This window comes from Vanacampus margaritifer, chromosome 4, assembly GCF_051991255.1.
Source record: "Vanacampus margaritifer isolate UIUO_Vmar chromosome 4, RoL_Vmar_1.0, whole genome shotgun sequence".
In the NCBI taxonomy this organism is placed as follows: Eukaryota; Metazoa; Chordata; class Actinopteri; order Syngnathiformes; family Syngnathidae; genus Vanacampus; species Vanacampus margaritifer.
The window spans coordinates 2919375-2991463 of record NC_135435.1 but is presented as its reverse complement, the minus strand read 5'-3'; the positions used below and the strand labels follow the sequence as shown (position 1 = coordinate 2991463).

The window sequence follows — 72089 nt, the reverse complement described above, 5'->3', positions numbered from 1 at the left end:
GACACAGCAGTGGTCGTTGTACGCTGCTACTTAAATGTCTTCACTTTTTTTCATTCGCATTGACTATGAGGAAAATGAGAGAGAACAAAGAGTAGACGAGGTGACTGTTGTGGACCAGAAAGTAGCAAAGATTAGTAAAGATAAAGTGAGAAGGGCATTGAAGAGGATGAAGAGTGGCACTTGGTCCTGATATATACCTCTGGAGGTACGGAAGTGCCTAGGAGAGGTAGCAGTAGAATTTCTGACTGGGTTGCTCAACAGGATCTTAGCTAGTGAGAAGATGCCTGAGGAATGGAGGAGAAGTGTGCTGGTGCCCATTTTAAAGAACAAGGGAGACGTGCAGAGTTGTGGCTACTACAGAGGAATAAAGCTGATGAGCCACACAATGAAGCTATGGGAAAGAGTAGTTGAAGCTAGACTGAGGGCAGAGGTGAACATTTGTGAGCAGCAATATGGTTTAATGCCAAAAAAAGAGTACCACAGATGCAGTATTTGCTTTGAGGATGTTGATAGAGAAGTACAGAGGTCAAAAGGAGCTGTATTGTGTCTTTGTAGATCTGGAGAAAGCTTATGACAGGGTGCCCAGAGAGGAACTGTGGTTTCGTATGAGGAACTCTGGAGTGGCAGAGAAGTATGTTCAAGTGGTGCAGTTGACTATCTGTCATCATGTATACACGCTCATGCCTACAGTATATGTCGCAACAGGAGCGTAAGTGTATGACATTTTTCCGTCAGAAGTCCCGCCTCCTCCGTAACATATACCCCATAGCAATGAGACCAGTAATACAATCAATTAACTTTTTTATTATTATTGAATGCCAAAGAACAACAAATGATCACTGTTCCCTCACTGTCAAACAGAAATATTACATTTCCATCTCAAATGAGTCTGGAGCCCGAAGTCCTTGTTGAGGTGGCAAAATGTTGCTAGGTGCATCACTGCAAATAATATGGCAGTTGCCAAGATTTAAAATCTTAAATTTAGAAACTTATTTTGTTTTAACGGTTATTTACTAATTTTACAAATTTTGGCTTTCTATTATTATCTTATAATGAGCATAAACATGTCTAGGCTGTCTCAATTAGTCTGGATATCTTCAAATAAAGCAAATTACCCTTAAAATAAGTTACACTGGTTCTCTCAGCAAAGGTCTCATCAAAAATAATCTTATTTCAAGATTGAATACTAAACACAAGTGGCTTGATTTAAGAATCACACACTAGGCATCTTTTGCATTTATTAAACAGATCTCAGGTCTCTGATTCAAATGCATGTAGCACATTTCACATTATTGACACAGCCATGCAACAACAAAATGTGGATGGCGCTGCTGAATCAGAACCAAGGCTGGACTGGCCATCTGGCATAGGTGCTATTCAATTATTATTTTCCTCCATATTACCCCAAGAGACCAGCCCACACTTTAGAGGGAGCAGCCATTAATCCATTTACAATATAGAGAGCAAATTGAACCAATACAAGTCACTGGTAGCGATCATCTTAGCGAAGGATGGTCAGGAATCGGGCTGGGCCGGCAGGCTTAAATCAAAATGCCAGGGCCGATTATTTATGCCAGCCCACACCTGATCAGAAGTGCACTACTCACAATTGCATATCATGAAAATACAGTTTACCCTACTTCAGAAAAAGGTAGTCAATTGTTAGCCGTGTGGTATAGTTTCACTTTCAACTTCTTCTGGAGGTGTTGTGGTTTTATTCCATTGCATGCTCATGGTGTGTTTGTTTTATATACACTAGATCATACTATAGCTTTTTGACAGTGGACATAGTTTTATGTTAATTTTGTTTTCAGGTCCAATCAATACTGTCGTTTTTGCGCAAACAATCAGAGTTCATGTAGTTCATAAGTGTATTTATGTATTTATGTGCAAACTGCGCAACAACCTGGCAGTGAGAAGATCTTTGAAAGTGAACAGCAGTCACCATTTTCTGTAGCGATTCAAGAGTAAGTATTTTTAGTTCACTTTTGTTTTACAATTGATATTTTATAGCTTCATATATATTTTGGTCTTGTCTATTTGACACAAAAATGGCTGTATGTGGTTATCTATTTTTGTCTTGTCTATTTGACACAAAAATGGCTGTATGTGGTTATCTAGAATTTTCCTTAGTAGTTATTCATTTTAATGCTATAATATTTAGTTAGGCATACTCATTTGCTGTCGAGCCAAAATCTTTATTCATGACACCAGAGTTTCACTTGAACTTAATAAAAAAAATAGCAACATTTAATCAACACTTCTCAATCAAAAAACTATGAATAGTTTTATATGAGAGAGATAATTATTTGCATTTAACTGAAAACTAATTCAGAGGTAAAACTTTTGGCGGGCAATTTTATTGAAGCTATTTTATGAAAGCGACTGATTTTTTGGGGGGATGAGTTGAAAATGGAAATATAGACTTACTTAATTGGAACTAGTTGAAATGCAATCCGTAAAATTTTTATTTTTCAAATTACTATGGCTACTTTTTGGCCAGTGACTGTAATGACTGCATGCCACAAAGGGTTCGACTGTCACCTTCACATCGTCACATTTCAAACTTTGTCTATTGCAATTTTGAAACAACTACAGTTAAATCACAGTACAGTACTTAACATAAATGCTAAAAAATATATTAAATAAGTTTACATTTTATATTGGTTCTTTTTTGTGGTTAGGCATTTATCCCATTCCTTTTTAGCACCTAAAAAATAAAAAAATAAAAAAAAAGTTTTTTAGCCCACACCATATGTAATTGTAGTTTGAATAAACAAAAGAACAAAACTTTGCTTACGGTCCCATTTGTTTATTTACCTAACTGAGTCGAAATATTGTGATATGTTTTTAACAGTTAATTTATTTTGGTTTTGTTTTTTTAAAAAGAGTGTAATACTAAAATACTACTGTACTTTTCTCCATTTTAGCCGACAAGGATAGTCTGCTTAAACAAGCTATACATTACTAAACCTTGCAAGAAATGTGTAAGAAACCAAAGCTGAACCAAGACAGTGTCCTAGATTTTAGATCTTCTGCACAAAGGAAGGTGAGCATTGAGTGGTCCGTAAAAGAAAAGTAAAAAACACTAGAGCTGTCCTTATATTTGATGTTTATCCTTGTTTGAAAGAACTTATTCATGTAAGTAATTAATTTTGGTGGTCATCAAATACAATTGGCATCATCAATGTATTTTAAAATTGATTATATATATTTTTTTTATTAAACTTGTTTTGCTATTAGGTGTGCAGCGTAGGATTTTGGATCCACAAAATAAGTTCATAAATCAAGTTAAACACAGATTGGAGGATTTCTGCTCGATGTATTAGTTCTGCGCCATATCAAATAATGCAATGTAGCCACCCTAGACAATGGACCAAAGTAAGTATTATAAATTTTAAAATACATTCTCATCCTCCGAAATGGATGTCTGAAGGTCTGTTTCATCTGTTCTAGCTGAAGCCCACGTTGCGCTGATGAAGGCCATTGCAACATCTTTCCCTCTCCAGCCCTTCCACCAAAGAAGATATACCTCTTCGTCAGTGAGGCTTTTCGTCATGTCCTAAAGGTAACAATTGCATTTTATTTCCTTTAGAAACATGGACTTAAAACAGAATCACTACAACTAAGTTGTGGGGGTAATTGAGGGTAGTAATTTATCATGTCCTGTATTCAAAATATGCACAGCTCACCTAAAAACTAAAAATAAGATGCTTAAAAAATAAAATAAAAATTCATGGTACCAATTGTGTTTGTTGACCATCATCAATAATTACTTCTAAGTTCTTTCAAACAACGATAAGCGTCCAAGATGAGGGCAGCTCTATTATTTTATCAAATACCTGCAAAAACCATAATACCCCCCATCTTAAATGTGTATTATGTCTTTGATCTGTTACAGCCTACAGACCAATAAGATGTCTTCATCCAGAAGCAAAGCTTGACATATCTAGTCTTCGTTTTCAATGGCATGTGTCATTGCTGTTGGTAATTTGGCAGTTACATTTGGCAAAGAAAAGGTAAAGGTGCACTGTGGAACTTGTCTCTAACTTACTTAAGACTGTCATCTTTCGCCAAAAGCGTAATCACAGCCTTTGTGTCAAGTTAGTGTAGAGGCCTCGATACACCAATCTGATGTCGGCCAAATGTGACCGACACCTCCCCCTGTGGCGTCAGCCTGGCCGTCGGCACATCACGTTGGAAAAATTATGGAAGTACAACCCGCAACAAACGGGCACCAACGCTAATTATTAATTACCTTCTGCACATGTGTGGGAACTAAATCCCCTCCATACCATCAGCAGAAGTAGTCACTATTTTCCTCATTGTTTGTAAAAGGCAACTGAAAAGCTCTTCAGGGGGCGACATATAAAATGTAAACAAAGATTCCACACGATGTATTCCCACACAAAGCACACCCTCAGGCTCTTTACAGTGCAGTCCTTTATCCAGTTGCATGATATATCATATAGTGCTGAATTCGTCCAAATACTTTATCTTTATGTCCAAATACGAAGTGTGATAATGTGCAAAATGAGCGATATAGTAACACTGACTTGCATATGAAAGTTCGTGTATTGGAAAGGTTTACACTGATTATCTGCATTCGTCACGTCCCCATGCGCTGATTTGCTAGCTAACAGCCAATCAGCGTGATCAAATGTCACAACGGGCTGACACCGATTCAACATGCTGAATCTGGCAAAAACACCCTTCAAACGCTAACCAACTGGATCTGACGTTTTAAACGTTAATCAGACGGCGCACATCGACGGTTACGCCTGGACGCTTTCCGACTCATGACGATTGGTGTATCCAGGCCTTTGGGCGCCACTCCACCCCTCCCCTTCCCAAGAAACTGTAGTGTGGAGTGTTGGTCCCAAACATTCCACACTTAAGGTAAGTCAGAATGGCATTCATTTATTGGAAAGCAGTTTTGGATTTTTCAGATGGCTTTAGTGCAGTGCAATGGTTATATTGTTGGTCAAGGTTGTAAAAGGGCCCTCATTGGCCTTTTGATAAAGGATACCCTTTTAAAACCATACTGGGCTTCTTTTCATTCATTCATGTTTCAGTATATCATGTATATTTAGTTTTGTTTCCTCCGTACAAATTACAGTTGACGTGTTGAAATAGCTTGAAGAAAAGCTTATTAGAACTGTGACATGTCAGAGCGCGTTATAATTGTATTACCTGAGGTGATTGGGTTCCAGTCAAGTTGTACTTAAAGTACAAATAAAGATTGACACTTCATGCTCCGTTTCAGTATTTTTTTTTCCATGAATAAAACAAACAAATCTTTTAAGAATGTTTGCCTAGATTTGATGCTTAGAATAGGTATTTTCAGCTTGTTCTAAAAAACAATAAAAAACATTTAACCTTATAAAATAAGTGTTTAAGGCTTATTTTAAGATTTGATTGACTGTTTTGTTGCTTAGAATTAGTGTTGAAAGCTTTTTTTTTTAAATTAAATTTCCTTGACTAGTTGCTTAGAATAAGACATTTTGGCTTATTCTAAGCAACAAATAAGGGCATTTAACCTTTTAAAATAGGTGTTTAAAGCTTATTTTAAGAATGAATTGTCTTGTTTTGTTGCTTAGAATTAGTTTGTAAATCTTATTTTAAGATAAATATAGATCTACACATTTGTCTTATTTCAAGAAATCTAAATTTGTAAAATTATCTTGCTGCATCGACAGATAATTTCACTAGTTTCAAGTAATTTTCCCTTGAAATAATATAATAATAATAATATTTAGACCCTGCGTTTTTGCAGTGTGGTAGAGCTGTGCCATACTTGAGATTTTGGTATTGATCGATACCAAGTAAATACTGGTGCCAGTATCGCCGATACCAAAACCATGTCTTTTTAGATTCATAGAATCTTATGGGTTTTTACAAACAATTGTCCTATTAATAACATGTTTTTTTTGTTGTTTTTTTGCAAATTAAACTTTATTGTTGGGTTCTTAAATTAAGTTCTTAAATAAATCAGATTATCAGACTGTGTGGAATTAACGAAAAGTTGTTGTTTTTTTAAACTGGACTATCAATCAAAATGTTTAATTAATAATAATAATTTAAAACAAGACCAGCCACTAGACCTTAAATCTCTGCTTCAAGCATCAGGTCAAATGATTTGATGTCAGAGTTCATAAATATGTAAATCTGACTGTCAGTACCCCACCAGCAATGAACCATCTTTTCCGCTGTGCACCGGTCTTTTTCAAGAATAGATTTTTTTCTTACAAATAATTCTATTGCTGATAAAATTGTTACAAAAATACATCCTATTATTATTAGCGACAATGCACCAGTCTCCCTTACCCGACTATAGATTATACCTTTAAACCACCCCCGACATGGCGTTTTACCATCTCCCTGCTAAATGACGCAGAGTTTGACAAAATTATAAGAAGAGAGTGGGCAGACTTTTTGGAAATAAATGACTCTCCAGACTTATCTCCATCTCTTCTCTGGGAAGCTGGGAAAGCGGTAATTAGAGGTAAAATTATATCATGTTCATCTTATAAAAAGAAACAGGATCAAATATTAGAAAAAGACTTGGAAGATAAAAATAAACAACTGACTGATGAGTACGCAATAAACCCAAATAACCAAATATGGACTAATTTACTTAATACAAATATACAGTTAGACGATATGTTATCTAAAAAGACAGAGTTTATAATACAACAATTGAGATACAACAACTTTGAATGTAATAACAAATCAGGCAAATTTCTTGCAAACCAACTTCAACGCAATCGGGAAAAATATTTTATAATGGCTATTAAAGGGACAACTTGTGAATGCACACAATCACCAGAAGAAATTAATCACATTTTTTATAACTATTATCGCAACCTATACTCAGAAACTAACAATCCTAACCCTGAGCATATTGAGGCATTCCTCAGTAGCTTAAATATACCTCAGTTAACTACTGAATATAAATATATGTTAGATGCGCCACTTACTATAAACGAGCTGTACAGTGCTCAAGATAGTATGCCTAATGGCAGAGCACCTGGCCCGGATGGATATCCGGCTATATTTTTTAAGCACTTTTGGTTAATGCTTGCTCCACTGTTCTTAAGAGTAGTAACAGAAATTAAAACTAATTGTTACATACGTCCACACATGAATACAGCAGCAATTAAACTTTTATTAAAGCCAGAAAAATAATATTTATTGAGCCACTTGCATTAGCCATACGCCAGGAAAGAAGGATTCAAGGAATTCACTCTGGGGTAACAGAACATAAAATTAATCTATATGCCGATGATATTTTACTTTATTTAGAAAAGCCTGCTATTTCGTTAGGGGAAGTATTTAACTTAATAACTAAATTCTCACAGTTATCAGATTATTCTATTAACTGGACAAAATCAACACTTCTACCTATTACAGAAAATTCAAGGAACGCTGCAACGCTTCCCATGGGCTCACCACCGGTGGAAGGGGCCAAAGGGGTCGGGTGCGCAGTGAGTTGGGTGGCAGCCAAAGGCGGGGGCCTTGGCGGTCTGACCCCCGGCTACTGAAGCTAGCTCTGGGGACATGGAATGTCACCTCTCTGACAGGGAAGGAGCTCGAGCTGGTGTGCGAGGCTGAGAAGTTCCGACTAGATATAGTCGGACTCACCTCCACACACGGCTTGGGTTCTGGTACCAATCCTCTCGAGAGGGGCTGGACCATCTTCCATTCTGGAGTTGCCCACGGTGAGAGGCGCAGAGCAGGTGTGGGCATACTCATTTCCCCCCAGCTAGCCGCCTGTACGTTGGGGTTTACCCCGGTGAATGAGAGGGTAGCCTCCCTCCGCCTTCGGGTGGGGGGACGGGTCATGACTGTTGTTTGTGCTTATGCACCGAACAGCAGCTCAGAGTACCCACCCTTTCTGGAGTCCTTGGAGGGTGTGCTGGAGAGTGCACCCCCTCGAAACCCGAGTGGTGTTTTGTTATTGGACTTCTGTGCTCGCCACGGACTGTCCATAACGAACACCATGTTCAAGCACAAGAGTGTCCATATGTGCACCTGGCACCAGGACACCCTAGGCCGTAGTTCGATGATCGACTTTGTAGTCGTGTCATCGGACTTGCGGCCGTATGTGTTGGACACTCGGGTTAAGAGAGGGGCGGAGCTGTCAACTGATCACCACCTGGTGGTGTGTTGGCTCCGATGGCGGGGTAAGATGCCGGTCCGACCAGGAAGGCCCAAACGTACTGTGAGGGTCTGCTGGGAACGTCTGGCAGAACACCCTGTCAGAAAGAGTTTCAACGCCCATCTCCGGCAGAGCTTCTCCATTGTCCCGGGGGAGGCGGGGGACATTGAGTCCGAGTGGACCATGTTCCGCGCTTCAATTTTTGAGGCGGCCGATCGGAGCTGTGGCTGTAAGGTGGTTGGTGCCTGTCGTGGCGGCAATCCTCGAACCCGCTGGTGGATACCAGCAATAAGGGATGCCGTCAAGCTGTAGATGGAGTCCTATCGGGCCTTTTTAGCCTGTGGGACTCCGGAGGCTGCTGACGGGTACCGGCAGAATGCGGCATTGGCGGTCGCTGAGGCAAAAACTCGGACATGGGAGGCGTTCGGTGAGGCCATGGAAAACGACTTCCGGACGGCTTCGAGGAAATTCTGGTCCACCATCTGGCGTCTCAGGAGACACACTGTGTATAGTGGAGACGGGGTGCTGTTGACCTCGACTCAGGACGTCGTGAACCGGTGGGGAGAGTACTTCGAAGACCTCCTCAATTCCACCAACACGCCTTCCTTTGAGGAAGCAGGGTCTGGGGACTCTGAGGTGGGCTCCCCTATCTCTGGGGTCGAAGTCGCCGAGGTGGTTGGAAAGCTTCTCGGTGGCAGGGCCTCGGGGGTGGATGAGATCCGCCCGGAGTTCCTAAAGGCTCTGGATGTTGTGGGGCTGTCGTGGTTGACACGTCTCTGCAGCATCGCGTGGACATCGCTGACGGTGCCTCTGGATTGGCAGACCGGGGTGGTGGTTCCCCTTTTTAAGAAGGGGGACCGGAGGGTGTGTTCCAACTTTAGAGGGATCACACTCCTCAGCCTCCCAGGTAAGGTCTATTCAGGGGTGCTGGAGAGGAGGGTCCGTCGGGAGGTCGAATCTCGGATCCAGGAGGAGCAGTGTGGTTTTCGTCCCGGCCGTGGAACAGTGGACCAGCTCTACACTCTCAGCAGGGTCCTCGAGGGTGCGTGGGAATTCGCCCAACCAGTCCACATGTGCTTTGTGGACTTGGAGAAGGTGTTTGACCGTGTCACTCGGGGAGTTCTGTGGGGGGTGCTTCGGGAGTATGGGTTACCGAGCCCCCTGATACGGGCTATTCGGTCCCTGTACGACCGATGTCAGTCTGGTCCGCATTGCCGGCAGTAAGTCGAATTTGTTTCCTGTGAAGGTTGGACTCCGCAAAGGTTGCCCTTTGTCACCGATTCTGTTCATAACTTTTATGGACAGAATTTCTAGGCGTAGCCGAGTCCGGTTTGGTGGCCTCAGCATTGCATCTCTGCTTTTTGCAGATGATGTGGTGCTGTTGGCTTCTTCAAGCCGTGACCTCCAGCTCTCACTGGAGCGGTTCGCAGCCGAGTGTGAAGCGGTTGGGATGAGGATCAGCACCTCCAAATCCGAGACCATGGTCCTCAGTCGGAAAAGGGTGGAGTGCCCTCTCCGGGTCGGGGAGGAGGTCCTGCCCCAAGTGGAGGAGTTCAAGTATCTTGGGGTCTTGTTCACGAGTGAGGGTAGGTTGGAGCGGGAGATCGACAGGCGGATCGGTGCAGAGTCTGCAGTGATGCGGACGCTGTATCGGTCCGTTGTGGTGAAGAAGGAGCTGAGCCGAAAGGCAAAGCTCTCGATTTACCGGTCGATCTACGTTCCTGCCCTCACCTATGGTCACGAGCTGTGGGTCGTGACCGAAAGAACAAGATCCCGGATAAAAGCGGCCGAAATGAGTTTCCTCCGCCTGGCCTTCTCACCCTATCTCCCTTAGAGATAGGGTGAGAAGCTCGGTCATCCGAGAGGGACTCAGCGTCGAGTCGCTGCTCCTCCACGTTGAGAGGAACCAGTTGAGGTGGCTCGGGCATCTGGTTCGGATGCCTCCTGGACGCCTCCCTGGGGAGGTGTTCCGGGCATGTCCTACCGGCAGGAGGCCCCGGGGACGACCCAGGACACGCTGGAGAGACTATGTCTCTCGGCTGTCCTGGGAACGCCTTGGGGTCCCGTCGGATGAGCTGGCTGAAGTGGCTGGGGAGAGGGAAGTCTGGGCTTCCCTGCTAAAGCTGCTGCCCCTGCGACCCGACCCCGGATAAGCGGAAGAAGACGGACGGACGGACGGACGCTGCAAGCCAGGACCCACACTACTCATTTCCTATAAGTAATTTAAAATACTTTGGCATAAAAATCTCACCTAAATTAACTGATTTAATTCATTTAAACTTTACTCCAGTTCTGGATAGCATTTATAGTGACTTGGAGTGCTGGAATAATATTCCCATTTCTTTAACTCTTTCACTGCCAGACGTTTTCAGAAACGGGTTGTCCCCACTGCCAGCCGATTTAAGCATTTTGAGTGATCTTTCAAGGTCCACAGAAAATGTTGTGTTTGGACTATGGAAACACACATACTACCAAATGAAAGATTGGACTCTCATCTTTCATCAGAAAAAAAGTTTGTTTCTACCTTATTCCGTTCTTCAGTAATCAACAATAGAAAATGGTTACTTTCACCGAAATTCTCTCTTTTGAAACAAAAAACGGAGAAAAAGAGCTTTTTGTGAAACGATGTTATTTCATGCATTCTAGTGAATTGTACACTTCTTTTTGTCCATGAATGATGCCACAAACACCTAAATAGTGCTTTACTTCTGTAAAAACGCTTTCACCAACAATGAAAAAGTGTTTTTTGATTGCAAAATACGTTTATTTCCATTCAAAAGTGTAACAATTTGACAAAACAATTTCGCAAACTATTTACAAATGTGTGCAACTGTGGTACTACTTATAATTATGTGGATGTTTCAAATACAGTTTTTCCTTTTGTAACGCTCTCCTGCGTGCAAGGAGACGCCAGGACTCGCACAGTTTACTTTCACTTTCACATTGGTCCGTTTTGCGTGCAAACGTTACACTTTCTTGACGGCCTTTTTTTCCGGGGAATAAAAAGCAAGTAGCAGACTGTACACACTTCCTCCGATGAATATGCATTGGACTCGGCGCACTCTCCGTCGTCCGATCGAACGTCCGCCTGTGCGTGCTCGGTTGCGCTCCGCGTTACGACACCGTCATAGCCGCCGCGTCAGCGGTTCCAATTTCGCCGTCAAGCTCGGATTCACCTTCATCATCATCGAGGATGATCACCGTCGTCATCAATGTACTATTTTAGCGTTGGTCGATGCCTTTCGTCTTGTAAGTGTAGAGCTGCTTGCAAACGCTCGCCATTGCCCGTTCCCTCCTCCATCTAGCTCCATCTAACGTCTTCTACTGCCGCGTCAATGCTTCTCAACCACGGAGTCACCACCCTCATCTTCATCATCGATGATGATCATCGTCGTCAACAATGTGCTTTTTCAGCGATGCTTTTGGTCTTTGAAAAAAATGTCTCAGGCGTGAGCTCCTCGCGACCGGCCGCCATTTTTTCTTTGTCTTCCATTCTCATCTCCTGCTCGACGCTCTAACTCCGCCTCTACTGACGCCCACCCGATCTTGTCAAAAGAGAGTCATCGCTGCCCTCTAGGGGCCAAAAATAGTCATTAGGCACAACAGACAGACTTGAAACTTTCACCAGACATGCGGAAGCGTTTCCTCTACCCGTTTCAAAAAAAAAATAAAAAAATCATTGGATGACGTCTTTTGACGTCATTGGCAGTGAAGCGTAGGTTTTTACTTGACGTCTTTAAATGTCAGTGGCAGTGAAAGAGTTAATAGGACGAATAGAAAGTTTAACCCAAAATAAATTATTTTTTCTCAATGATTCCATTTAAACCTACGTCTAACTGGTTCCAGTTGTTGGACTCGGCCGTTACAAAATTTTACTGGAATAAAAAAAAGCAAAGATTAGTCTATCTATCCATCCATTTTCTTAACCGCTTGTCCTCACAGGGGGTGCTGGAGCCTATCCCAGCTGGCTTCGGGCAGTAGGCGGGGTACACCCTGAACTGGTTGCCAGCCAATCGCAGGGCAGACAGAGACAAACAACCATCCACACTCACTATCACACCTATGGACAATTTGGAGTGTTCAATTAGCCTGCCATGCATGTCTTTGGAATGTGGGAGGAAACCGGAGCACCCGGAGAAAACCCACACAAGCACGGGGAGAACATGCAAACTCCATCCAGGAAGGCCGAAGCCCAGACTCGATCTCACGTCCTCTGCAGTGGGAGGCGGACGTGCTAACCAGTCATCCACCGTGCCACCTAGTTTATCTACTCTTCAGAAAAGTAAATCCAAAGGAGGTCTAGAGGAACCAAATTTTATGCACTACTATATAGCTAACCAGCTACGATATATCATTCTATGGGCACAACCCAACAGAGATACTTAATATTGGCTGGAACTAGAACAGAAGGATTGTAATAACCTCAGACTTTTAGATTTACTCTTTATTACATCATCGATTAAGCGACACAATTGTTTTAAAAACCCAATGATTTCCGCCACCCTGACTGCCTGCTGGAAGGCACTAGAAATTACAAAAGCCCAGGTGGAGCCCTGCGGGCTTTCTCCCCTATGGCATAATCCCGACTTTCAATTTAACAACCGATCGTTTTATGTAGGTGTATGGGAGCAGAAATGAATTACACATATCCACCATATTTTCTCAGATAATATGTTTATATCATATACATCCTTGCTCCAAAAATAAAAATACGGAAATTTTTTACATTATCTGCAAGTTAAAAGTATGATAAAGAAACAAATTTCAACACTTCGGGGTACGCTCCAACCGCCTGTTTTAGCTAAAGATATTAACAAGCTTTCTCCGACAACAACAAAAAACCTCTTTCGTATGCTGATAAAATGTCTTTACCCATCTCGAAATGGGAGACAGACTTGTCTATAGCTCCGGAAACTGACTTTTGGATTCAAGTTTGTGAAAACTTATTTAAAATGACAAAATACACAAATTTACAACTTATCCAATATACAATTATTCATAGAACATACATTACTCAATATATGATGAAGAAAATGGGACTCTCAGACTCCGACATTTGTCTCCAGTGTTTACAAAACACTAAAGACACTTATTTTCATGCTTTATGGTTATGCACTCCGGTTATATATTTCTGGACTAAAGTCTTAGAAAAACTTTCCGCTATCTTGGACTGTAGGATACCTTTATCTCCAAACTTGTGTTTTCTAGGTGACCTAACAACAACTGACTTACCACGTAAACATTTTCAATCTACACTTGTAACCCTTACTATTGCTAAAAAAACAATTCTTGCTAACAGGAAAAATAAACAAACTCTGAATATCGACCATTGGTCTAACCTCCTCATAAATCACATTTTAATGGAAAAAATATCTGCCTCGAATAAAAACCAAATATCAAAATTTATAGAAACATGGTCTACGTATATAGAATCTTTTAATCTAAATCTGGTTACTTAATTTTGCCTGTTAGCGAGAGCCACCACATCGCAATAACTTACATCGCTGTTTCTGTATTTGGCAATTTGTAACTAATGGTTGTGTTTTTATAGTCAGGAACTCAGTTGCTGCCAGCAGGATCGAGCAGACTACTTCAAATGACACCTTACAGTCGCCAACTCTTTAAGATTCACTTCCAATGGGCACTAAGGGTTAATATTCGGAATCACTGCATGCCAGTGGGTTAACTCTATAGGTGCTGTCCCCCCTGGCTGAGCGTGGGGGGCGCTGCCCTTCTGTTGGCTGCTGGGTGGCAGCTGTGTCTAGGCCGTTCCCTGGGTCTCTTGGGGGGTGCTCTCCCTGGTGTCCGGGGCGGCGCGGTCCGTTGCTCCGGGCCTGGCGACGCCATTCGGTGCCGGTGGGCCTCCGGCGTGCCCCGTGGTTCCCTCCCCCCTTCCCCTTCCTCCCCCTTGCTGCCTCTCCCTCCTCGCCTCTCCCCGCCCGTCCTCTGCCTCCCTGTCCCTTCTCCTTTGTCACCCTTCCTCCTCCTCCCCCCTCTCTCTGCTGGCCTGCCGCCGCCCCTTGCCCTTCTTGTCGTCTCCTTCCCTCGTCCCCCTCCCCTGTTCGCCTTTCCCTGGGCAGGGGCTCCATCCATGGCCTGGGTCTCGGGGCTCTGGGGGCCGGGCGGGCGGGTGGTTAAATGTTGTGCCTGCCCCGCTCCGGTGGGCCTCCTGTCACCTCGGGCGGGCACAATATCCGGGGGGGGGGGGTGGGGGCTTAGCCTTATCGCCCCGCCTGGCTGGTCCCGTATGCCCGCCGGGGTCCCAGTGGGGGGTTGGGTGGGGCTGGCCCCGCTGGTCTCTTAACTCACTGCACTAGTTTTGCACAATACACTTTGTTAATAGACACATAGGGCACATAACACACACTTTGTGGGAGGTGGGGTAGGATGGAGACACCGTCTTTGCCCTACAACTCCCCTCAAATTTTAATGCACCCCACAACTGGGGGTGGGGGGTGGTCGGGGTGGGGTGCCATCAGTTGGGGCAGAATGCAGTTTTTGAGCAGTGCTGCGGTCCCCCATCCGTATTACCGTCGCGCCACCACGCCCCCCCCTATTTTTTAGTGCACCACATACACTCACTGACACATCTGGGAGGCAGGTGGATCGGAACGGGGGGATATCATCTTCCTCTGCTCCATCTCACCTGCTCCCAATTTTAATGCACCACACACACACACTTGTAAATACACTGGGTGGGGTCACATCCACGGTGTAGGAGTAGAGTTCGCCAGTCGGCGAGCTGGCGAACTCAGTAACAGGGTTAGCTTTCACTAAGTACGCTCGCGTGACGACCAGGGCCTTTCCCCGCTGGGCCTGAGGTTCGGGGTTGCTGCCCGTCCCCCGGTGCTCCCATCTCCCCTTCTGCTCCCAGCTGTCCGGCCCCTCTCCGGCACGATGCCTGGGTACAGAGGTCCCCGAGGTTTGGGGGGCTGACGGTTGGTGGGGGTGGGGCGTTCTGTTCCTTTTACACTTGGGGATTAACAAATAGACACCCCCTAGCTCCGTCCCTAGTTGTCATGGTTAAGAAAGCAATACAGTATTTGCGTTTGGCTTAGCAGAGCAGGGAGTGGGGTGTGCAGTCAATGTCTCTTCTGCATGTGGCAGGACCACCATATCAAATGTAACAAATTTTAGTCAGAGTCAAAATAAGGGTAAGCCTGTAGCAATATGTGGTAAGTGTCTTACAATTGTGTTACAATAGTTGATCCTTGGGGTATTCTGACAAACTCAGTTAAGTGTCTTATCAGGTGATGTTCCTGGGGGTTTGGTAGCTTCTGAGGAAGGCAGGAGTCGTCGCCGAAACTAGTCAAGGTAAAGCGCAACCTTTTTTTGTCTTAAAAAAGAAAAAACACAGGATGATGTCAAAATTCCTCACTTCTTTTGAATACAAACTCTTTATGAACTCAAACTCAAACTCCCCAATGCTCTTACAAATCTGTGGAAGCAAGTGGCATATCTGTAAAAACAATACATCACAGAAAATGTAAAGACAAATGCAAGTGCCTGGAAAAAAAAAAACAATTACATAAATAAAAATGTCTCAAAGTCTTATTGATAATGAACACAGACTTTAAGAGTCTTGTTACATAGACATTTGTTACTGCTGGGCAATATGGTAAAACTGGATGGATGATTTTAGTACGACAGCGTATTAGGGCCACGTATATTTATTTATTTATTCAGATGGGGCTAATATTCCGAGAAAAAACTTGCAAATTTGCGAGTTTATAAATTGGCAAATTTTGAGAGTTTATAAGGTGGCAAAAAAACTCTGAAACTTACGACAAATACACGTAGCGTAGCTCCAGTCTAATGTGAGGATTCTTTGATCGTTAATAGTACACCGTTTATAAAATGAAAAGGCAGGACGGAGATGGATTCATTCTTATTTAACTTTACTCGTCATACACGACAGCTAGAGCGATAACACTTCCTGATCCCCTATTAGCTGACTAACACTAACCAATCAGAAGCTAGCATACTTTAGGTAAATGCAAGTGAATGACGGAAAGCAGCAGATTCGACACATCAACTTAGCTACTTGTACAAAAAATACCTAAATGTTTGAATAATGATTCTGGAAACATAAATGTACAAGTAAATATATATATTTTAACAAATTAACATTAATGCTTGATCCTCAAGGTGTGGACCTTCTTTGTCCTTCTTTGTCGCTGGCCGTACCCAACGAATCTCCTTGTTTGAAAACCCGACAAAGAAGTATTGGCACAAACATCCAAGTGGTACGCTACGCGTATTTCTTGTAAGTTTCTGAACTTTTTCTCTCTCGCAAATCTGTCACTTTATAAAGTGGCAAATTTACCATTTTATAAAGACACAAATTTGCCACTTTGCAAGTTTTTTTTCTTGGAATATTGCCCTCTAAAACAATATATTTATACGTGGCCCTAATACGCTGTCGTATTTTAGATCTTAATCTTTACAAAAGTTTTCTTTTTTAATAAATCCACAACACTAAATCCAACTTTAAGTGTTTCATTAAACAGAGTATCTTCCCTAAACATAACTTACCTAAATTGTATTGCTTCAAAGAGGAAAAAAATAATGTCGCAACAAAGAGTATTTGCCACCAGTAATTCTTCATTAACAAACAAATCCCTTCACAAATCACTTACACAAAGTATTCTCAGTTGAATCACTGATGGTGTAGTGGTGTATTCACCTGATTTTAGTGCAGGCAGCGTTGTCTTATTTCTCACTCAGTGACAGTGTGAATGTGAGCGTAAATGGTTGCCTCTCTCAATAAATACTCAGTGACTGACTGGCAGTCCAGGGTTGTCTTTTCGCCCAAAATCGAAAATCTCTCCCCCCCCCTCTTCCTCTCGCTCTCTCTCTCTCTCTCTCTCTCTATATATATATATATATATATATATGTATTAGGGGTGTCAGGCGATTATTTTTTTTAATCATAATTAATCGCATGACTTCAATAGTTAATTTAGGATTAATCGCACATTTTGTAACTGTTCTAAATGTACAATAAAATGTAAAGTAAAATATTTATTTCTAAGTTTTCATACTCTTCCTAACATAAAAGTAGAAACAAAAGTTAAACTAATAGAAATATGGCTGCATCTTTTAGTCATTGATACAGTAAATTCATAATAATTGATAAAAATTTAGTTAAAGTAAAAAAAGATGTACTGTACTGTAAAAAAAAACGAGTATGATATTGATTTGCATTGGGGTAATTTTTCTGCCACTAGATGGCATAATTGCATTTGTAAGACATTGGTAACAGCTTAGTGCATTTTTCTTTTCATATTAAGAGCTAGCTAATCTTTAACATGAAGTAACTTTGTGAAATTCTGCACATTTTTAAAACTGTTAATTACAACTTGACCCCAGTCTCCACAAATATATGCATTATTATTACATTTATCACTGCTAAAGTTTGACGCGGACGTGAAATTCCCCCAGTACAGGCTTTCCAAGTAAGGGGCGATATTAATCATGCGTTAAAAAATGTGTGGCGTTAAAGGAACTTTAAATTAACTCAAAATTAAAGCACTAATTGTGACACCCCTAATACATATATATTACGTTTGAGGGACCATCTTTTCAACTATTTTTCAATGAATGCCAATGTGGGATCAGTTAATCCATGCATAGGCATATAGGCCGTTGTTCTTCCACAACTGACAACGTGCAGCTGAGTATTCATTAACAACCAAAAGCTTGCTGGAGAGGAGGGCGGTGGCTGCTGGATAAGCTGACCACTCATCATCCATTTTACCTGAAAGAGAGATACATTTTAACTTCACCATTCTTCAGGAAATAATAAACAAACAGTGTAATCTACAGTCAATTTCCGAATCCTATTTCCATAAACCTCCAAAAAAGGTTTTCATTTTTAATTCTCATGTTCATAGTCATTAGTGTCAACATACTGGTGGTCCACTCTACACTACAAATAGTCTTCCCTCGTTACTCGCGGGTTCATCATTCACAGCCTTGCTACGTCGCAGATTTTTTTTAAGCATGCTTTTTTTCTTTTTTTTTACCGTGTGCTTTTTTACTTCGGTTTTTACAGTGTATGGACGCATGTCTTGAATCGCTAAGAAAGAACTCGCATTGTTCTGCATCCTGATTGGCTAAGTGACTGTGGGATATTGTCAATAAAACTCCTCCATTTGGTGTCTTGTGTATTGTGTTAGCTTGCTAGTGCACGGTGTGGCCGTGACGCGGAAGTGCGGACAAACCTACAATGTCTACTAAACGTTCTGCACCGGCAGCAAAGACACCTAATGTTACACCCAAAAGGCAGAGGAAGGTTCTATCCATCACGGAAAAAGTTGAACTTCTGGACATGCTAAAGAAAGGTAGAAGTTACGCGGCTGTGGGGCGTCATTACGGTATAAATTAATCCTCGATTCGTGACATAAAGAAGGAAAAAACATAAAAGCAACAGCAGCAATAAATTTTAGCAAGGATGCGAAAAGGGTGGCAATTGTTGCGGTACAAGACCATCATCAGGATGGAGTCTGCTTTAGCTTTGTGGATCCTTGACTGCAGGAAAAAGAACATTACGCTGGACACCAACATCATCCGCACAAAAGCTAAAAAGCTTTACGACACATTAACTGAGAGTAACGAGGATGAGGAGTAGGATGAAGCGGAGCCCAGGCCCTCAATCAGTGCTGTTTCTGCTTGTAGACAACGCAAACATATTGAGACGTTTTTTCAACAGCTGTGATTGATCCTGAACACCGGATTTCTAAAGCGCAAAAATATTAACAAGGTGAGTGGACATTTTATCCACGTAGAGAAATTCTGGTTGTTTAGGATCAATACAGTTGCATTTCGTCTGTGCTAAGTTGTATTTGGGATCTGTGAACAAGTTAGGGGGGTTAAAGTAGTATTTCTTACGGAGGGAAGCAAAGTCCTCCATTTTGAAATTTACTACGACATTGAACTATGCATAGGAAAGTGATGCCCCGTGTTTACGGAAGTGACGTCAGAAGGAGCGCTCCGCCGTTCGGAAACGGCATATGAGATTTGTTCCGCGGTGGACTTGGCTGTCTTCTTTTTTATTTTTATTTTTGTATGAATAAGCCGTCCGTATAATTCTACGGGGCGTGCGGAGTGGATTAGCCGCCCGTGTGGTATCATTCACACGGTGTGTGTGCTGTGTTGTATTACTAGACCGTGGGACATAATTCCTCGGTGTGTGTGTGGTGTTGAATCAAGCCGCTCGTGTGATATCATTCACATCGGAGTGAGAGCTGTGAAGAAGCCGACCGCGAAGATCCTGGATAAGTTTTTATTAAGTCGCGCATAGAGAAGCCCGTTGTGTACGGAAGTGACGTCAAGTAGGAGCGCTCCGCCGTTTGAAACGGCATAAGAGATTGAGTTCCACGAAGGTATAGGCTGTGTTTGTTGTAGGTGTGCTATTAGCCGCTAAGTGTTGATCACACTTAAGTGAGTGCTGTTGTGTGTTGTGCTATAAGCGGCCTGTGTTGCTCACACGAGGCGACTGCTGTGTTAAACGCCCGTATATGGACGGTGTGTGGAGTGATATTAGCCGTCCGTGAATTTTTACGGTTCCAGAGCTGTGTGAAAAGCCGCCCGTGAAGATCCTGGATATATTTATTAAAGTCACGCAGAAAGTATTTAATATCTGTTTTATTTTCGTCTTGTTTGTATTTGTCTGAAAAAAAAATAATAATAATAATATTTTTTGGGGGGGGGATTAATGAGAATAGTTTTGATCTGTTATATTGTAGTATCATAAGTGAGACGTCACTGACTTTATAAATATTAAAAACGACTAATTACTACATATTATGGACGAAAGATTTCGACCGTAAATAAGGATGGATGCATACACTTCCGGTCGATAGAAAAGTGGTCGCTAAGCGAACAGTGAGTTCATGATGCTGGACGCATTTCCACCACGGCGTCAACGTAAGTATGAAACTCTTTTAAATGTATGAATGCGCACTAATTGTGATAGTGGTTGGTTCTCACCGTTGAAATATGTGATGTGTTCGTGGAACTTGCGTGTATAAAACAGCGCCAGACGCTGATTACCTCCGTGAAAAACACATCTATAGTTTCTCGAATAGAAGAAAAGTTAGACGGTGTGGGGTCGTGGACCAAATGTTGGTTTGTGCTAGAATGTTAGCGTTGGATAGCTCTGTGAAAGTTGCGCGGATGACGGTGTTAAGTGATTTTGAGAATGAGGAGGCTGATGCTAAGCTAGCGGCTCTGCTAGGGTACGAGTTGCCATGCACAGGAGTTGAGTTTTTGGTAAGACGCTACCGCGCGAATCTGTTTTTAAGGCTTGAGTTAGCTGCGGGCAGCCGCATCTGTTAAGAAATTGGAACATAAATTGGATGAAGTGTTGATTGTGAAAGATGACCCGCGGGGAAAATTTGAACCAAGCGAGAGCTCTTGGCTTAGAAATGAATTGTTGAGTGTACGCGTTTGTTTGTTAAGCTCCATGGTGTGTTGTGGCCACGCGTTTTTTTCATTGTTTGTCTTACAATGTGCGCGACGTGTCTGTGTCGCAGCCGTAACGTTGCGATAGATTGTGCGCGAATAAGTCGACATTTGAGCTATAAGTACGTGGTGAAGTTATTATTAGACGAAGTAACGGTGTATTTTACAAGTGAGTCCGCGCACTTCGGAGATGTTTGTGTTCGTCTGTGGTTATTTTATTTTTTTGGAGGAGAAATGAGCAACGTGGCGGTGAGAATTATGGTCTCTTGAATTGGTTCAACAAGTAAGACGCCACTGAATTAAGTTGAGGAGTTTGTGACTGTTTGTGAGTGTTTGTTGAGCCCAGTTGGTGAAATGTTTGGAGCATGTGTGGATAGTGTGATTTTTTCCTTGTTTGTGTGCCTGCAGGGAGTTTGTGACTGTTTGTGTGACTCTGACAATGGGAAAGGTGTGTTGTGGGATGTTCTAGCGAGATTTTAAAAAATCAAAATGGCCGTTTGGTCTGTGTTTATCCTCACTGCCTTTGTGGAGATGAGAAAAGTGCAGAAGTTAAGTGAATGGAAGTGTAAGTTTGTTTGAGACAGTGATTTTTTAAGAGTAGGAAAGAAAGAAAAAAGACAGGTGGAAAGTAATTTTTCCCTCCAAAATCCTTTGTCCTCAAAAAAGGGTGAAAAGAATGGTAAGCAGGAAATCTGCATATTTGGAAAGTAGGGAAGAATTCTTCCTTTGTCTGTGACAATTTTTAAAGCTCTTCCCCCCACGCTTGATTAGGGACTAAAGGTCTGTGAGGATGGGGGCCGTGAGCTGCTGTTTTAAGAAGGTGGTGATTTGTACTGTTGTCTGTTAAAATTAAATTAAACTAGATAAAAAGGACAGGGGAGTGTGTATGATAAGTTTTTCTTCCGCCCCCTTCTCTCTCTCTCCTTTTTGTCTCCTGTGGGGAGGGGGGGGTGATAAGTTTAGTCCTCTCTCCCATTGTCTCCATTTGGGAGACTTGTAGTCTGTTGTGTGTGAATAGCAGGGGTCTTCTAATGCTAATCAAGTTGTTCCTGTTAAAAGGAAAGATATAGAGGTCTAGATGATAACTACAGGCCACTATCCATATTATTTTAAAATCAGATCTGTTTTTATAGTTGAATGAGTAATAAAACCAAATTTTAATATAGTTGAATAAGTAATAAAACCAAATTTTAATTGAAATAGACTTTTCATTTTTGATTTTTTGATTTCCCCTGCATCTCTGATAACTTATTCGTAGGTGTGAAAATGATTTAACCTTTGTCCTTATCTGAGTCCCATTCTAGAAGTCTGGAGAGGACTTTCCTCCAAGTGGCCAGGGTGACTGACAGCTGTCACATTTTCTTAAATTTGAGGTAGCACGTAATGAAGATGTCTATGGTAGACATATGCGGAAATATAGTACTACTACTTGCTATAGTGTAGTGATCAAATTCAAATAAAACCACAAAATAAATAAATGAATAAATTAGGGGTTTGAAAAACAAAATATTTTGGGTGATTTTTTTATTTAATTTTTTCTTGGAAATTGAATGGCAACAAGCAGTGTTCTCTTGCTATGACAACAAGCAGTGTTCTCTTGCTATGATCTCATCTTCCTCTGTCTGTTGCGAGGTGTAGTGTTTCGAGCAGGTTCAATCTTTGACTGAAAGGTGTTTCACTTGGGTGACTCAACCAAAAAGTGCTGGAAATGGAATGAACAGCATTCTCCTGCTTTGCTTGATGTTCAGAGTGGACGGCGAACTGAACAATGGTCACTTTCGGGGGGGAAGTGACCACACAGACTGCGAAAAGGATGGTACACTGTAAATCCGCTCGTCCTGTGACTGTTCAATGACTCTTATGCATTGTTTGAGCATAATGTCCAGCAACTTTTTGAGCAGACAGGATTATCATCGATTCTGCCATGATGAACTTTTCCTGAGAACTCCAGTGCACAAAGCCCAGTGCCCGCTTTGAACTTTGCCCTGCATAAACTGCTATCGACAAGGACAGGAAGGAATATGAACTCCAGTTGTGGACTCAAAGTTCTGGAATCATCTGAGTTTGGTGCCTGAGGTCGTATGTTGTGTTCTGTTTGTAGACATTTGCACTCTGTACTATGTCAGAAGGGAAGATGTGATCTATAGCAACGCAGTTTTCGGAAATTGAGAACAGCTTATGTGAATTAGGGTAGTATAAAATTTATTTTAATCTTTAAATACTATATTTTCCGTTGTTTGATGCTTGTTGAATTTGGCCTTCTATTTTTTTCCCATTTCTCTTTTATAACTTTGGCTTCTCAGAGTGGACTCAGATATGGAACACTTACGGCGAATTTGCTGGTTAAATTTTTAATTTTTGATTTAGGTCGCAGCACTGATTTTTAAGTGGGTCATGATCTGCAAAGTTGCCTGCTGTGTTTTTACAAGCCCCCACTACTCTGTAGAAGAGGTGAGGTTAGGTAGCATTTTAAGAATACTTTTTGGTTGGTTTAAAGTAGGGATTTTGTTTTGTTTTTCTGATTATAACTCGTTTCTTTTACTAGTTGAGATGGCAGATATTTGGAAGATTTGTGATCTGCAATAGATTAATGGGGTTGTTTAAAAAAAAAGATTTTCTTCTCCTCCTGACCCTAAAAGTCCTCCGCTGCAGTATCTTAATTTACATCTTCTTAAGTTGTTTGTTTTTCTCACTTTAAGTTGCCTGAACAGGATTCAAATTTACATTACAAACTCTTGCCTCAAAGGCTTTTGTTTTTATGGCTCCTGGCTAGCTCAGCTGGAGATCTTTTTGTAGTTCTGGTGTTGGCCAAATTGTCCCAATTTGGTTGTTTTTCTAATCTACAGGACACAAGGTGTCTGTTTTTTTTTCCTCTTTGAAGCAGCAATTTGGAAGCGGCTGCAGTTTTCACATTCAGGTCTGAAATGATCAAAATTGATCTTTATCAGATGGGGGAATGACTGGTCTGTCTGTGTATGGTTGAAAAGGAAGTCTGATGTGAGAATGACTGGTCTGTCTGTGTATCAAAAGGAAGTCTGATGTGAGAATGAAGTTTGATGTGAGGAATTTACAGGCGAAGAATGGAGCGGATAATGGAGAGGATTTGACTTGGAGGAAAGTAAATTCTACAAAGATGACAAAAGACGACCCGAATAGCAGAAATACGGTAAGTATGTTCCATTTCAGAAACGATTGAAAAGTATAATTTCTAGAGCCCATGGAATATGCCATTTAGGTGTGGAAGGAACATTGACACACCTAGGTGACATTTTTTCATGAGACAAGTTGTTGAAAATGAACTGCAGTGTTTATTTAAGGTATAAGTATAAATCTCTTCTCAGACTGTTCATGGCCCGGCCGGACATGAATAGTTCTGAGTTAAGATGATGTTGTTTTTAAATGATTTACACTGCTATAATAAGAAACCAGCGTTAAAAATACAGAAATTTGATGTACGACAAAGAGCACATTTATGCTAAATCTACAACAGTAAATACCATGGTAAAATATTTGATTAATCATTATCTACCATCATAAGGGTTTCCTAGGAACACTTCATAAGATATAGAAACAATTAACATTTGCTAAAAAATTATCAGGTGCTCTTTTCAAAGTAAAGAATGAAGACTGTATGTTATAAGTGACTAAATGATAATGATTTTGCTTTCAGATATTGTGAAAAAATGGTCGATCTGGTTTGCTGATCATAATAGTGGGAGCCACATGAGGTCCCAGGCTCATCAATCACATCAATTGACCCCGACCGAGGGGGTTGACGAAGCTGCTGATCTGCGCCCACACCAATTGGAGCCATCTAACGGATTCCACCACACCCGTTTGGAGTGCTTTTTCCCTGGGCACACGGAGGAGGTCGCTGAAAGAAGATTCATTGGAGTGCCTTTTCCCTGGCCACGGATTGAGTCACACTGGGAATGAAGTCCCGTGACCTTTCCTGCGATCTCTGGCAGTGAGCCAGGTTCAGAAAGAGGCTGACAAACGCCTCTTTTTAAAAAAATTGACCAACTGTCGAACACACTTTTCATTCAACAAAGACCTTCATCACGAGATGGCTTCGAGGGACGGACACATCTGCTATTGCGTCGTGACACTTAACCACATCACATAGTGTTATGCCTCACATTTATTATGCCCCTTCCACCGAATTTTTTAATGAATCAAACTGAATTTTGACTGCTAAGCCCCTCTATCTATCTTTCTCTCTCTCTCTCTCTCTCTCACCTGCTATTCTTATTTCTAAACTCCACACATAAACATTGCTTCATTTTGCGACGATCAAGATCCGCGCTGGACTTTCTCTCTAGACTATTGTGGTATTAAATGTCCAGTTTTTGAACTTATAGAAGTTCAATGGTAGGACTGAAGACATTTAATATTTTCAATTTGTGGTTTTACTGTTTTTTAATTTACTTATAGACATATAGATGTGATATGATCATGAGTGTTTAATAGAATACAGTGGAATAATGATTTTGTGAATTTTATTTTATCCTCTCACCCTCAAAGCTATTGAAGATAGGAATGTGCATGATGTTATCAGAGCCTTTTGTCATTAGAGACTAAAAGTCTGGGGTCAGATCCTGATTGCATTTGTTCCCCCAGTCAAGAAGGGGAACTGTATGTAAATGTATGTTTACTAATAACATTACACCTTTGTTTAACCTGGAATCAACATGTCTGTATGTAAACGTCTGCTTACTAATAACATCACACGTTTGTTCACTAGGAGTCGACATGTCTGTCCTTTAATCAACTTAGGAGGGGAAGAGGAACCTTTTATCTTTTGAGTATAAATGAGTCGATGTTCTGTAGATTGACACACACTTGGGGGCTCCACATTGCATTCAGATGTGGGTGTCCTGACTGTGTCTTTAGAAGCTTCTAAAATAAATCCTTGCAAGGAAAACTTCTTCATCAGATTCTGAATACAATTATTTGGACACGCAAAGATTACACTTAATATAGTAATCAAAATATTCCTTCAGTACTAAAGACTTACTTGCGTGAATACAGCATTGCATCATGTCTAAAAAATTTTGAGAGGGCCATTCAGGAGATGAAAACTGAAACTTTAAATGCCTGCTGCAAAAAACTCTGGCTGGAGGCACTGCGCAGCCCTACCGGATGAAATATGTCACTCTGCGGTAGATGCGTATCCGTTTGGCATACTAACTTTAGAATTTTTAAAATTACAGACATTTGTTTAGAAGAGAACTTCAACTCAATAAACCTTCTCTTATACTTGCTGTACATATTATGCACAAAAAGAACAGTTAAAGACTATTTTTTGGGGGGGATTATGCACTTGGAAGTAGGACTCCCAGCAAGATGCACATTTTTTGAAAACCACCCCTTGCTTACAAGATATTTCTGGTTAGTTTTTCAAAGGTTTGAATGTTTTTTGTGTGTGTCATATTGTAGTTTATGAGTGTATAGTGAACATAACCAAGTAACTTTGTGAAGAAAAATACAAAAATAAAGGAATGCAATAATTTTTCAAAAGCAAGCTGTGCCAAACGGACACTATGGCCATTTGAGGAGTTGGGATGTAACAATAGGACACACATGTTGTCTGCCTCTGCAAACATTCTCTACATGATGGACTCAGACAATAGGTGAATTTCACACACAAAGAGGCTGTAGTATTCATATATCCTTTGTTTCAGTGATTCAAATCATTGACATATGATTGCCCAACCATTCAAATGCAAGTATGGAAGCAAGCCTTATTGTCTTGTGTAACCAAAGAATGGCATTGGTAAATTAGTAACTGAACTTTACTGATTTCTGTAGACAAAGACATGGACCATGTTGAATATCAAAAAGTCCCTTTTCCTGTGGATGAAGTATTCAGCTATAGCTCTCGATTTACCAGTCGAGCTACGTTCCTACCCTCACCTATAGTCATGAGCTGTGGGTCGTGACCGAAAGAAAAGTTTCCTGATACGAGTGGCCAAAATGAGTTTCCTCCGCAGGGTGTCCGGGTTCTACCTTAGAGATAGGGTGAGAAGTTCGGTCATCTGTGAGGGACTCAGAGTCTAACCGCTGCTCCTCTGCATTGAGAGGAACCAGTTGAGGTGGATCAGGCATCTGGTTCGAATGCCTCCTGGACACCTCCATGGAGGAGTGTTTCGGGCATGGAAAGCGGCAGGAAGCTCCAGGGACGACCCAGGACACGCTAGAGAGACTATGTCTCTCAGCTGGCCTGGGAACGCCTTGGGATTCCGCCGGCGGAGCTGGTTGAAGTGGTTGGGGAGAGGGATGTCTGGGCTTCCCTCCTAAAGCTGCTGCCCCTGTGATCCGGATAAGCGGTAGATGGATGGATGGATGGATGGATGATAAAGTATCGAGTCACTAACACGTTTGTCCTACTATTCAGTCTAATTCAACAGTGAGAGTAGTGAGATGATATTGGAACACAGTCACTCGTCCACTGCAGGATGTCCTTTTTATGACAACACGTGACATCCACAGTGATGTCAGAGGTCAATGTCTATACTGTACAAAGGGTCAGAGCAGATGGAAGTGTGATAAATGCAAGATCTTCCTCTTTCTCAAGGCAAGCAATTCATGCTTTGCAGCTTACCGCAAGAAGGATAGCAGATGGTGTTTGAATCCTGACATAGTGGTCATTGTGTATATATAACGACTTTCTTTGCCTATTTATTGTTTGCGTCCAATTGAGTATGCTTGATGTGAAAATGTATTTTCAAATTGCCGATAAATAGTCCCAAAAAAAGATTCCACATGACCTTGTAACCCCCAAAAACTTTTGTCACTGTCACTTAACTGCCAGTGATGTAATACAATTTTTGATGTTTTTTTTTTAATTGTCAATTTTCTTTGTTACCGGTATTTGCATCCCTAATAACCAGGAAAAAATTGTTCAATGAGTATTTGTTAGTCCGGCCATTGCTTGATTGATGCCCACTCATAATCACTGACTGATGATGACGTGGCAGCAATGGCAAACGCCACAAAACTACCAAACGAGGATAAAGGAGAAGAGAAAGACGAGGACACAAGTGTTGATAAAGATGAGGAGGATGGACTAACATTGATCACTTGGCAACCATTGTGCAAATGGCCAATGACCTTCAGCCCAGCGAGTTGCACAAGAATGGGACCTGTGGATGTTTAGTTCATTGCAGTTCTCAAACATAATCAAAGCTGGCATGTCTATTTACAAGAATATTCTTGCCCAGAAAAATAAGGAGTGCCAACAATTACCAATCACAATGTTCTTAACTAAAAAAAAAGACACTCCGGCCTTCAGTGAACAAAGAATCAACAGCGGAGCAGTGCCAAGAGGAAGATGCAATGTCAGAGCAACAGTGAAATACGTGTGAGTCATTATTAATGGATTTTTTTTCGCCATGTATCTTCAACATTAATATTAAGATTGTCATTTCTAAAAGCTGTTTTTTTATGTTGTTGTTGTTGAGTGTGTGCTTTCTTTTTAAGAAAGCATACCGGCCTGGAAAAAGCGGAAAAAAATGGATGGATCGCCGTTACTGTTATATTTTTGTTTCTCAAATAAATGTTTTGGATATTTGTTTAATTCTATTTCATTATTATTATTTTAAAATCTACAAAGGTTTGAACATTGAGAGTGTAAACTGAAAATGAAAGTGTTGCCTTATCGGACAAGTGACATACCATAACGAAAAAACATGTATAATAAACAAAACAAAAATATATATAATTAATAGGAAAAATAAAACAAATTTTCATTGCGGATTTACTTATGACTGGTAGTTTTTGGAACGTAACACCTGCGAGTAACGAGAGAACACTGTATTGCAATTCTCTATTAATCACACAAGATATTGACACAGAATAACACTGTTACCTGTTTTGGCAAATTTGACAAGACGTTGAGTTACAAGATCCTGGAAACTTTTGTCCTGATCAGAGAGTGGTTTCCCCAGAACTAACTCGAGTCCCCCAAAGAAAGCAATGATATCCAAGCAGTGGAAAGAGAAGCGGCTGTGGAATGGCATCAGGGGAATAGTTGTGTTGACTGCTCCTGATGGTGTGTGTGTCACCACATAGCGATACACAGGACTCTCAAGTGCCGCTGTAGAAACAAAAGTTAGGGATATATCAGTTATCAGCCGGGATATTTAGCATTTTGACGAATATCAGCACTTCCCTTCTGAAAAAATCCTGTTGCCGATAAGAGAGACCATCTTAAAATTGGGTAAACTTCAGAAAATTATATATTCAAATTTTTTGTTACCTTTCTAAGAGATGCTGCTGAGCCTGGGAGCTCCCTGTACTTTTTGTTAGAATTTTAAAACTAAGATGTCTGCTGTCTTAAATATTAGGAAATGGGAATTTGTTTTATTTTTTTGTTATTCTTGTATTGTATATTTGATGCCTGTTTTCTTATGCTACTTGTTATTTGGTTTGCCGTAATGGCTTATGAGAAATTTAGTCGGCACTGAGTGGAGTTGTAATTTCCTCAGCAACCTCTGGGGGCACCACGTTAACTTTGCTTGTTTGTAGGAGCAAAATAAACGATAAAAATCCTATTATCAAGTATTCATAATCTGAAGTTAGTCATGGAGTCCATCCATCCATCCATTTTCTTGACCGCTTTTGCTCACAAGGGTCGCGGGGGTGCGGGAGCCTATCCCAGCTGGCTTCGGGCAGTAGGCGGGTAAACCCTGAACTGGTTGCCAGCCAATCGCAGTCATGGAGTTCTTTGCTTTAATAAGAGAATTACTAAGCCACTCCGTAAACAAATGATTCGGCAGAAATGAAATTTCTAGACAACCAATTTATTTAGTAAACACACACATATATCAGTCACAGCCTAACCTATTAGTGAAACGGAATAAAAATGCTAATCAAAGATAAAAAGAAAACATGCAACCTAATTAACTAAGATAAAATAAGGTAGATGAAAAAGGTAGATGGGGAATAGAGATGGAAGCGTTTTGAACTGTCAATCCTTTTATATTTGAATCAAAGCGTTGCACCAGTGGTATGGTCAGATTGCAATGAAAGCGAACTCGTGGACTGGTTCAGGTACACGGGAGAGAGAGGTACTCGGCGAGCGTCGATCCTCAGTTGAAGAAAACTCAGTTGGAGGCGATCTTGGCGGTCGGCGCACACGCAGCTGGAATGCTGCACTGGAGTCTCTGGCTGATGGTGATGGGCGCACGACTGAGAGGCCGCTGCAGGTCTCCGTTTGGTGGCGAGGTGCACGCGCGGCGTGGAGGCCGCGGCAGGTCCTTGGCTGGCACAAGTCCCGGTCGGTGGTGATGTGCTTGCGCGGTTGAGAGGCCGTAGTCAGTTGGATTGGGCGCTGCGGGGCGCCGAGGGCGCACGGCTGGAGCAGAAATGGGTTGCTGGCACGCAGCGGCTCGGTGCCTAACAGTCGTCGTGGAACCGGGTCGGCGGGGCGCTGCGTGATTCAGAGAACGGAAAATAGGTGGGTCGGCTCTCGGCAGGAGCAGGCACGCGCGTTTTGGGACACGCAATGTGGTTGCAAGCCCTTGCGTGATGTGTGCTTTGGGGCGCACGGCGTGGCTCAAGTCCGGGGCTCAAAGAAGGAAGTCACGTGGTCGCTCTCAGCGTGTTCAACCACGTCTCTCGTGATGGTCAGGAGGAGTTCGTGGGGCAAGAGGAGAACAGAGAAAGGAGCGAAGAAGAGGGGAGCGAAGAAGAGAGGGAAGTTCCTTTGCGCGCTGGCTTTTTTCCCCAGGGTGTCGGAGTAGAAGTCCGCCTCTTCCGTGTGCTTGAAGCAGACTTGGTCGACTGAGACCAAGCTTTTGGGATAGCATTTGATAAAAATTTTTTTTATCAGAATTGACAAGCCAGATGCTTCATTTATCATTCTGAACACATTTCAAACATTACTGCGATCATAAAGTTATTGAATCCGCTAAGCTTACTAATTAGCTAAACTTAGATGGCTGCAGAAGTTACACACATCATTCATTTGAGATAGACATACAGGTTGTGTACAAAGATAAACAACAGAAGTCACTTGATGTTAGTCAAGTACAGAGTCCATTTATGTCCCAAATTATGTAGACTTCAGATTAATTAGGAGCGGCAGGATTCTTGAGGAAAATATCGATAGTGACCGCTGGAGGGCACTGTTGTACCGTATAACTTCTGAGGGAAGTTGTTTCCAAAAACACATGGCTGATTCCTGTGGATAGACCAGACCATAAAAGATGGTCTGGGGACTGATAAGCAGTCTTATCGCTAGTTTGCTTGCTAAACAGGGTTTTAGGTCTCGGTAGGCGCTGAGGTAGGCACTGAGATATGTGTGCTTGCACACGTTCTCCAGGGGGAAGTGTTTAAAAAGGCAAATAAAATAAAAATAAGAGGTACAGGCAATATTTGTTACATTGTAAATAAGTACATTTTAAATTTTATTTAATTATGACATAAATTGTGATTGGTTTTCGGTAAATCGTCATAAAGATTAGGTGAAACATTGTAACTCTGAACTGAGGGAGTATGTTTTGGGTTTTTTCCCCAGTTTGAGATTCTATCGTACAAGAAATATGTTTAACTAAATAGTGGAAAATAAGGGCTAGGACCATTATAAATTCTCTAAACTTCTACCTACACCTTTTGAGTACCACCTTTATATAACTTTTGTTGTAATTGTTTTGTTTTTTAACTTGATCTTACTCAAATAAATGAAAGAAGAAAAAAAACATCTGATAAGCAGTTTGATAAACATGCTTAAAGGAATTGAAACCAAGTTGAAAGTGTTGAAGTTTGTATTCAAAATCATTCTCAGCTCTGAGAAAAACTTATCTGTCTATGTCTATTTAATAGGCAGTGTGAGGCAGCACACACGCATACACACACACATATACAATATTTAACTTAATAATTAATAAGAGAATTTACCTGCAGCCCTGTGGGCTAGATCATTGTTAGGACATGTAACTCTGATGTCAGAAACCATGGTGGTATATGCTCTCTCAGGACAGCGGTCTGTGGTGGGGCAGGGGTCGGAGGGGGGATAAAGCTCTAATGCCGCTTTGGGAAGATTCTCATTAAAAGACTTGAGTTTTTCTGAAAGGAGACAATGACACATACAACAAATTTAACACTCAATGTAAACACATTTTTGAACATAGGTTCTAGTTCCTACTCAAACTGTGGTCAAGTCAGGCCAAGTTTATTTATATAGCCCTAATCACAAAAGAGTCTCAAAGGGCTTCACATGGCCACAGTGCACAGTTGACAAAAATTAACGACATCACCTGATCTAAACACTGGTACACAGGTATTGACACAAATAAAAGCAGTCAACATAAATATAGAGTATAATCAAGGACGGTTTTTGCTATGGGCAATATGGGTGCGATCTATGTGAGGGCTCATGAGCGCCCCCCCAAAAAAAAAAAAAAAAAGGCAAGGGCTAGGTGGAGTGGGGTGAGGCGGGGGAAGGGGGGGGGGGCTGCAGAGGTAGGCAAGGGAAAAGGCCTACACGGAAGTTTGGGTTATTTAAAAAATGTAAAAAAAAAAATAAAATTTATTAAATAATACGTAATTATGTTTATGTCACGACTCCGGAATCCGGTTGATTAACGGGTGAACGGACGATGTTGGCAGAAGCTAATGCGAAAGGTCTTGGACGTCATGTTATGATCCAGAGACTTAAATGAAGATGATAAATCAAAGGTACAAGAGAAAAAAGGCCATCAGGTGCTGCAGTTTATAAAAAGAAAAGGAGAAACAGGCACGAGAAAAGGTAGGACGATTTCTATGAGTGATGAGAGTGATAGTCGGGCCTCTTGCTAATATGTTGCTAAGCCACAAAAGACAACTATATTTCATTTGATATTTAGTTTTGCTGAATTAGCAACTATTAGTACTGAAGCATCATGTGAAGGGAATTTTTCACCCAGGGCGCAAATCTAGCCAAAACCGCCTCAGTCTGACTTAGGATAGAAGCTCAAATACCTGAATGGTTATGGACTTTGTATCACTTTTTAATACTCGGTCTACCAGAAGTCTGCAACTACTAGAATGACATTGGCAGTCATTTTGACTGCTCGGACATTATTTGTATATAATTTGGATTATGACAAAAAAGATCGAATAATAAATTGGTGGAATAGGTAAAAACATGCGGACACTAAATGAAAACTATTTTTTTTGTGTTTTATTAATTTAAAGCAACACAAGATTTATCAAAAAAAAACAGCTATTTAGTGAAATGGTCAATTTCAACACTTCCCTGAAAAAAATATCAATTTGTGTTGAGTGATTATGATTTTATAGTACTTTTTATGAATATTTTTGCATTAAGTACAGTATCGGCCATGTCAGTCACGTGATCATCGTGATGTATCGCGTGTAATAAACACGCATAGAATAACATGGCAGCCAATGACTACAAAGAGACTCACGAGGAATTATTGTGTCCCACTGCAGACATCAAAGGTGGAATTACGCCCTATAGCAAAAAAAGCACTTCCTCAAAAGCAGCACAGCCACAAGGGACTCGCCAAAGATTTGTGTCCAGCCAAAAGTGAATCTGAAACTGTGGCTCGATAAGGAGGACGTATTCAGCCAGCCCGTAGTGAGCAGAAGTTAGAAGTTTAATTTGTTTGTTTGCCCCGTCGTCGGCACTGGCTTCCTGCTTTCGTCACAGCTGCATATCACAACCCTAACACAATGTCGCTCTGTGATTGGTCCGAACAACCAGTGGTTCAGATCGGTGGAAATCAACGGGCTTGGTACAAGATGTATTCTCTGGAGTTTGTGAACTCACAAATACCGCGAGATTCATCTTACAGAGCAAGGTTAACATGTTGTGTGCTCAGCACGCTTTAGCCACATTAGGAGAGACCACCCCCCCACTGCCCCACCCCCACATAGAATGACATGAAACCTGACATGCTGAGGATTTTACTCTGATCAGAACTGGCGCAGTATTTGGGATAGAAGACAGACTTTTTCTTGCCCATTACATCAGCAAACTCAAATGAAGGAAGGCGGCTGTCGTTTACGCACCGGATGCGTCATCAAGATCACATTACCAGGATAATAGCGTTGCCCACGGTATGTTCTTATTTTAATATTTAATCTTTTTTTTTTTAGTTACCAGAGTTATTTGCACTTTTATTCTTTATACACAATGCCTAATCCAATACTGGAAATTAGTTATTAGTGCTGTGTTCTTTTAATTAGTGTTGTTCCGATACTGATACTGATATTGGCAGAGGCCCTGATACTGCCTTAAAACAGTGGTATCGGTGAGTACTAACAAGTAACATGCCAAAACCATTCATTCTGACGCTAATATAGGACTTTGGATGCAGCATCTTCTGTCTTGCTCATGCACGACATTCACTGATGTGTGACATGTTCACTGCATGCCGTGCTAAGATATCCTATTGGCGCTTGAATGCTCTGAACCAATGGCAAGACAGCTTTTTCATGTTGAGAAAAGAACAACAACTTAGGTATCGGTACAACGCTACTTTTAATATGGGCACAGCCCGAAGAGGCAACATGGTTCCCCCTTCTAATGGGCTCACCAACTGGGGGAAAAGCCAAAGGGGTCGGTTGTGCAGAGAGCTGGGCGGCACCCAAGGGCGGGGAACTTGGCCACACCGATCTCCGGCTACAGAAGTTAGCTCTTGGGACAGGAATGTCACCTCTCTGACGGGGAAGGAGCCTGACCTGGTGTGCGTGGCCGAGAAGTTCCCACTAGCAGGGTTGGGGAATCCAGAAAGTAAAAACCCTGCTACAGGTTGGCTTTAGCCACAGGTGCTTCTACTAACTGGAACAGGGATGGGCACACTCGGTCCTCGAGGGCCGGAGTCCTGCAGGTTTGATATATGATCAGCTCATCAGCAAGCTCTGCATAAGCATGATAACGACCCTGTTAATTGGAATCAGCTGCGTTGGAGCAGGTAAACATCCAAAACCTGCAGGACTCCTGCCCTCAAGAACCGAGTTTGCCCACTACTGTCATAGAAGCACCTGTCAAAAAAAAAAAAAAAAAAAAAAAGAAGCACCTGTTGAGTACAAGCACCTGTGGCTAAAGTCAAACTGTTTCAGGGTTTGTTCTCTCTGGACCTGGATTCCCCAACCCTGCCGGCTAGACATCGGACTCGCCTCCACACAGCTTGGGTACTGGTAACAGAGGGGCTGGACTCTTTTCCACTCTTGAGTTGCCCAGGGTGGCGTCTGTACATTGGGGTTTACCCCGGTGGACGAGAGGGTAGCCTCACTCCGCCTTTCCTGACTGTTGTTTGTGCCTATGCACCAAACAGCAGCTCAGTACCCACCCTTTTTGGAGTCCTTGGAGGGTGTACTGGAATAGTGCTCCCCCTGGGGACTCCCTTGTTGTACAAGGGGAACTTCAACGCTCACGTGGGCAATGACAGTGAGACCTGGAGGGGGATGATTGGGATGTTTTGTTATTGGTTGTTATGGTTTGTCCATAACAAACACCATATTCAAATATAAGGGTGTCCATATGTGCACTTGGCACCAGGACACCCTGGGACGCAGTTCGATAATCGGCTTTGTGGTTGTGCGCCTGTTTTGGACACTCGGGTGAAGAGAGGAGCGGAGCTGTCAACTGATCACCACCTGGTGGTGTGTTGGCTCCGATGGTGGGGGAAGATGCCAGTCCGATCTGCCAGACCCAAACGTATTGTGAGGGTTCGCTGGGAATGACTGGCAGAATCCCCGGTCAGAAAGAGTTTCAACACCCACCTTCGGCAGAACTTCTTCCTTGTCCCAGGGAAGGCACGCATTGAGTTTGAGCGGACCGTGTTCGACGCCTCCATATTTTAGGCGGCCGATTGGATCTGTGGCCATAAGGTGGTCCGTGCCTGTCGTGGCAGCTATCCTCGAACCTGCTGGTGGACACCAGCGGTAAAGGAAGCCGTCAAGCTGAAGAACGAGCCCTGTCAGGCCTTTTTGGCCCTTGAGTGGAGTTGTGTTCATTAGCGTATTTCCACTGGAGCCCAGCACCGCACTGCTCGGCTTGCTGGCTGGTGAGCTCAGCCCAACCCACGCACGCACACACTGCATTTCTACCTCCAAAGTGCATCTGGGATGCTGGGCGGAAGTGACGCATAACCGGCTGCGATACAATAGTCAATAGAAAAAAAAGAGCAATGACGATGGCATGTCGAATCGGTAAAATTACCGAATGAACAATACTGAAATCTCAGAAAAAAACACACACAAAAAACACAACCTTTTCCTACGCAGCCATGATGTAATTGGTGTTGCATGTGGTCTGGCATTATCATGTTGAGAAATGCAAGATCTTATTTGAAAGTGATGATGCCTGGATGGGAGCATATGTTATTCTCAAATCTGAATATACCTTTTTGCATTGACGATGCCTTTCCAGATGTGGAAGGTGCCCATGCCACACGCATTCATGCAACCCTATACCATCACAGATGCAGGTTTATAAACAGAGTGCTGATAACAATTTGGGTTGTTCTTGTCCTCTTTAGTCAGTATGATATAGCGCCCCAGTTTTCCACAAAAAACTTCAAATCGTGATTCGTTGGACATTCCATTTTAAATGACCCCTGGCCCAGAGAAACGCCTGCGCTTCTTGGTCTGCTTTAGAAATGGCTTCTTCTTTGTACTGTAGAGTTTCATCTGGCAACGGCGGCTGGCACGATGGATTGTGTTCACCAACAATGTTTTCTGGAAGTATTGCTGAGCCCTTTCTGTGATTTCCCTTACAGTTAGCATTCCTTGCTGGGGCCTAAAGATCTTGGGCATTCAGTATGATTTTTCGGCCTTCACCCTGACACAGAGATTGTTCCAGATTCTCTGAATCTGGGGATGATGTTATGCACTGTAGATGATGATTACCTCAAACTTTTTGCAATTTTTCGCTGGTAAACACCTTTCTTATATTTCTCCACTATCTTTGTGCACAACATTGGAGGAATCGGTGATTCTCTACCCATCTTCGCTTCTGAGAGGCACTGCAACTCCGAGAAACTCTTTTTATACTCCAATCAAGTTGCCAATGGACCTTATTAGTGGTAACTGGTCTTCCAGCAGTTTTTTTTTAGTGCAATTGACTTTTCCAGCCTCTGTCCCAACTTTTTTTTTAGATTTGTTGGCACCATGAAATTTACAATCAACATATGTTCCCCTAAAATGATACATTTTCTCAGTTTAAACTTTTGACCTGTCATCTATGTTCTATTCTGAGCAAAATATTTAAATTTGGCACTTCCACATAATTGCATTCAGTTTTTATTCACAATTTGTATAGTGTCCCAACTTTTTGGGAATTGTGTTTGTTACAATTATGTATTTTATTAATTTGACTGCATTGATCTTTCATTTACTTTTATTTATTTTTGTTGTTGTTTCATGTGTGTGTGAGAGTAGGTATGTATATGTTTACTTGAAATGATTGTAATGAATTTGAAAAGACCCCAGGAAGATTAGCTCCTGAAATGTGCCAGGAGTTAATGGGGCTCTTAATAAACGAAACAAAACAAAACCACATGTCGAGTAGAAAAATTGTACGTATTCGCCTCCCCCATGTTGTATTTTCTACTGAACAACCGGGAATTTATTTTGACATCCGAGTGTCCAAGTTGAGAGAACTATTTAAGTTTCAACATGGCGGAGAGCGCCGAAGAAATATTAACACTTATAAGGGCGTTAACATCCGCTAGCACAGCAGGTTGTTTTAGACTCGACACAATTACGTAGCATACACAATCACATTGTACACAAATGATTGTGTGACATCACACCCTAAGAACTTTATCATTAAGTTCTCTGATGACACAGCTATCGTCAGCTTGCTGCAGGCCGGCGGTAGCCCACTGGACTATTTCTCAGAAATAGAGAAATTTGTCCAGTGGTGTGACCGGAATCATCTTGTGCTCAATGTGGGGAAGACAGAGGAGGTGATATTTGATCCAAAAACTGTTGGTGACCACGGGCCAGTCGTCATTAAAGGCAATCACATCAGCCAGGTGGGTTCATACAGGTATCTGGGGGTCCACATTGACAACACACTCAGCTGGAGGGTACACGTTGGAAGTCTATGCTCCAAACTCCAACAGCGTCTCTATTTCCTACGCAGACCGAGGGTCTATGGAGTGCAGCAGAGGATCATGTTGTTGTTCTACCGGGCTGAATTGGAAAGTATCATCAGATACGGAATTTGTGGCCTGGTACGGCAACCTGACTGTGCAGTCAAGGTCACAGATTGCCGGTCTGGTGCGGACTGCCATGAAGATCATGGGGGTCAGGAATCATCCTTCCCTACAGATGCTTTATGAGCAGTCCGTCACCAGACTGGCACAGAAAATTGTTACTGACCCGACTCATATTCTGCATCATGAGTTCCAGCTACTGCCTTCCGGCAGGAGATTCAGGGCCCCCAGGACCAGGCTGAACCGCTACAAGAACTCATTCCTGCCGACATCCATCAAATTGCTTAATAACCGACATTAACTAAGTGGTGCAATATATATATATAGGAGTGTGTGTGTATTATTTATTTTAATTATCTCTCTCTATTCTGTTGTTTTTCTTACTGTAAACTACTGCTGCACTTCTTATTTAATTTTGATTTTATCTCTTTCTATTTTGTTGTTTTTTCCTTACTGTAAACTGCAGCTGGACGGAGTCCAGGAAAAAGTTCCCCACGGAGAAAATAAAAGTATATCGTATCGTATCGTATCGTATTGTATCGTAAGGTGTTACTTGTGAAAAATAAATTAAAGAATAACTCAACACTTAATCAACTTTTTTTTGCTGATAAACTGTATAAACTGGTGTCTACAAATGATGTCTACATGTCCTGGTCATTATTTTTACATTTTAGTACATGTTTGTTTAAAGCTTGAATTTGGGGCAAAAAACTTGTGTTTGGTGCCATCTTAAGGTTAAACACGAGACAATACGTACTACGTCACTTGTTCTGCATGGCGTAGTCGCCCCCGCCACCCACCAGCTCATTCTCGTACACGCCTCCTTAAACGGCTTTTTAGTGAGTTGCTGCTGTCAATCACAGCCAGACTATGCCCAACCCTCTCCCCATTCACAACCTAATGGTCCTCCAGGCAACACCCCCTTTGAAAGCCGATTTCAAATCTTAGTGAGGGGTGGAGCAAGAGTCTGATTTCCTGTTGAGCAATCCTTTAAAACTTTTTAAGTATCTATGGTAACTTTGTCAAACAATGTATTGCTTTCCATCTCACTATTTCATATCTACTGGCTGCATGCTCAAGCTATCTAACTGCTCAGTGGTCTTACCTGTCACAATCCACTTGTAGTCCCCCCATGTCCACATAGAGATATTTCCAGATGCTGGACTGCAGATGAAACAGTAGTTTGATCACAGTTACAATGGAGCAATGAATTATAAACAGGAACAATGTCAAACTTCACCTGAAGTCCACTTCTTGCTCTGTTGTTCCAATGACGAAAGGAACATCATTGTAGGCTCCTTTTCTTTCCCATATTTCAAAGGGTGACGCTTCAAGCACATACCCATCCACCACTGCAACAGGGCCACAGAAATTCCCCCTGGTTGGAAGGTCAGTCAGGTCATCTGCAGCCCAAGAGGGGTAGTGTTGCCATGGGATAGCCTGTCAAAACAGCAAGTAATAGTTTCATTTTTTTTTTTAAAAAGAGTGTTGAGTGATAAATGCATCTGATAATCTGTGGCTAGAGATAAATTGATTTTGAACTTCACTCCAAAAGTTATTATTACCCAAAGAGAAATCTCAACATATACTCAATCATGGCTATACGTTGATGTTATTTTATACATTCAAATATTTAAAAGAACAAAACAGATCACATTTTCTTAAAGTTGCTGAATGCAGAAAATTTTATTTTAAATTGCTCCTGCCACCTGTGGCTGAAAAATGAAACTGCACACTCCCTTCTTCACGTACACAATGCGCATATGATGTCACATCTGCAGACAGAGGGCGGGAAATTTCAACCCAATAGTCTGAAAACTATTGGCTAGAGGCTTGCAAGAGTACCCATTGTGAACAGCTAAGGACTAAGGTGTTATTCTACTAATTAGAGTCATAAATGGTCAAATAAAAAGGCTATGTAAAGATATTTTTGGGCAAAATCCATAGAACAGAAAAATAAACATCGCTAATCAATCAGATGGCCAGTGGATGTGCTAAAACTTTGACTATTTACCGATGTTTGGATCACATGATAATCTGCTATAAAGAAAGAAAGAGCACATACAGCTCAGTCGCATAAATGTGCATCTTGTTATTCAACACGACTGTACGTGTGTCCCGCTTCTGTTCGATTTCGGACACATTACCCAGAAAACAAGTCAGTATTGACCAAATTTCCCAACGAGTCCCCAGACCCCTCCCCCCAATAAAACAAAACTGCAACTTTCAGAGTGGCCTTTTACTGTGGGGAGTCTAAGGCAAACCTGTGCACTAATCATGGTGTCTAATCAGCATCTTGATATGGCACACCCGTGAGGTGGGATAGATTATCTCGGCAAAGAAGAAGTGCTCACTTTCACAGATTTAGACTGGTTTGTGAACAATATTTGAGAGAAATTGTCAATTTGTACCTGTAATATCTGTTTAACAGAGAGACTTCTCAGGCACGAAATGTCCTTGCAGCGTGTGTTGTTCAGAAAAACCAGATTGTCCGACTCAGCCTGTTCCAGCGTGGAATTGTATACGTACGAGCCACTCATATCAACTGCTGCATGGAAGAGATTCTTTGCAAGAGGCGACATCATCAGCGTCCATACAGAGGTTCCACCTTACAGAGAAGAAAAACATGTCATAACAGGCAGCCTTCATTCAGTGGAGTGTTTTTGGAGGGTAATTTACAACTACAACATAACTACTACTGAAAACTCTTCCTGTTATTTGTATTTGGTTGAATGACTTCCGGCAATTGCTTCAAGTCATTGCCTAAATGGATTCTGTTCTGTTTCACGTGACAATCAGAGTTTGCGAATCGGCAACGTCTGTGTCGACCACACATAAGGATTTTCAATGAGAAATGTAGAGACTAATTGGGCCTTCACTGACTGGTTGGAGAGAAACAGACTCAAAATAGGCTAAACTATCAATCTGGATTTATTTATTACGCTCAAAATGAAACTACATAACCTATTACTCTTCACACAGGGCTAGATGGGTTTGGATTATTTTCCCACTTAATAAATTAAATAATCATTTAGAAAATTAATTTTATATTTACTTGGGTTGTCTTTGTGAGATATTAAAATTGGCCCGATGATCCGAAGCATTTAAAGGGACAGTGTGCAATTATTTTTTTTTTTATTAATTAAAAAAATTCATTATTAATTCCAATATGTGATGTCTTTTCACAAAATCAGGTGTATGTCGATTCTTTTCTCAATTAGTTTTGAGTATGTGACAAAAATAGATCGTTTGGACAAAATGGCAATTTTGAGATTTCTCCAAAAATACCATTGGCGAATAATCCAAATATAGTTAATCATCAGTTCCAGCATATTTTTCTTTAACAAGCCTATTTCTACTTTTAATGTAATGCTTTCATTTATGCACTTAAAGCAAGTCATGTCGCGAGGGCATTAGACACTTCTTCACATGACAGCATGTCCCACAAGCGGAGTATCGAGTTGGGATTTAGCGTTAAAAAATTTTGTGGAAAATTTAAATGCCTTTTGTATAATCATGCACTCTAATAATCTAATGTAAATAATGTAACGTTTTGATCACTTGATGTCGTCATGAATGATCACATGACGTTATGATGACACATCACTTATCAGTCTGCATACGACACCATCATTTTCCACTTTATGCTCTTTTAAGTGGGATGATATATTTGCTATGAAATATAAAACCTGAAGATGAAGAGATGATGGTGAATTGCGATGGTCCTTAAGCCATCCCACCCCCATAATGCAAAGCAGTGCATATTTGGAGTGGCTTGTAAATACTATACAGTGCTGATGTACTCCTAACTTCCTTGTGTATTAATTAGTGATGCACCGAATATTCGGCCAAAAATGGCAAAAATACGCATTTTCGGCATTCGGCCGAAGTAAAATTCAAGCCGAAAGAATATGGCCGAAAGAGGATGTTGTGGTGACGCAAGCAAAAAAAAAAAAACACACACGCTGCAAGCAAGTGTCTGTTTGAATTAAACACCAAACACGGGAGTGAGTGTCTGCCTTGCTGATCGCTGGCGTTTGTGAGTACCGGCAGCCTGTGCCCACTGGAGAAAGAGAGGGTTGCTTGGTAAACTATGTCGAAAAAGAGAGCGCTGCCGAGTACCGCACTACAGGTGAGCCACTCTTTCTCCTGCAGCGCCTTCCTTTATTTCTTTGATGAGAGTCCCTCGAGCGCTTCCACTTTCTCACTTGCATTCTGGTGGCCGGGCTAAATACTTTAGCTAATGTTACCACTATTGTAAACACCACTATCTTCGGGTGAATACAGATCTGTATAGGATGCCGTGTATGACTTTGCAGTCCGTTCCTAAAGTCGATTGGCTGATGCAAAGAAATGTATTTATTTTTAAACGTTGGTGAATATGTGAATGTGCCGATTTTAAGTGAGCCGAACCGTGTCCCACTCCAAATTGCCTAGAAATGCGTCATCCGCACCGCACGCATAGCCGTGCCCACTGGTGCGAAGTACTGTACATTTACTATTAAGTGCAATTGCACCGCCAGAAAATGCTCAGTTGCTCACCCCGCATTTGGTGTTTAATGTACCATTCGCTAACATGTCTCTGACGTCTGTGGTGTGGACGCATATCAATTCATATTGTACATTTGTTAAAATGCCCGTGCTAAATAGGCCTAAATATTTTATAATAATATTATAATTGTAATTAACTATATTAAATGCAAATATAATTAAAAAATGGCATAATTTTTTTTCGCCGGTTCGGTTTTCGGCCAAGCATTTCTCATTTTTGGTTTTCGGTTTCGGTGCATCCCTAGTATTAATTACATAATACATTTAAGGGGAAAAACAACAACAAACTGTGTCAAACCATTAAAATGTCATAATTTTATTTTGTGGTCAAATTCATTTGAGATGTAATATCCATGATGATAAAATAACAGTAAACTTTCTTGTCACAGCATGGCAAATAACCTTTTAACACAACATTTTTAAATCAAATTTCCCATTGTAGAATTTGACCTTAATAAAATAAACACACACACATACTCACACATAAGTATCAAGATTCAAACGAGCAAACTTTGGCAGATGATGACCCAAAAGATTAATTGTGAGCCTAATGGGATCTTCAAAGTTGTTCAATGTTGGTGTTGTTCAATGGCCAAAATCAGCATTTTTACTCCATTTCATCAGTTGAGATGTCAAACTCCTTCAGATATTTAAGGGTTAAAATCTTGTGCGATTACCTGCTATTGGAATTGACTTTCCAGGGATCTCTCAACACTTAAGGTCCCGTTTGCTATGGACCTTTACAAGATGTACATGCCAAAAACATTTAACGTGTTTTTCTCAAAACGTGTAATTTCAACCTGCCAACATTAAAATTGCTCTAACTTTTCACTTTTTAAGGTACCACCACTTTTATTAGTAATGCACCGAATATTCGGCCACCAAAAAGCCAAAAGAATATGTCCGAAATGGGATGTTGTGGTGACGCAAGCAAAAAAAACGCTGCAAGCAAGCGTTTGTTTGAATTAAAGAGTTTCCGCCTCTCTTCTCACTGGCTTTTCATTTGTGTGAGTCCCGGGGCCATTGCGCACACCGGAAGAGAGGGGCGTCGCTTGGTGTACAACATTTAAGCAGGTCGAAAAAAGACAGAACTGCCTTGTACTGCAGTACAGGTGAGACACTCTTTCTCCTGCAGCGCCTTCCCTTTTGTTTTTTGTTTTTATAAGAGCCCCTCGAACAGTTGCACTTTTTCACCGGCATCCCGGTGGCCGTGCTAAATACTTTAGCTAACGCTAGAACTATTGCTATCAACAGTTTTAAACACGGAAACACTTAACGCTATCCGGGTGGCTACAGAACTGTACAGGACGCTGTCTGTGACTTTGCAGTCCGTTGCCGAAGCCAATTGGCTGTTGCGAACCAATGTATTTATTTATTTTTAAACGTTGGTAAATATGTGAATGTGCGGATTTTAAGTGCGCTGCACCTTGTGCCGCCGCACGCATCCGTGCCCGCCTGTGCGAACTACATTGACTATAAAGTGCAATTGCACCGTCAGAAAATGCTCAACCCTCGTTTGCTGTTTAATGTACCATTAAGCTAACATGTTTGCGGTGTGGGCACATTTCAATTTATATTGTGCTTTGTTAAAAAGCCAGTGCTAAATAAATATTTTACAATAATATTATTATTTAATTATTTATAATAAATGCAATGATAGTAAAAATTGGCATAATTCTTTTTCTGCTTTTCGGCCAAGCAATTTAAATTTTCGGTTTTCGGTCAAACATTTTCATTTCAGTGCATACGTATTATACAGTGGTACCTCGGAGTTTGAACATAATTCATTCCTGCGATGTGTTCAGAGTCTGAATTGTTCAACTTCCGAAACATTTTTTCCCATAGGAAATAATGTAAATGCAATTAATCCGTTCCCAAGCTCCAAAAACAGAAAATTCCTATTATAATTTATATTTATGTTTTTTACATTTACAGTAAAGTACAGTATTTAAACAATAAAAATACCTTACCTGTTGTGGTGTGATGGCATCAGTGGATGATAAATGTTATGTTAATGCTAGCTTTAGTTCAGTTTGTGTATTTTACATTGGGCATATTGTTAGACTACTAAGCGGTCCTTGCGTGCGTTGTTTAACGTCAGGCCCGTTGTTGAAGACCTCGTGCCAGTGTTTACAGAAGTAGTCACGGTAGTTATCACTGTGCGATAATCTCCTTCCTAATTCTACTGTGTTTCGTAGCACTGTATGTTTTTCTTTGCTGCCACTGGAACTGTTGTCTTTCTTTGGGCCCATGGCGAAAAAAATTCATGGAAAAATTAAAATGCACTTGCTCGTATGGAGCACCTCCAGAATATTCATGATCTGAAATGAGCAGTGCATCGTCTCAACTACCGCAATGTGAGCATTCGGCATTGCTCGGCTTCGCTCGGCTTCACTCGGCTACCCATTTTCAAGGTATGTTCGGCTTAGCTTGCTCAAACTCCGAGGCATTTTTTACTCAGATTTTTTGGTTGAAGTCCGAATTGTACAAGTTCCGAGACGTTCAAACTCGGAGGTTCCACTGTACATCATTTGAAACGGAGTTAAGTGTAGAATTAGAATCTGAATTTTCATTTTCGGCGATATAAGCCTGATTTTGTGAAAACGCATATATATATTAGGGGTGTTTGAAAAAATCGATTCGGCAATATATCGCGATATTACAGGGCGCAATTCTCAAATCAATTTTTAAACATACATTTTTTATGGGAATATTCAACAAAACGTCTTACTTAGGGTTAGGATTCACACATTAAGCATGGAAGAATGTTATATTAATGGAACATTAAGCCTTAATATTTTATTTCAAACATGAAACAGACGGGTTCGAAAGGGTTCCAAAAAGACAGTATAAATATTATGTTGACACTAAGATTGGTCAATGAAAACATTCTAAATGTTTTGCTTTCATACCTGAACTCTGCCCAAAGATGGTAACTTTCCCAGGATCGCCTCCAAAAACATGGATGTTTCTTTGTACCCATTTTAATGCAGAAATCTGGTCCATGAAGCCATAATTCCCTATGGAGGAAGCGGAAAGATTCTTTCCAGTGTCTCATTTCAAACCCAGAAAGAAAAGCAGCTTGAACTAAATTAAGCCACTCCTTTAAAGCTAAGAGAGAATCAGACAAAAAGTTCCCTGTCAACACTATATATAGTTTAAAAGAAACCCCAACTGTAATGACAAAATTGCTCTCTATTATTTATTTGGTTGTTAACATAACTATGAGATTCATTTTTCAAAAATCATTTCCAGTTTAATATATTTTGTAGAAACTTTATTTGGATGTACACCGCCATTGTTGTTACAGTCTCTCATTTCATTCTCTATTTAGTTGTTTACAATAGTTGTTTGCATTATTAGTGATCTTACGCCATCTAATGGTGATCATTAATAGGAATCAATTAACAGGTGCATTCACCAGCACGCCAGACAGACAGACAACTAACTTCATGAGCTCTGCGCAGCCGTTATGGAAGTTAAAATAACGCCACAGAATCAACTATTGATGAAAAGGAAGAAAAGAGACAAGCATGTCTAAGAAACATATTTAGCCCCTTGTGGAGTTCTCACTGTAGCTCCCTCAGGATGTAGCATGAAGCATGACACGAGGTTTAGCAAAATACAGGGTTGCCAAGGAATAAACCCTGTATTTTGCTAAACCTCATGTCATGCTTTATTCTACATCCTGAGAGAGCTACACATAGTGACGTAGAATGGCGGCAGGCTCTCTGCCCGAGCAATGTAAAATGTCTAAAAAGAAAGCAATGTAAGTCTCCGTAGCGTTCCTTAAGGGACAATCAAAACTCTTGAATGCGTCTGGTGAATGACGAGAGCACGGCGTACGGGAGGGTGACCCCGGGATTACACCGCATGTGTGTGCGTTGCATCTCCGCTCCGCTGCGTCTTGACTGTGTGCTCCGGACACGTCAATTTTATGGACAAAACTGACCGGCTACGCAGACAACTTCCCGCCGTGTCTCGCGTGATCGCGTGCGATACTGTGGCATTAAAAACAACGCAAACACACAGGCTGTGTCCAAATGTGCACCATACTCCCTATATAGTGCCCTACTTAGGGGTCACGCCATTTTGTAGTGGTGTCAGAATCTCCAGGGAACGGAAATTTAGGGCACTCAAAATTACCCACAATGCACTCTGAAAAGTAGTGAACATTGATGTTCACTGAACCGGGTTGAAACACAATGCATTGCGATTTGCGAGTATAAAAAAAAAAATGGTGCGAGCGACAGCGCAAGCGCGGTAATCAAATCCGATGCATTAATATATATAGTACGACAAGAATTTATTTGTTTTAGTTGAAAACATTTACAACAAAGGAAATAAAGCACAGTTTCAAAACATTTTCATTCACAATAAATAGTCGGTGATTTATGCGCCAGTGCGTTGTAAGAGTTACGGTGGTCACGTGATATGCGACGAGGAGAAAGTAGTGAGCTGGCTGTCCAAATCTCCAAACTGAATGAGGGCACTATATATTAAGCCACTATATAGTGAAGTGCTATGTAGTGAATGAGGGGTTAGGGGACAAGGGTGGACATTCGGACACAGCCACAGAAAGTGTGCTCAACAGAGGAGCAGAAAGAGAGGTGGACTTTGATTGAACTCACCTTCCACTCCCACAGCTTTTGCTATGACATTTTTAGGTTGTCGAAATATAAAGGATGTGCCGTGTCATATATAATCCCCCTCCATTATAAATCTCTCCTCGTCCATGTTCGCTGCAGTGAATTAAGCGTTAAGCATTATGACAAAATAGGATCTTTATTCTGAAAAGTAACCAGAGTTTTCATTTTGAAACTGCGTCGGTCTTCCTGTCCCGCTCAATGTGTTCTGTGCTAGTTTGCCATTTGACAGATACCGACGGATGCATCGTCCGGCAAAAATAGAAAATAGGTCTATCAGTGCAGCGGCCCCAGCCACGACGCAGCTGGTCCGTAGTCGATCCGCAGCGCACACGCAGCCGGTGTAATTTGAACAAGCTGATTGAATGGAAACGAATCGGCTGCGCCCACAGAGGAGAGCGGAGACCCAACGCACACCCATGCAGTGTATCCCGGCTTGACTCTCTCGATCGTATGTTGTTTCTTTAGGAATGCTTACCTTCTTTTCCGCTGTGCACCGGTCTTTTTCAAGAATAGATGTTTTTCTTACAAATAATTCTATTGCTGATAAAATTGGTACAAAAATACATCCTATTATTATTAGCGACCATGCACCAGTCTCCCTTACCCTACAAGTTGATTATACCTTTAAACCACCCCCGACATGGCGTTTTAACATCTCACTGCAAAATGACGCAGAGTTTGACAAAATTATAAGAAGAGAGTGGGCAGACTTTTTGGAAATAAATGACTCTCCAGACTTATCTCCATCTCTTCTCTGGGAAGCTGAGAAAGCGGTAATTAGAGGTAAAATTATATCATATTCATCTTGTAAAAAGAAACAGGATCAAATATTAGAAAAAGATTTGGAAGATAAAATTAAACAACGGATGAGTACGCAATAAACCCAAATAACCAAATATGGACTGACTTACAAAATACAAAAATACAGTTGTTATCTAAAAAGACAGAGTTTATAATACAACAATTGAGATACAACAACTTTGAATATAATAACAAATCAAGTAAATTTCTTGCAAACCAACTTCAACGCAATCGGGAAAACACAGCGGCATGATAAAAAGTCAGTTATTATATCGTTGGATGCAGAAAAAGCCTTCGACAAAGTTAACTGGTCCTTCCTATTTGTTGTTTTAAATAAATTTGGCTTTGGGAAGTCATTCATTCACTGGGTGTCAGTATTATATGATTCTCCTAAAGCTACAGTTACTACTAATGGGATTATATCTCAGAGTTTTACTCTACAGAGAGGCATAATACAGGGTTGCCCACTGTCCCCTTTATTATTTGCAATATTTATTGAGCCGCTTGCATTAGCTATTCGCCAGGAAAGAAGGATTCAAGGAATTCACTCTTGGGTAACAGAACACAAAATTAATCTATATGCCGATTATATTTTACTTTACTAAAACCTGTTATTTTGTTAGGGGAAGTATTTAACTTCATAACTAAATTCTCACATTTATCAGATTATTCTTTTAACTAGACAAAATCAACACTACTACCTATTACAGAAAAATTATGGAATCCTGCAAGCCAGGACCCACACTACTCATTTCCTATAGGCAATTTAAAATACTTAGGCATAAAAATCTCACCTAAATTAACTGATTTAATTCATTTAAACTTTATTCCACTTCTGGATAGCATTTATAGTGACTTGGAGCGCTGGAATAATCTTCCCATTTCTCTAATAGGACGAATAGCCACCATTAAAATGAAAGTTTTACCCAAAATAAATTATTTGTTCTCAATGATTCCATTTAAACCTACGTCTAACTGGTTCCAGTTGTTGGACTCGGCCGTTACAAAATTTTACTGGAAAAAAATAAAAAGCAAAGATTAGTCTATCTACTCTTCAGAAAAGTAAATCCAAAGGAGGTCTAGAGGAACCAAATTTTATGCACTACTATATAGCTAACCAGCTACAATATACTGTATCATTCTATGGGCACAACCCAACAGAGAAACTAACTGTTGGCTGGAACAAGAACAGAAGGATTGTAATAAACTCAGACTTTTAGACTTTATTTTTACATTATCTGCAAGTTAAAAGTATGATAAAGAAACTAATTCCAACACTTCGGGGTATGCTCCAACCGCCTGTTTTAGCTAAAGATATTACAAAGCTACAACAAAAAAACTCTCAAAAATATATAAGTTACTTTCGTATACTAATAAAATGTATTTACCCATCTCGAAATGGGAGACAGACTTGTCTATAGCTTCGGAATCTGACTATTGGATTCAAGTTTGTAAAAAGGTATTTAAAATGACAAAACACACAAATTTACAACTTATCCAATATAAAATTATTCATAAAACATACATGTGGTGGGCGGTTTGTGTCATGTCTGGGAAGATCTGGCTTTGGTTGAGGGCCCTGAGTGGGTTCCCGCCCTTCCGCGGGTTAACCAATCCGGGCCCTCAGCCACTTGTGCCTGGCCCCAGGTGTGACTTGTCTCCTAATTAGTGTGGGTGTATTTAATTCCCGGGTGGTGATCAGTCGGTGTGGGATCATTGCCGCTTGTCACGGTCACCCCCGGAGTTCTGGCTGTCATTTTGAGTTTTGTACCTTTTCAGTTCCTTGTTTATTTTAATACTAACCAGTACCCTGGTTAGTGTTTGTTTGTAAAATAAAGCACGCCAGTCTCGCCTGCACTCCTGCTGTGGTTCTCCTGCCTCCCTGCATTTTGGGTCCTCCACCTCACACGCCGACAGACATCACGCCGCTCCGTGACCACACTGTGACAGTTTGCGCCTCCTGCCACCGCCCCGGTTGGGAGGGGCCGCGCTGGACGCACCTCTTAACTCCTGCTGGGTTAGGCTTGGGGCACGGGCCGCGTTGGGGTGGGGGGCACTCCTGGCTCCTGGGTTTGCTCTCCGGCCGGTGGCCCCTGCTGGGCCCAGGGGTTGTGCCTTGGCGCTGCCGTGGCCTGGGGGGTTGTGCTTGCTGTCCTGGCCGGGGTCGACGGCTCCCCTCTTTGGTGGAGGTTTTCATGCATGCCAGATCCACCACACCAGCATCTACCAAAATTCAAACACAATCTGCTTCCTCTGGTTGTTGAATCGCTGGGGGCTGATGTCTGTGGATCTCAACCTTCTTCATCTATCCTTCCTTCCTTTCCTCAGTCTTTCCTTTGGTCTCTTGAGGCTCCCTAATTTGTTGGAATTTAGATGTTTCTGGGGTTGGTGAAAGATTCTGGTTGGTAACCCGGTGGGTAGTAGGTGATATCTGGTCGGTACTGGATTTCACTTTCCCTTCTTTTTCTTTAATCCTTCCTTGGGTCTCCTGACAACCTCACGACTCTAGCTGGATTCAGAAGTATTCGGTTTAGGTGAACGTTATGGGATTTTTAATAGGTTTTAGGTGAATTAATGAGTACACACTCACACGCACGCACACACACACCCGCACATGCACATACTCACGCACATACTCAAAAAAAGAAAAAGAGAAAAAAAAGAGAGCAATGATGATGACATGTCAAATCGGTAAGATTAACGAATGAACAATACTGAGCTTTCTCCAAAGACAAAACAAATTAAAAAAGGAACGCTACGAGGATTACCTTGCTTTCTTTATAGGCATTTCACATTGCTTGGCAGAGAGCCTGCCGCCATTCTACGTCACTACGCACTGAATGCGTTGCAACGTAAATAACAATGGTGGCGTACGTCCAAATAAAGTTTCTACAAAATGCATTAAACTGGCAATTATTTTTGAAAAATGAATCTTATAGTTATGTTAGTAACAACCAAATAAATAATACAGAGCAAACTTGTTATTACAGTCCGTTTTTTTTTTTAAATGTCTACTTAATTTATACATTTGTTGCTCCTTAAACCAACACAATGTAAAATAGTGAGCTGGCATATGAAATTGAAATCCTGACAAGACACATTTAAGGAATTTCTGATCGCAGTCAGAAACCTATACTTTAAATATAACAAATAAAACTAACCTGATGTGTTTTTGTGAGAACCTTCCCTTAGTATCTCCAGTGCCATGAATCCAAATGCATTGAGTCTGTAGTTGAAGCTGACATATACCATCCCAGTTTCTGCTGCAAGCTTCTCTGTGGGCGAGTAGCCTTGCTCGCCGCCACTGAACATGTGTAGGTAGCCTCCATGGATCCAGACCATGACTGGCAGCTTTGAGTCGGCCTTGAGTGTTGGTGTCCACACATTGATGAAGAGACAGTCCTCTTGGCCCATTACCTTGCCTTTACTCGATAGCGGTTGCACTTGAGGACACATGCTGCGGAAGCGGCTGGCATCGGTGACACCATGCCTACACACTGGGTCAGGAGGTGCCCAACGTAGGTTACCAACTGGCGGAGCGGCATATGGCATGCCTTTAAAGGAGTAGGCGCCATTTTTCTGCAAATTGAGGATTATATTTACATTATGAATGTATGGAGCCAAAATTGGCTTTTGAGCATATTCTGATAGAGCAAGAGTGCCATGGTTGCATTTATATTGTCCATTAAAGTTAGAATTTGTACTCGGTTGTAAGTAATCTTTATAATGACATTGTGACCTTTCCCTCAAAACTTATTCATCAGGAACTGCATAAAGATCTCCCCTTGCGGATTATATCAAGTTGGCCGCTGCTAAGTGGGCAATTACAGACCACCCCTGAATGACGAATAAAATGGTCATTAAAAATGAGGAACTCACATGTCTTCCTCTGTATTCGCCACAGTCAGTGGTCACTTGGACAAGTCTCGGTGGGAGTGTCTGTGCTACATAGCCCAGGTAAGTGGCCAGAACAAGGAGAGCGAGCACCCCAAGGCAGATGAGCAAAATGCAGCGTCTGGAAAGCACCAGGAAGGGGCTGATGTAGTGTCTGTGTCGAACATACTGCACCTCCTCTTCATCTTCTTCCTGCACCAGGTAACGGTACTCTGTCCTTTCCGGGACCTCAAATGCATCCTCATGCATCTTCTATCTAGGACAACAGACAGAAAACTCAACTGTACAATATGTAGCATTTCAGGTGATATGTACTGCACTATGGCTTACAATGGCTTAACTCATTCACTCCCAGCCATTTTCACTGAAGCCCTTTCACTCCCAGCTGTTTTACTGGATTTTGCAAGGCCCACCGAATATTGTGTTCTATTGCTATAAAAACATGAAACCGACCAAAAGAAAGATTAGTCTCTTATTTCATCAGGAAAAAAGTATATTTGTATCTCTTTTGCTGCAATTAGTATTAGAACATAGCTAAATTTCATCATTATTCACAAACCTGTTAAAAACACTGCCAAAAAGAGCTTGTTGCAACATGGCCCTGGCTGATCTCTTATACTCTGCTGCCACCTGCTGGCTGTTTTTGTAATAACCACCATTGCTTTAAGTGACTTTTTTAGGTCAGAAACTATATTAAAGTCTTCTGTATGATCTAGCATTAAAAAAAAAAACTTATTTTTTTAAACGTGTAAATATGTTTGTGGGAGTGAGGGACAAAGTATTTAAAAAAAACATATATAAGTTTTTGGGTTTGAATGAGTAATAAAGGTTAAGGGAATTGGGTTTGTGCATCAATGTCCTAGATTCAGTTAATTATCACTTGATCTGGTTTTGCAAAGTACCCACCACATGATTATAAATGCCAACTCCAGAGCGAGTCAAGTTAGCCAAGCATAGGAAATGGATGGATGGATGGGTTTATACTCTTTCCAAAAATTTAATCTTATGTGGCTAGTTCAGTTCCCAAAACAAGTCAGTCTAGATTTAGTTCACGATTGCTAACTACTTAATTTATGTGATGGCTCCAGCCTACCTGTTTAATTTGCTCGTCGCCCAAGTCATGTTGAACAAGTGGGCCACTGAAGACAACACAGGCACATTCTACTCTGACAAATGTATTTGTTATATTAAATATACGCATATAATAATGGTAATATGAATTAATGACATTATATAGTATCAATAAAATGAATATATTATCAATGAAGCATCCATCCATCCATTTTCTTAACCGCTTGTCCTCACAAGGGTCGCTGGAGGCTATCCCAGCTGGCTTCGGGCAGTAGGCAGGGTACACCCTGAACTGGTTGCCAGCCAATTTCAGGGCACACAGAGACGAACAACCATACTCACAATCACACCTATGGACAATTTTGAGTGTCCAATCAACCTGCCATGCATGTCTTTGGAATGTGGGAGGAAACCGGAGTACCCGGAGAAAACCCACGCAAGCACAGGGAGAACATGCAAACTCCATCCAGGAAGGCCGAAGCCCGGACTCGATCTCACATCCTCTGCACTGGGAGGCGGACGTGCTAACCAGTCATCCACCGTGCCGCCCATCAATAAAGCAATAAAATAATATTAAAATGTATTCATAACAATATTATATTACATTACAAACACACATACACATGTAAATAGTGGATGTCGTTCCTCCGGACCAAAGAGGAAAAGTACCATCCGGACTTTAATGGATTTATGGATATTCAAGTTCAAAAGCCAGCATCTGTGATGTATGAGGCTGTGTTAGTGCCATCGGGAACTTACACATCTGTGAAGGCACTATTAATGCTAAAAGGTACGTTCAGGTTTTGGCAAAACATATGCTGCCATCCATGCAACGTCTTTTCCACGGACACCCCTGCTTATTTCATCAAGACAATGTCAAACCACATTCTGCAGGTGTTACAACACTGAAAATGTGAGGCACATTATGAAGCGTAAAATGCGACAACGGAGACTCCGGACTGTTGAACAGCTGAAGTTGTACATTAAGCAAGAATGTGAAAGAATTATGTGTCAAGATCCGTTCCTCGAGGGCCTGACTCCTGCATGATTTTGAGGTTTCTCTACTCCAACACTCCTGATTCAATTATCAGGATCATTATCAGGCTCCTGCAGAGCTTGCTAATGAGCATTAATATGAATCAGCTGTGTTGAACGTGGGAAACCTCTAAAACATGCAGGACTCATCAACACTTAGTGTCCTCAGTTGGTAAATGTTGGTAAAAGAAAAGGTGATGTTACACATGACCCTCTCCCAGTTTTTTGGGTGGGACGCGTTACAGCCATAAAATTCAAAGTTAATGATTATTTGCTAAAAACAATCATGTTTATCAGTTTGAACATTAAATATCTTGTCTTTGTAGTGTATTTAATTAAATGTAGGTTGAACATGATTTGCCAGTCATTGTATTCTGTTTTTATGTTTAACAAATCCTAACTTCATTTAAATTGGGTGTGTAGATGGATGGATGGATGGATGGATGGATGAATGGATGGATAGATAACAGTTTTTACTGTTCATAGAGGGCAAAAAAGTTTCATAGAGGGCAAAAGAAAGTTTTAAGAAAGAAAGAAAGACTATGTGCATGGATAGCTCTGATGAGTTGTTGAAAGTAAAAACAAAATATTCATAAATGACGTAATCATCATATCTCAAAAACACAATATTTGTAAATAAATAAATACATTTTAAAAATTGTGCGTTTAGGCATACATTTACTATTACTCCACAAGGGTTCAGCAGCTTCAGGCATCGCTGTCAAATTCTTCACCAGCAAAGTATGCTACATCTATTACTCAACAAACATCATTCTTGCAAATTAGGCAAAGTATTCTTTCTCTGTTTGTCCATTGTACAAGAAGACAGCTTGTGAACTTGCATGGTGCAATCCTAATGTGGCTTGTGGCGTACACTAAAGTGATTTCCTGTGGAACTAAAAAGTGGAAATCATACTGGTAGTTACTATGAATAAACAATATCACTCTGGGATATTGTTAACAGATATTAAAACCCCTATAGTGTAACTGCACGATCATAACAGTGTCTGAGGTACAATAGTTGTTGTTTTTGATGTGCCGTGTACACTTTACAGTAAAACTTTGCCGGAAACTCGGCGAGCACAGCACTGCAAGCAACACTTGTTACGTATTTCAAAACCTCTCGGCCATGCACTCGTCAAAAGAACATAAGATTCAAATCCGGAAAATATGAAGTTACAATTGCAAATTTCCTTAACACAGGAAGTATGGGTGTGATTCAATATGTGTGACTGTGATCATTACAAAAATGTATTGAACCCTAACACGGTTGTCGTGCATATGTTCTTTATGTAAAAAATATATTGCGTAAAAAAACAACTCCGTTTCCTGCATCTATTGGATTTACTGTATGTAGTGTAAAACAGGATATTCACAGCAAAAATCTGTACCCATGTTTACAAAGTCGCGGTTTCGTTTCGTAAACATACTCAAAAATAAATTTGAATCTGCATTTTGCTTTACTTACCATGAACTGAAAAGGCAACACAAACACAAGTAAACTCCAAAAAACAGTCAAGGAAGGCTCCGCTTGAAAAGACGAAATCCAGCCATCCTCTGCTCTGATCTTTGATTGTCAACGTTTACATTCTGCATTACGGTAAGGCAACGCCAACGCGTTGCAAAAGCATATTTCAAATTAAAAGCCTCAAATAAATGTCGATGTTTTTTTTGTTGTTTTTTTTGTTGTTTTTTTTTTTGTTTTTTTTTAAACAATAAAAAAAAATCCTCTGTTATCACGCCGCCTTTCCACTTCTGGGAGATAGTTGTTTCCCTTTATACCAACAGATTTTGGAAAGATATGTCTCGTTTTAATATGGATCATATTGACTCTAATTTCAGTTTTTTTCTGGGGGGGAAAAAATGGTTTATGGAATAAAAACGATAGTTTAAAAAAGCGTGTTTTAAAATAAACTTAATAATTATTTTTAGCAAAATCTCACATACACAAATCTAAAGTTAGTCATTCAAAACCATTGTTGTCAGTTTTTGAAATTCAAACCAAACAATACATTAACTCTTTGACTGCCAGACGTTTTCAGAAACGGGATGTCGCCAGTGCCAGCCGATTTAAGCATTTTGACTGATCTTTCAAGGTCCACAGAAAATGTTGTGTTTGGACTATGGAAACACACATACTACCAAATGAAAGATTGAACTCTCATCTTTCATCAGAAAAAAAAGTTTGTTTCTACCTTATTCCGTTCTTCAGTAATCACCAATAGAAAATGTTTCGTTTCACCGAAATGCTCTGTTTTGAAACAAAAAGCGGAGAAAAAGAGCTTTTTGTGAAACAATGTTATTTCATGCACTCTAGTGAATTCTACACTTCTTTTTGTCCATGAATGATGCCACAAACACCTAAATAGTGCTTTACTTCTGTAATACACCACCACCAACAATGAAAAAGTGTTTTTGGATTGCAAAATATTTTATTTCCATTCAACAGTGTAACAATTTGACAAAACAATTTCGCAAACTATTTACAAATGTGTGCAACTGTGGTACTATTTACAATTATGTGGATGTTTCAAATACAGTTTTTCTTTTTGTAACACTGCCCTGCATGCAAGGAGAGGGAGCAGGACTTGCACAACAGATACGTTTCGATTGTCCGTTTCGCGTGCAGACGTTACACTTTCTTGACGGCCTTTTTTTCCGGGAAATAGCAAGTAGCAGACTGTACCCACTCTTCCGATGAATATGCATTGGACTTGGGGTACTCTTCGTCGTCCGATTGAACGTCCGCCTGAGCGTGCTCGGTTGTGCGCCGCGTTTTCCTTTTTTTTTTTCTTTTTTTTTTTTTTGCTCCGCGTTTTCCGGTGTTAGCATCGCTAGCCCGTGAACCTTTATGACGTCGTCATAGCCGCCGCGTCAGCGCTTCCAACTTCGGCGTCAACCTCGGAGTCACCATCATCATCATCGATGATGATCATCGTCGTCATCAATGTGCTCTTTAGCGTTGGTCGATGCCTTTCGTCTTTGAAAAAAATTCCCAAGTGTGAGCTGCTTGCAACCGGTCGCCATTGTTCACTTCCTCAGCCATCTAGCTCCGCCTCACATCTTCTACTGCCACGTCAACGCTTCCAACCTGGGAGTCACCATCATCATCATCGATGATGATCATCGTCGTCATCAATGTGCTCTTTAGCGTTGGTCGATGCTTTTCGTCTTTGAAAAAAAATGCTCGAGCGTGAGCTGCTTGCAACCGGTCGCCATGTTCTCTTCCCTTCCCCAGCCATTGTCCCCTGTAGCTCCGCCTCACGTCTTCTACTGACGCCTACCCAATCTTGTCAAAAGAGAGTCATTGCTGCCATCTAGGGGCCAAAAATAGTCATTAGGCTAACTAGATCTGCTTGAAACTTTCACCACAGCTGGGCAAGGCTTTCCTCCACCCGTTTCACCCAAAAAATTAAAAAAAATTGGAGAACGTCTTTTAACGTCCTTGGCGGCCCTCCGTGGGTTTTTACTAAATGTCATTTAACGTTTTTGGCAGTCAAAGAGTTAATACAGTACTATAAAGTCTACCAACCAGAAAACGATGAGAACCGTTGCTTTATGCTCTTTTTTATGTTTTTATTTATTTAAAGTTGAACACGCTCCGCTTTGAGGTGGTACCAGCGAGAACTTTGTAAAAAGTGTAATCAAGCACCCAAGCATTAATGCCAGTTTCACGATAACGTTAGTCGGTTAGCAAAGCATTTAGCAAGGCTTCTACGTCTTGGAGCTGGACAGTGGATAGATTGCTGCTCTTGTGGGTAAATGTAAAATTGCATTTAGCATGTAATTTGTACGCTGGAAAACAGGGCTATAGGGCCACATGTGATTAATTTTATGATAGAGGCTGCAGGCCGGATAAAATTTGACCACAGGCCAGGACTTTGGACATGTCTGCTTTATGGCATCTGTGTACTAGTGGATGGTCAGCGTTGTTGCAAAAGACAACAACTACTACTACTACTACCACTGCTCTGTGGCACTACTGGGCGTGTGCCAAGGAGTTGCTGCGCTGCGTTGCTGTTGGCCAATCGGATGAGTGACGACACGGCCCTGCTCGACCACAGAACCAACTACGGGATGGTTCTAAAAGACGGTTCCATTGTAACCGCTCGCCCCCAAAAAGTCAAATGTAAACGCAAACACCCGGTGCCAACCAAGGCTTACTCGGTGTGGAACCGGTCTAGTGAAAAAGCGGCATTCGTGACCTTTATGGAAATAATCTTAGAATCAAGAATTATAGCACAGGTCATGAAGTACCCCTGCCTATTGTGGTTTGCTTTTCACAAATTACCATCTTTGTTGAAAAACTCACAAATGTGAGTTTGTTGTGTTTTCTGAATCGCTCTAAAATGCCAAAAAACAGACAAAATCCCTGGCTAGTAAGAAAGTAGTAATTGGTGTCAAGGAAAGACAGACTAACATGTTTGTATGTCTGTATTGAAGTTTAGCATATGTTGTTATTGAAAATTAGGAAGAGTCTTCACCACATTTGCAAGGTACATGCAGACTTTTGGTGGATTTTTCAGAAATCTAATTTAACAGGGGAGTTTGCGGCAATAAAAACTGCCACCAATATTTGAAAGTAGCCTCACTTCACCCTCCTCGAGTGGCAGGGCTTTGGTCATAGCCCTGCCACTCAGCCGCACTGGTAGGCAGACATGATCCATAATAGAATGTTGCTATAAACCTATGGGCCATATTTTCCATTTCTAGCGCAATGCATTTCTTTCTTTTGGTATCTTTGTATACAGGTACCGTTAGAAAGGGGCGTTTGCGCCATTATGAGCAGTGTTGGGAACGTTACTTAAAAAAAGTAATTAGTTATAGTTACTCATTATTTGCTTAAAAAAGTAACTGAGTTAGTAATTGAATTATTTAACATAACTCGTTACCAGGCAAAGTAACTATTTTCACTACTTAAAACTTTTATATCAAACTGTTTTGATTTTTTTTTTAAATATATTATTATTATATTTTTATACAAGGAATTAAAATTATGTCCAGGCTTTATATGGTGTATTCATTCATTTTTGTGAGAATTTATGTCACACAAATGCCTCACTCTATAATATGATGATATGATGATATATAATATAATAATAATAATAATAATAATAATAATAATAATAAATAAAAATAAATAATAATAATAATAATTCACTACCACTTCCAGTTACTACAGCAATAAAAATAATAATAAAAATAAAATAAATACTGGATATATGGTGATATGTGGCACATATGTCATCGATGGGTAATTTGTAGACAGTCCTAGCCAGTCCCTCCAGGATTTCGCGGGCATTTTTTGAATGTTGCTGGCTAATAATCAATAATAGATCAAATAAATTGCCAATGCTGTTAAAATATACAGTGCTACATTTACTCCTCAAAATCATCAGCTTCCACTTTATCTCTCTGAAAAACATATACTTTTGTACACTTTCAATATGGTGATTTATCTTCAGTTTATAATTCTACACATTTAAAGGCATGTTTAATGATTGATTTACGTCAAAAAACTGCCCAACTTTAGGCTTAACATGCATCATTCACATACAAATGTCACTCCATCGCCTCCATGAGTGAGAGAGAGCATATTTCTTTCAACACTTTTCACGTGTTTAGCACTAGTGAAATAAGAGAAATACAATTGTTGGTGCTTTTAATTACCCTAGGCTAGTGTGTTGCTATGACTTACCAGTATCTTTATCGCTGTTCTGGTGCTTGTGGAGGCGCAATATGGTTCTTGGTGGAACAGAATTATCAACAAATCGCACCTCATGGCGGCCGTTTTTCGGCAAATCTCGACTGTTATTTTTGATTAATGTCACTCTTGTCAAAGTTGTCAAACCAGTTCCAGGCGAGGATGTGGACTCTTTGCTAAAATGCTAAAATATGCTAATCCTTAAGGTACAGAAGGGAAAAAAGACAACACGTCCGTCACATCGTGACACATTTCCCACGACACCTCCCAAAAAAAAGTCACTACACATTTCAGCTGTCAAGTAACTTTTATTGTGACGAGGTCCTCCAACAACAACAGTACCTCTAACTGTGCGCAAATTACATTTGAGGAGACAGTCACCGCACAACGTCTTGTAAGATTATTTCGAGCCTTGAAACTAATAAATAAATTGTAAGGCAACGCATTTCTCATACAATTACGATGATAGCGTTTCAAATATGGGAAAAATAATTACTTAGATTAGTTCATTGATGGAAAAAAAAAACGCAGTTACCTAACGCCAGTAGTTTAAACGCCGTTATTCCCAACACTGGTTATGGGATGGAATGTAGCCAGTGCCACAAAAAGTTGATATGCGGCATATGCGGTGCATAGGAGCGCCACGCCAGAGGGGGCGCCAAAGCGGTGGGAGGAAAATTATTTTGAGTGGGCATTTTATGTATTAAACAGCTGTTTGTTCACGTGTAATGTAATAGAGGCACGTCACTGATTAGGCACCCCTCTGCTCTGTGACTGTCACCCCCCTTCCTCCTCCCGCGCACCAGTGCGCGCACACACGCACGCACGCACGCACACACGCACACACACACACACACACACACACACACACACTGAAGACATTTAACATTTTCAATTTGATGTTTTACTGTTTTTGAATTTACTTATAGGCATATCAATGTGATATAATCATGAGTGTTTAAAAGAATACAGTGGGATGGTGATTTGGTGGACTTTATTTGATCTTCGTACCCTCAATGCTGTTGGAAGGGGAATGTGCATGATGTTGTCAGAGTCTCTTGTCACTTAGGGACTGAAGGTCTGGGGTCAGATTTTGAGTACTTCTGTTCCCCCAATCAAGACGGGGAACTGTATAAAGATGTCTGTTTACCATCAACATTATACCTTTGTTCAATCTAGAAGATGACATGTCAGTCCTTTGTTCAATCAAGAGCCGGGAGGAGGATCCTTTTATCCTTTGGTTATAAATGAGTGGATGTTCTGTAAATTGTCACACTCTTGGGGGGTCTACATCGCATTCAGACGTGGATGTCCTAACGGTGTCTTTAGAAGCTTCTAAATAAATTCTTGCAAGAAAACTTCTTCATCAGATCCTGAATACAATTATTTGGACACGCAAAGATTACACTTAATATAGTAATCAAAATATTCCTTCAACACACACACACACACACACACACACACACAGTCTATGGCGAGAAGTGCGACTTGTCACCAAGGACTTTTGCAGGGCCTCCAATTTTAATATTGTGACATCTATATTGAACAATAAAAATACCACAAAAATCTTCCAATACATTATATTCTATTTTACAGCTTTTAAATGTTTGAACATGTGCAAAAGGCTCACTATTGACCTTTTGCACATGATGTCACAGCCCTCATGGGAACGCCCCCTACAGGACGGTGGACAGCAAAAGAGCCACTTGCCTGTATTGTAACCATTGAATCTCGCACAGTGTAAAGACTTTTATCTAATCGAATATCTTATAAAATGGTCATATCTTGCTGTGCGGTCGGCTGTACAGACAGACAGAGGAGTAAACCAAATGTTGCTTTTTATCACATACCTAACTAATGAAGACGAACAACGTCATTTGATAGCAACAATCAACAGAAAGGACTGGCATCACACAAAGTATTCACGGATTTGCAGCGATCATTTTTTTGCGAGGTTAGTAGATAAACAAGCTTTTGAATCAGCCCCAGTGTAAGGAGAAGAGACGGCATTGACTACATAATGATATAGGTCGTGCGCTGTGAATTCCGGCTAAGTCGGCGATTTGATTAACTTGGTAAAAACAGCATGCAACAGTAGGTAAGGGGCTGTTTTCAAAATAGCGATCTCCATCTTAAGTGAATATCGCGCTCTATGATTCCCAACTAAATGTGCAACTTCGACTGACAGGCGACCTTCAGTTGAAGTAATAAATTCCATGGCTCTATTGGCAATAATAACTTTTAATAATTTGTAAAAGATCAGTCGCTAAGTCACTTAAGTCGCTCCGGATCATGTCCACTTCCATTCAACAATCATTTTCTTCCGCCGTCCGTCATAGGGCAGTCACGTGATCACATGATGTCGGTGCAAATGGTCAATAGTACCAAAAAACAATAAAGTAATTTGCCATAGATTTGAATCCCACTAACTGCACTTTATAACAAAAAATTATTTGTAGCTGTAATCACTTATTAGAAGCTCATGCGTGTCGCGCTCAGCTGGAAGGGTTCCGCCGCGCCCTCCAGCCAGTGCCTCCACTCCTGTAACGCCAGAATGATGGCCAGCAACTCACGGTTGCCCACATCGTAGTTGCACTCCGCCTGGTTGAGCCGATGAGAGAAGTAGGCGCAGGGATGCAGCTTCTGGTCGACTGGGGACCGTTGGGACAACACCGCCCCCACTCCTGTCTCTGAAGCATCAACCTCGACAACAAATAAGAGAACCTCATTAGGGTGTGTCAAAACCGGCGAATGTGAAAATAATAATTTCAATTTAACAAAGGCGGCCTCGGCCTGCTGAGTCCAAATAAACGAAAACTTGGTAATGTAAGCCTTGTCAGAGGTTCTGCTTTCATACTGTAGTTGCGGATAAACCGACGGTAGAAGTTAGCGAACCCCAGGAACCTCTGCAAGTGCTTTTTTGATGTAGGAGTTGGCCACTCGACCACGGCCTGGATCTTGGCCGGGTCAGCTCTCAATTGGCCCTCCTCCACAATATATCCGAGAAACTGCACTGGTGTGAAATGCACACTTTTCTGCCTTCACGCATAGTTGGTTTTCTAGCAGTCACTCCAAAACCAGCCGAACGTGTTGCTGATGTTCTGTGAGGTTTCTAGGGAAAATCGAAATGTCAAGGTAAACAAAACAAAAGTGGTCAAGCATGTCACGTTAGATGTCATTAATAAAACACTGAAGTACTGTTGACATTTAACATTTTCAATTTATATTTTTACTGTTTTTGAAATTACTTATAGGTACATAGATGTCATATAACTATGTGTAGTTAAATGAATAACACTGTGATAATGATTTTGTGAAATATATTGGAATCTCTCACTCCCTTCCAGCTCTTGAGATAAGAATGTGTATGTTTTAAAAGTTGTCAAGTTCTCATGTCATTAGTCATTTGGTCGTAAAAACTGAAGGTCCAAGGTCAAAGCCTGTCTACGAACATTCGAGTTACGAACAACGGTACATACGAACATGTCTGCGCGCATGCGCGCATGTCAAAAAATGTTCGAAAAGGGATGCTGTAAGTTAGATTTTGTATTGCGCGCCTTTTTCCGAGTACTGTAGTGCTTCTTTCCGCCGCTAATACCGACGCTTGGCGCTGTGAGAGCTCACCCAGGCTCAGCAACGTGTCGAGGAGGAGGAAGAAACGCCTGTCCCCATGAAGAAGCCATCGCACTCTTCGAGCAGCAAGACCCAAATATTGAACGTTGCACAAAGGTTGCAAATCAATTGAATGATGCCATACAGTGCTACCGCATCATTTATGATGAAAAAAGAAGAAAACTGTGCAATCGTCGTTAGATCGCTTCTTTCGGCCAGTTTCTAGTAAATCCTCCAAGGAAGATACTCATCAACCCTCATCTTCTTCTCCTCGACCCTCAACTTCTTCCTACATTGAAGTTACGGAGGAGGAAGTAACTTTTGAAGCCCATTCCAGCGGTGGTGGATCGGTTCTCCAAGATGGCGCACTTTATCGCCCTGCCCAGATTGCCCACCTCGTTGCAAACAGCGGATATCCTGATAAGGGACATATTCAGGATCCACGGGATCCCATCCGACCTCGTCTCTGATAGGGGGCCACAGTTTGTGTCCCGGGTGTGGAAGGCTTTCTGCAAGTCTTTGGGAGCTACGGCTAGCCTGTCTTCGGGCTATCACCCCCAATCAAATGGGCAGACGGAGAGAGCTAACCAGGACTTGGAGGCGGCGCTCCGATGTGTGTGCCATCAGCATCCTTCCTTGTGGGCGTCCCACCTTCCATGGATCGAATACGCCCACAACACCCTTGTGTGCTCTGCCACAGGTCTGTCCCCGTTCGACGCTGCCTATGGCTATCAACCCCCTCTGTTCCCTTCCCAGGAGGGCGAGGTTGCCATTCCCTCGGTCCATATCCACCTCCGCAGGGTTTGGCAGGACGCCAGGAAGGCCCTGTGCCGCACAATGGCCCGCAAAAGGCGGCTCGCGGACAGGCACCGGATCCCAGCACCATCCTACCGACCGGGACAGAAGGTATGGCTCTCCACTCGGGAACTGCAGTTAGCGGGGAGTTCCAAGAAGCTGGGGCCTCGGTTTGTCGGCCCGTTTGAAGTCTACTCCGTGATCAACCCGGTGGCAGTTCGGCTCAACCTGCCACCCACACTCAAGGTGCATCCAGTCTTCCACACGTCCTTGCTCAAGCCTGTCTCTGCCAGCCCATTGTGCCCACCGGCCGCGCCCCCACCGCCTCCCCGGGTCATCAGCGGGCAGCCTGTCTACACGGTTAGGGCCATACTGGACTTTCGAAAGCACGGCAGGGGGATGCAGTATCTGGTCGACTGGGAGGGGTACGGTCCCGAGGACCGCCAGTGGATTCCCCGCTCCTGGATTCTGGACCAGTCACTTGTCCGTGACTTCCATTCGTCGCACCCTTCTCTGCCAGGTGGTCCGCCTGGGGGCATTCGTTAGTGGGGGGGGTACTGTCATGATTGGGGTCAGCTGTTTCTGTTTTCCCTTGCAGTTGCTGGGGAAACAGCTGGAGGGGGGATCCCGCCAAACACACCTGCTGCCCATTAGCTCATCAGGCCAAGATAAAAGCCTGGTAGAAACAGCGAGGAGTGTCGGGTTATTACTCCGTGACGCTACTCACCAGACCTGACGTTGTGATTCTGCTACCGTTCTAGGTGCAATCTTTCCAGGTGCTGTAGACACCACGAGTGCTTTGACTAGTAGCGTTTCTCCGTGGATCTACTCTGTACCCCACGCTACTCACTGTTTTGGCCGCCCTCGGGCGTGGTCTTGTGTTTTCCTGTTTTTGATTAAAACTAAGTTGCCAGCATCCCTGCCGTGGTTCCCTTACCTTCCTGCATTTGGGTCCTCCACTCTGTAATCGTAACAGGTTTCCTGGAATGTTTGTGGCGCTCGTTCACAGGCAAAAATAATTGTTTTTTTTAGACCATCTCTTAAAATTAAAAGCAGATATTTGTCTCCTATAAGAAACCCAACTACAAAAATCTGAAGAAAAAATACTTATTGACAAGAATTTTAGTCAAGTGTACTCTGCCCCTTATTACAGTAGACAAAGAGGAGTCTGTATACTCATACATAAGAATTTATTCTTTACTCTAAATAATACAGTAACAGACCTATGGACCGATACATTATTATTCAGGTGACTATATTTAACTCTTTCACTGCCATTGACGTTTATAGACGTCAAGTAAAAACCTACGGAGCACTGCCAATGACGTCTAAAGACGTCATCCAATTTATTTATTTATTTTTTTTGAAACGGGTGCGGGCAAGGCTTCCGGAGCTGTGGTGAAAGTTTCCAGCCGGTCTGTTGTGCCTAATGACTATTTTTGGCCCCTAGAGGGCAGTGATGACTCTCTTTTGACAAGATCGGGTGGGCGTCAGTAGAGGCGGAGCTAGAGCGTCGAGCAGGAGATGAGAATGGAAGACAAAGGAAAAATGGCGGCCGGTCGCGAGGAGTTCACGCCCGAGCCGTTTTTTTTCAAAGACCAAAAGCATCGCTGAAAGAGCACATTGTTGACGACGATGATCATCATCGATGATGAAGATGAGGGTGGTGACTCCGTGGTTGGGAAGCATTGACGCGGCAGTAGAAGACGTTAGATGGAGCTAGATGGAGGAGGGAACGGGCAATGGCGAGCGTTTGCAAGCAGCTCTACACTTACAAGACGAAAGGCATCGACCAACGCTAAAATAGTACATTGATGACGACGATGATCATCATCGATGATGATGAAGGTGAATCCGAGCTTGACGGCGAAATTGGAACCGCTGACGCAGCGGCTATGACGGTGTCGTAACGCGGAGCGCAACCGAGCACGCACAGGCGGACGTTCGATCGGACGACGGAGAGTGCCCCGAGTCCAATGCATATTCATCGGAGGAAGTGTGTACAGTCTGCTACTTGCTTTTTATTCCCCGGAAAAAAAGCCCGTCAAGAAAGTGTAACGTTTGCACGCAAAACGGACCAATGCGAAAGTGAAAGTAAACTGTTGTGCGAGTCCTGGCGTCTCCTTGCACGCAGGAGAGCGTTACAAAAGGAAAAACTGTATTTGAAACATCCACATAATTGTAAGTAGTACCACAGTTGCACACATTTGTAAATAGTTTGCGAAATTGTTTTGTCAAATTGTTACACTGTTGAATGGAAATAAACGTATTTTGCAATCAAAAAACACTTTTTCATTGTTGGTGAACACACACACTTCCTCCGATGAATATGCATTGGACTCGGGGGCACTCTCCGTCGTCCGATCGAACGTCCGCCTGTGCGTGCTCGGTTGCGCTCCGCGTTACGACACCGTCATAGCCGCCGCGTCAGCGGTTCCAATTTTGCCGTCAAGCTCGGATTCACCTTCATCATCATCGATGATGATCATCGTCGTCATCAATGTACTATTTTAGCGTTGGTCGATGCCTTTCGTCTTGTAAGTGTAGAGCTGCTTGCAAACGCTCGCCATTGCCCGTTCCCTCCTCCATCTAGCTCCATCTAACGTCTTCTACTGCCGCGTCAATGCTTCCCAACCACGGAGTCACCACCCTCATCTTCATCATCGATGATGATCATCGTCGTCAACAATGTGCTCTTTCAGCGATGCTTTTGGTCTTTGAAAAAAACGGCTCGGGCGTGAGCTCCTAGCGACTGGCCGCCATTTTTCCTTTGTCTTCCATTCTCATCTCCTGCTCGACGCTATAGCTCCGCCTCTACTGACGCCCACCCGATCTTGTCAAAAGAGAGTCATCGCTGCCCTCTAGGGGCCAAAAATAGTCATTAGGCACAACAGACAGGCTGGAAACTTTCACCAGACATGCGGAAGGGTTTCCTCTACCCGTTTCAAAAAAAAATAAATAAATCATTGGATGACGTCTTTTGACGTCATTGGCAGTGCTCCGTAGGTTTTTACTTGACGTCTTTAAACGTCAGTGGCAGTGAAAGAGTTAATAACTAAATTCTCACATTTATCAGATTATTCTATTAACTGGACAAAATCAACACTATTACCTATTATAGAAAATTAATGGAACCCTGCAAGCCAGGACCCACACTACTCATTTCCTATAGGCAATTTAAAATACTTAGGCATAAAAATGTTGCTTAAATTAACTGATTTAATTCATTTAAACTTTACTCCACTTCTGGCTAGCATTTATAGTGACTTGGAGAGCTGGAATAATATTCCCATTTCTCTAATAGGACGAATAGAAATTTAACCCAAAATAAATTATTTTTTCTCAATGATTCCATTTAAACCTACGTCTAACTGATTCCAGTTGTTGGACTTGGGCGTTACAAAATTTAACTGGAAAAAAAAAGAAGCAAAGATTAGTCTATCTACTCTTCAGAAAAGTAAATCCAAAGGAAGTCTACTATAGAGGGACCAAATTTTATGCACTACGATATAGCTAACCAGCTACAATATATCATTCTATGGGCACAACCCAACAGAGATACTAACTGTTGGCTGGAACTAGAACAGAAGGATTGTAATAACCTCAGACTTTTAGGTTTACTCTTTATTACAACATCGATTAAGCGACACAAATGTTTTAAAAACCCAATGATTTCCGCCACCATGACTGCCTGGTGGAAGGCACTAGAATTTACAAAAGCCCAATTGGAGCCCTGCAGGCTTTCTCCCATATGGCATAACCCCGACTTTCAAATTAACAACCAATCGTTTTATTTAGGTGTGTGGGAGAAGAAAGGAATTACACATCTCCACCATCTTTCCTCAGATAATATGTTTATATTGTATACATCCTTGCTCCCAAATTTTTTTTTTGATTAATCTCTAAATTAAAAGTATGATAAAGAAACAAATTTCAACACTTCGGGGTACGCTCCAACCGCCTGTTTTAGCTAAAGATATTACAAAGCTTTCTCCGACAACAACAAAAAAACTCTCAAAAATATGTAAGTTACTTTCGTATACTGATAAAATGTATTTACCCATCTCGAAATGGGAGACAGATTTGTCTGTAGCTCCGGAATCTGACTTTTGGATTCAAGTTTGTGAAAACGTATTTAAAATGACAAAACACACAAATTTACAACTTATCCAATATAAAATTATTCATAAAACATACATTACTCAATATATGATGAAGAAACTGGGACTCTCAGACTCCGACATTTGTCTCCAGTGTTTACAAAACACTACAGACACTTATTTTCATGCTTTGTGGTTATGCACTCCGGTTTGAAGGATTTTAAAGGAATTTTGTCCTCTTTGCGTGTTCCAAAAATGAGGATAGGTTTGATGCAAGAAAAATATGATTTTTAATCAATCTTCTACGTGTACAATAGCTTCTTATAGTTAAAAAGACCTCCTCCTTTTCATTTATAGACTAAACATACTCTCTGGTACTTTTCCGTGAGCAGATGGCGTAAACAAGGTCAGGTGGATGTTTTTGAGACAGAATGTGTTATATAGTTGAAGGATTTTCCCATAGCAAAATCTCACAAACAAGTTGAACCAAATTTACGGTGGCCGTGACTGATGAAGAAAGTAAAGAGTGTGTGTGTGTTATTTCAAAGCAAATTTTGTTTTCAAGACCGAAATGTGTTTTCGCACAAAGCGCTGAGAAGGAACTTTTTTTAGACTAAATAATATGACCCAGTTTAAGGTCATACTATACCGAAATCAACACCATCTGCTCTGCACAGGACACAAAATATTTCGTAACAATAGTTGATATATGAAATTAGGTATTAAAAATGTTATAATATCTTTCAGGTTATGTATTTCTGGACTAAAATCTTAGAAAATCTTTCCGCTATCTTGGACTGAAGGATACCTTTATCTCTAAACTTGTGTTTGCTAGGTGACCTAACAACAACTGACTTACCACGTAAATATTTTCAATCTACACTTATAGCCATTACTATTGCTAAAAATACAATTCTTGTTAACTGGAAAAATAGACAAACTCTGAATATCGACCAATGGTCTAACCTCCTCTTAACTAATGGTTGTGTTTTTATAGTCAGGAACCCAGTTGCTGCCAGCAGGATCGAGCAGACTACATCAAATTAAACCTTACAGTCACCAACTCCTCAAGATTCACTTCCAATGGGCACTGATGGAAGAACGATTCTTTGTTTCCCGTGTTCATCATGTTGATTATCAAAACAGACAATGAGATCTGTGAAAACAGGCTTTTCCTTAAGGATTTATTATCACAAGCTTGTGGACAGAGAGGATGCAGCCAAGCGGCGCCATGTTGTTTCTCATCTGTGACGCCCCCTCCTCTGCTCGTCACTAATATTCTTTAGTCCTTCAAAGTCCCTCCTCTCTCTCTGCTCTCCTCTCAGACAGTCATATGATACCTCAATACAAATCACCAAATGCTCCCCCTTCTTCTTCTAAGCAGTCACAATGATGGTAAACAGAAAATCAGATAAGGGTTGAGTTGTTTTGTCAGAGCCAGACCTGCTGGCGCCGGTAGTAAACCACAAAGGGATCTAATTAACACATTTGCTCCGCCCCCCTCACATCATTTGAATTCTCACACAGAACTAAATTAAAGTAAATTAAAGCAATTATGTCCAATTCTATATAGTTATAACTAAATCAAAACAGTTATAATTAAATTGAAACAGAAGATTCACTTAATTTCCTATCTTGGACTTGAAAGAGTTCAAAATAAAAGAAACATTGAATGTGCTTCCAGCCATGAATAAAATAATCTAACTATCACCAGCCAATGTCTGTATTCCTGACGCTGGTTTTATCATGTCAGTGAAAACCATAAAAAAATCAACAACATCTGACCCCAGAGCTGTCACTTCCGGCCGGACCGTGAGCACCCTGGGGAGAGATTTATATATATATATATATACATACTCTTATACCTTTTGTAAACACTGCAGTCCTGCAGTTCATTTTTAACAATTTGTCTCATGAAATGATGCCACTGAGGTGTAAATGTCTCAATGTTTCTTCCACACCTAAATGGGATACTCCATGGGCTCTACAAATTAGATTTTTCAATTGTTTCTGAAATGGAACATATTTACCTTCTTTTCGCCATATGCCCCATCGTGTTGTCTCCTCTGGAACTTACTTTTTTCCTGTCACAGCTCGATCACCTCCTGTGAATTCTCACATTCAGACTGTAGAATTATAGTTAGTTGAAGTGTAGGTCGGTACCACACAACCTTTTTTCCTGTTTAATCTGCTAATTCGTTTCCATTCTTTTAATTCAACATGAACTGTCATGTGTGCACACCCTCCTTTGGAGTTGATACACCCAGACAAACCAGTCGACTGTCCTCCTTTTGACAAAGAACCGCTTGACCTTTGTCAAACAGTAAAGATAAGATCACCAAAGTAATAGCAGTGAACAGATGCAGCTCCAAAGAGGGGAAAACCAGAGACCCTGTGGCTCATAAATAAAAAGTATCAGATTGGGGCTATCAGCAAACACCAGGAACCACATGAGGCAGTTCCTGCTGAGCTAGCTACAGAAAGTCACAAAAGACAAAAGCCTTTGAGGCAGGTGATTATGGTGTAAAATAGAGCCCTAGCCATGTCAATGCAATTCAAATGAGCGTGAGCAGATGCAATTTAAGACACTTCAATGTGAGGACTTTGGGTCAGGGAAAAAAATATATAGAGTTAAGATGACCACATTAATCTATTTCAGGTCACAAATTACACGAAACCTCCAAATATCTGACTTCTCAACGGGTACAATAAGCGTATTATAATCAGAGGCAAAAATATCCCAATACTCCTACTTTAAGCAAACCGTAAATTATTCCTAAAATGCTAATCAACCCCACCTCTTCTACAGAGTAGTGGGGCATGTCAAACACAACAGGGGAAACATTACAAAAATTAACAACCGTGGGATTCATGGATCACAGTGATGTGAGGAGAATCAAAAAGTAACCAACAAACTCGCTGTTTGTTTCACTTCCATGGTGTCAAATCCAAAAGCTGGTGCACCAAAAAGGAAGTGGGTATAAATCTGGTAGACTAAACCCAATAAGCATCAAGAGACGAAAATAGAGTAATTAAGATTGAAATAAATTTTACCAATTATCCTATTTCAAATTCATATATGTTGTTTTCAATTTCCTGAAATGCCTTGCTATACATCTCCCTATCTGACACAGTACAGAGTGCAATGCATACAATCAGATCATCATAAGACCTGAGGCGACGAATCTCAGATGGAGAGCCTTGAGCCAACAACTGGAGTCAATATCCATTCCTGCCCAGCAGATGTCAGCAGCTGCGCATGTTTCAAAGCGGGCACTGAGGTGTCACCGGAAATTCTAGGAAAAGTTCATCAAGGCAGTAGTGATGAGAGTTTGAGATGTCTGCTCAAAAGATTGACTGGACATTATGCGCAACCCAAAACAATGCAAAAGAGTCTGTGAACAGTCACTGTGCGTGTGGATACACGGTGTACCATCCTCGTTGCTGTCTGTGGCCGCTTTTCCCCTTGAATGTAGTAACGTGCAGTTTGCCGGCCACTCTTTACACCAACCAGACGCAGGAGGTCGCTGTCTGCAATCGTGGGCCCAATGACCAGGCCGTCCAGCCCATGTTGTGCCATCCAAGAAAACACCTTTGGCCAATGATTGTACCTGCTTGATACATTATACACTCGTAATTGACAGAGGGAGATGAGATCACAGCAAGAGAGTTTACTTCCTGCTTTTTGTACTTTATTTTTAAAATTTGTTTTCTACACTATAGCAAGTAGTATTTCTATATTTTCGTATTTGTCTACCTTAGACTCTTTTTGATTACATATTACCTCAAATTATGCTTAAAATGCGACTACCGGTCAGCGTCAGCATGGGGAGGTTCCTTCCAAGGACTGTGCTTAAATCTCGGCAATGCCCCTCAAAATGGCTGACACCAGATTCTGGAATGAAACTCAGAGAGGGAAAACAAAGGTTAAATATTTTTCCCGCCTATGAGCCAAATTATCAGGGAGAAAAGAGGAAAAAATAAACAATAAAATTTTTTCTTATTAAAAACATTTATTTCTTCTCATCCAACTATAAAAGCAGACCTAATTATGTAAAAGAATACGGATAT

The 72089-nt window shown here is 41.4% G+C and overlaps 1 protein-coding gene across 4 annotated transcripts; it reads right to left on the bottom strand.

Moving 5' to 3' along the window:
* Positions 1 to 12816: 12816 nt before the first annotated feature.
* On the bottom strand, positions 12817 to 55401 carry LOC144050615 (para-nitrobenzyl esterase). 4 transcript variants are annotated; one of them, XR_013293885.1, is made up of 11 exons: positions 55276 to 55368; positions 51687 to 51953; positions 50969 to 51386; positions 45270 to 45377; positions 40218 to 40414; positions 39047 to 39246; positions 38912 to 38970; positions 31532 to 31699; positions 28500 to 28727; positions 16848 to 17921; positions 12817 to 15497 (listed from the first exon to the last, which is right to left on the bottom strand). XR_013293885.1 is itself a non-coding variant. In XM_077564023.1 (10 exons), exons 2-10 carry the CDS (start codon positions 51948 to 51950, stop codon positions 17779 to 17781), a joined length of 1785 nt encoding a protein of 594 aa, XP_077420149.1. In that variant the 5' UTR covers positions 51951 to 51957; positions 55276 to 55401; the 3' UTR covers positions 15540 to 17778. The 4 variants fall into 4 exon arrangements, 3 of the variants coding, with proteins under 3 accessions (XP_077420149.1, XP_077420147.1, XP_077420150.1); XM_077564023.1 differs by lacking the exon at positions 12817 to 15497 and having other exon boundaries at positions 15540 to 17921; positions 51687 to 51957; positions 55276 to 55401; XM_077564021.1 differs by lacking the exon at positions 12817 to 15497 and having other exon boundaries at positions 15540 to 17921.
* Between the last annotated feature and the right edge of the window lie 16688 nt (positions 55402 to 72089).

Excerpts from the sequence above, each read along its gene's own strand:
- LOC144050615 (XM_077564021.1), bottom strand. Across the intron at positions 38,971-39,046 it reads GAGCAAGAAGTGGACTTCAG|TCCAGCATCTGGAAATATCT; the intron begins GTGAAGTTTGAC and ends TTTCATCTGCAG. Across the intron at positions 28,728-31,531 it reads TCTAGCCCACAGGGCTGCAG|CGGCACTTGAGAGTCCTGTG; the intron begins GTAAATTCTCTT and ends TTGTTTCTACAG.